The 71,569-nt window shown below is 47.4% G+C and overlaps 1 protein-coding gene across 1 annotated transcript; it reads right to left on the minus strand.

Moving 5' to 3' along the window:
* Nucleotides 1-1,799: 1,799 nt before the first annotated feature.
* On the minus strand, nt 1,800-56,129 carry ERICH6B (glutamate rich 6B). The gene is made up of 9 exons (XM_065902401.1): nt 55,817-56,129; nt 34,197-34,288; nt 26,838-26,974; nt 24,468-24,529; nt 19,577-19,689; nt 12,970-13,055; nt 12,663-12,815; nt 3,419-3,644; nt 1,800-2,548 (listed from the first exon to the last, which is right to left on the minus strand). Exons 1-9 carry the CDS (start codon nt 56,127-56,129, stop codon nt 2,222-2,224), a joined length of 1,509 nt encoding a protein of 502 aa, XP_065758473.1. The 3' UTR covers nt 1,800-2,221.
* Between the last annotated feature and the right edge of the window lie 15,440 nt (nt 56,130-71,569).

The raw sequence follows: 71,569 nt of genomic DNA on the forward strand, positions 1-71,569 counted from the left end.
TGCAAAAAAGTCTCTGTGAAATATTGCATCTATGTAAGTGCTGGCAACAAGATAGTTTAATGGCTAAAGATTTTTTTATATTTATTATTCATTTATTTGGCTGTTCTGGGTCTTAGTTGCAGCATGTGGGACCCAGTTCCCAGACCAGGGACTGAACCCAGGAACCCCAGTGTTGGGAGCTCGGAGTCCTAGCCTCTGGACCACCGAGGAAGTCCCTGAATTTTGAAGAAATATTTCCTTATCTGTTTGGCTCTGCTGGGTCTTAGTTGTGGCGCACGGGATCTTTAGTAGTAGAATGTGGGATCTTGTTCTCTGACCAGAGATAGAACCCGGGCGCCCTGCATTGGGAATGCAAAATCTCAGCCACTGGACCACTAGGGAAGTCAGAATATTTTAAAACAGGGAGCTGACCAAACCCAATGCCTCTTCGAGGCCACCTGTTGACAGTCTCTGCATTAACGGGGTGAGTCACGCTTTTAGGCTTCTTGGGAAGAGCAGGACCAGGAGGAGGCACTGGCTGATGATCCTAAGCGCTCACAGCTGGGAAGCCCCACGCTGAGCACTTCCCCAGCGCCATCTGTTCTCCTCCTCTAGCTGCGAGCTGTGTTCTGTGGTTGCCCTCCTGTTACGGAGAAGGGAATGGAGTCCCAGAGGGGCTCCCTGCCTCAGCCGAGGTCTCACAGCTGGCATATGGCTGTGCCAAGACCCCCCACCAGGGCCGTCGGCTTCCAGGGCACGTGTGGGAGAAACGTCGGGGCTCTGAGACGTGGGCAGGCTTGGAGGATTTATTTGCTGCTGAGACTCGACCCCAGAGCTTCCATCTCCAGCACCTGGTAAGAGAAGGGGCCCCTGCCCACACCCAGTAAAGGTGTAAACCAACAAGCTCCCTAAATGTGGAGGTGGGCCCGTGACGCCTCGCTCCCCACATCGGTCACTGGCAGCACCCGTGGCTCACCACCCGGCAACAAGTAACTGTAGTTCTAGCTGATGATGCCACGTGCCAGTAAGATGTGTGAGTCAGAGGGAAGGTGACCGCATAGGGCCCGCTGCTACCGGCCCGACTGCCCTGGACCCACCCCAGGCGCACGGTTGTCAGGGTTTGGAGTGAGGATGGGACTTTGGTGAGGATCTGGCGGCAGGAGAGCCCAGCTGCAAAAGTAGGGTTTGTGTGTCTATTCACAGCAGGGATTGGCTAGTTGCTAGGCTGAGTCAGGAAGAAGGGGTTTCCCACACTCTCTTGGTTCAGGCTGCAGTTGGGGTCATTCTGGAAAGTCTGCAGTGTCTCAGGGACATAGAAAGGGCACGCTGTCTAGGACCACCCAGCTCCTGAACCCCCCTTTTCTAGGAACTACCCCTCCCCATGCTCCCATCAACTAGGAGCTATGGTTACAAGACGTAACCCCGCCCTCCCTACCACACTGGCTTGAACCAAGAGTGACCTAATCAAGCCAGGCCAATCAGAGACCACTGGAATCTTTGAGAAAGATCAGGAGACAAAGCCACACAAACTGAGATGACTAGAAAAGACTAGAAAACGCATCTGTGGAATAACACGAGCGTCGGTGAGTTGATGATGACAGTCCTGGCTCCGGAGGCCTCCCACACACCAGTCCTTTCTGGACCAGAGGCCCACTGCACCTTCCACCCAGATCACACGTTTCCCATTCTGCTTTACCTACTCAAGTTGGTGACTGTTACTGGGGACCAAAGGGGGCCCAGAGATTGAAGGGGCTTTGATTGTGGGTCCTTTTGGGCTTCTGGTTGGCCCCCAGTTGGGGGACTGGCTGCAGGCTGGTGCTCCTTTACTGAGTGTGTGTCCCTCTGCCTTGGCAGGGGCGGAAGAGGGGTGTTTGTGAGGCTACTGTTTCTAGACCCATTTTATAGGTGAGGAAACTAAGGCAGGAAACTACATGCCCAAGGTCACACAGTCAACAATGGGTGCAGCTAGGCTTTGAGATAGTCTGTGTCCTGAGTCAATCCAAGGACTAGAAAGAACTTCTGCATTCAAATAACCAGTAGAAGCAAGCAGGACAGGTGTTGACATGTATTCTCTGAAACAATTTGTTTCTGATACCCTCAGGGCACATGCTTAAGTCTTTTCTGTGCCCAGCCACAGATGCTGTCAGCCCCGTCTCTGCCCCCCACCCCCCAGAACTTTCCCCACCAAACCAAGGAGCTGTGATAGGTACCAAATTACAAACCAGCTGTCATGAGACATAGCCTAGGGCTTTGGGGGTTTCCTCGGGGGTTTCCTCGGGGCTTCTGACAACTCCACCTCCCCCAGACGTTCAGCATCTGCCAAAGCCCCTCTGGGACAAGTGGGTGACGGCTTGAGCTCGGTGGGGGTGACCTCCTGCTCGGACCTGTGTCGGCTTGTTGGCAAGATCTTGACGCAACGTATGAAGCTTTCCAAGTCGGGGATGGTCAGTAGCCTCAGGATCCCACTCATTTTCCCCAGAAGGACATGGATCTTCCGAGCCGTGGGACTGACTTCCATCTCCAGGATCGGTTTCTTTTTCATTTTGCTCAGCTCCTCCAGGGTAATGTACTGGGGGAATTCACAGAAGGCTGGGTGAGGATTAATGATGCCCGGACACTATGTGCCCCCCACGGCAGGACTGGGACCCTGTGGGCAGAGTCTTCCTGGATGCTTCCAGGACCGAGTCTCTCCAGGGCAAACCTGAGCGCCCAGTGCTGCCACCAGTGACCTTTCTGCTGCTTCCCCAAGACACTTGGCCCATGCCTCCGGACACACGGGCTACGGTGATCGGGTTGAGACCACATGCCAACCTGACCCCAAACCAAAGGCTGTGCCCTCCTGGGGGCGTCTGGCTGCTCCCCACGGGCTCCCTAGCACAGCAGGAGACTGAGCCCTGCCACCGCCAGGGGGGCCAGTGTCTGCCTGTGAGCCCCCCTCCATCTGGGGCTCCCTGAGGCCTGTCCAGGTCTTCCTGGGATGAGGATGTCAGTCTCCTCAGCTCTGAATCTCAGGGTGTTCGGATGTTGGCTGATTGCCTCTTTTTTGTTTACACTTATTTTTAATGGGAAGATAGTCGCTTTACAGTGTCGTGTTGGTTTCTGCCATGCAACGTGAATCGGCTGTCAGTGTCCCCTCCCTCTTGAACTTCCCACCCCTCTAGGAAATGATTGCCTTTGTACATGGTCACACGCCGTCCGTGAAGCTGGCCTGGTTTCCCGAGGGGCTGGGCTGGGGCAGAACATAGCCCGGACGCCGGGGCGGGGACCACCCCCAGCCCGCGGGGCCCCGCGCCCAGGAGCCCGCGGGGACCGTCCCCTGCCTGCGGGCACCACCTCCAGCCCGCGGGGCCTAGGAGGGGGCGGGGACCACCCCCAGCCCGCGGGGCCAGGGGCGGGCGGCTCCCCGCCTGGCAGACGAGGTGGGGAGTCAGGACCGAACCTTGAACTTGGTGCCCAGGTTTAAGCAAACGTGCTTCTCGCGGTGGGTGAAGTGGAAGAAGATCTTGTCCTGGCTCTTGATTTGTACCTCGACGTACCGGTTGATTTTCAAGGAGATGGGCTGGACGGGGGGCGCGTGCACGTGCAGGCTGAGATCCCACCAGTTCCAGGCCTTCTGGTACTCGTTTTTGGCGAAGTAGTAGCCCAGGTTTTGGCTCAGGCTCAACCTAGACCAAGAAGGCATCCGGCAGCCGTGGCGCTGGGCCCGGGGGAGGAGCGGGTGGGGGCACGGCCTCCCGCAGCGAGGCGGGCCGCCCTTCCCCCGCCCCCGCCCCGGAACCCAGGCTGGGCGCCGCCCTCCAGCCCCGGCCTGTCCAGTTCAGCCTCCTCCTGTGCCCCTGGCCCCTCACACCCAGTCGCTCCTTGACAGGACTGAAGTCTGGGTCATGTGTGCTTTTGCCCTCCTCAAGGCTTTGCCATGCTGTTCGCCCTCCCTGGAGAACGTCTTCCTTCCAGCCTGTGTGGTACAGTGGGTCCTAAGTCTCGGCTTAAATGTCACCTCCTCCGAGAAGCCCTTCTTGACCAGCCCCTCTGGGTCCCAGTATGACAATTCAGCCTCAGTTAGGTTCCTTCATATAATTTACTGATACACATTAATTCTCATTATTTGCTGTAATTAGATTCCATAAAGTTGCCTCAAACACGGAGTTAGCAAATAGTAAACCATTGCTTCCCAGGGAAAGAGGTGTGTGTGTGTGTATACATGATGGGGGCTTCCCAGGTGGCTTGGTGGTAAGAACCCGCCTGCCAATGCAGGAGACGCAGCAGACGCGCGGGTTCGATCCCTGGGTCGGGAAGATTCCCTGGAGGAGGAAATGGCAACTACGCCAGTATTCTTGCCTGGAGAATCCCATGGACAGAGGAGCCTGGCAGGCTATAATTCATGAGGTGGTAAAACAGTCAGACGTGACTGGGCAAGCGCCGCAGCAGCACAGACACGTGGATACACTCACATCCTAGAAACACTGAATCCTGGTTCCCACCGGCCCCAGGGCTGGACTTCCCATCACCACCTGACCTTCCCCTCCCGACTCCATCCTCTGTGTCCCGTGTTACGAGTGGCATCAAGAAAGAGCAGCTGGGAATGTGCGCAGCAGGCAACTCAGATTCTGCCCCGCGTCTGTGACTGAATGTGCTGTGTACACAGGCATCCTTCCCCTGGGAGCAGCGGCTCGCGTTTGCTAGTTCATGCCCTGGAGACTTGACAGAGCTGAACTATCTTGAACAATGAGAATCGGCCATCCTTGCTTCTCATCCGTCCTTCCCACTAACATGGAAACCTAATTGGAAGCCTGGAGCGCAGGGCTCCCATCCGTGTGGCTCCTGGGCGGATGCTGCCCCGCATGGCGCCTGGTGCCCTTGTAGCCGCTGTGGGCTAGTGTGGACTGGTGGGTTCCTCTCTCTCCCAGTCCGGGCCCTGCTCTCCTGCGAGCGTCCTCTCCTGGCATTTCAAGCCCATCATATATCCTCCTGCCCCGGCTTCTGCTTTTCACATCCCACCAGGTCTGTCCTGAGAACCGGTGCAGAAGATTTTCTTGGGAACAGAACACAGAAGGGGACAGAATCTGAGCCCTGGGCTAGTCAGGAGAAGGCAGGCTTTGGGGGAGCCTGAGTCCCTCAGATCACCTGCCAGGCGATGTCCAAGCTGTCCAGGGACTTTACGTTCGGTTCAGAGGGAGAAGCCGGCTCAGACCTGCTCAGGGCAGCCTCGGTCACCTTCAATAAGGAGGACTTCCGGTCACTCCCCAACACTAGGTCCTCCTGTTGCTTCCCACTGCCCATTGAGCCGAGTGCAAACTATTAAGTCCCTTCACCGTTGAGCCCAGCCTGTCAACCACACCCCTCTTCACCTAGACGAGAAGCTGTGATCCATGTAATGAATTTACAAAAACCTATAGATTGCTTTGGGTAGAATAGCCATTTTGACAATATTGATTCTTCCAATCCATGAACACGGTATGTTTCTCCATCTGTTTGTGTCCTCTTTGATTTCTTTCATCAATGTTTTATAGTTTTCTGTGTATAGGTCTTTTGTTTCTTTAGGTAGATATACTCCTAAGTATTTTATTCTTTTTGTTGCAATGGTGAATGGTATTGTTTCCTTAATTTCTCTTTCTGTTTTTTCATTGTTAGTATATAGGAATGCAAGGGATTTCTGTGTGTTAATTTTATATCCTGCAACTTTACTATATTCATTGATTAGCTCTAGTAATTTTCTGGAAGAGTCTTTAGGGTTTTCTATGTAGAGGGTCATGTTGTCTGCAAACAGCGAGAGTTTCACTTCTTCTTTTCCTATCTGGATTCCTTTTACGTCTTTTTCTGCTCTGATTGCTGTGGCCAAAACTTCCAACACTATGTTGAATAGCAGTGGTGAGAGTGGGCATCCTTGTCTTGTTCCTGATTTCAGAGGAAATGCTTTCAATTTTTCACCATTGAGGGTGATGCTTGCTGTGGGTTTGTCATATATAGCTTTTATTATGTTGAGGTATGTTCCTTCTATTCCTGCTTTCTGGAGAGTTTTAATCATAAATGAGTGTTGAATTTTGTCAAAGGCTTTCTCTGCATCTATTGAGATAATCATATGGTTTTTATCTTCCAATTTGTTAATGTGGTGTATTACGTTGATTGATTTGCAGATATTAAAGAATCCTTGCATTCCTGGGATAAAGTCCACTTGGTCATGGTGTATGATTTTTTTAATATGTTGTTGGATTCTGTTTGCTAGAATTTTGTTAAGGATTTTTGCATCTATGTTCATCAGTGATATTGGCCTGTAGTTTTCTTTTTTTGTGGCATCTTTGTCTGGTTTTGGAATTAGGGTGATGGTGGCCTCATAGAATGAGTTTGGAAGTTTACCTTCTGCAATTTTCTGGAAGAGTTTGAGTAAGATGGGTGTTAGCTCTTCTCTAAATTTTTGGTAGAATTCAGATGTTAAGCCATCTGGTCCTGGGCTTTTGTTTGCTGGAAGATTTTTGATTACAGTTTCGATTTCCTTGCTTGTGATGGTTCTGTTAAGATCTTCTATTTCTTCCTGGTTCAGTTTTGGAAAGTTATACTTTTCTAAGAATTTGTCCATTTCATTCAAGTTGTCCATTTTATTGGCATAGAGCTGCTGGTAGTAGTCTCTTATGATCCTTTGGATTTCAGTGTTGTCTGTTGTGATCTCACCCTTTTCATTTCTTATTTTGTTAATTTGGTTCTTCTCTCTTTGTTTCTTAATGAGTCTTGCTAATGGTTTGTCAATTTTGTTTATTTTTTCAAAAAACCAGCTTTTAGCTTTGTTGATTTTTGCTATGGTCTCTTTAGTTTCTTTTGCATTTATTTCTGCCCTAATTTTTAAGATTTCTTTCCTTCTGCTAACCCTGGGGTTCTTCATTTCTTCCTTCTCTAATTGCTTTAGGTGTAGAGTTAGGTTATTTATTTGGCTTTTTTCTTGTTTCTTGATGTAAGCCTGTAATGCTATGAACCTTCCCCTTAGCACTGCTTTTACAGTGTCCCATAGGTTTTGGGTTGTTGTGTTTTCATTTTCATTCGTTTCTATACATATTTTGATTTCTTTTTTGATTTCTTCTATGATTTGTTGGTTATTCAGAAGTGTGTTATTTAGCCTCCATATGTTTGAATTTTTAACAATTTTTTTCCCTGTAATTGAGATCTAATCTTACTGCACTGTGGTCAGAAAAGATGACTGGAATGATTTCAATTTTTTTGAATTTTTCAAGACCAGATTTATGGCCCAGGATGTGATCTATTCTGGAGAAGGTTCTGTGTGCACTTGAGAAAAAGGTGAAGTTGATTGTTTTGGGGTGAAATGTCCTATAGATATCAATATAGATTCAATGCAATCCCTATCAAGTTACCAACGATATTTTTCACAGAACTAGAACAAATAATTTCACAATTTGTATGGAAATACAAAAAACCTCGAATAGCCAAAGTAATCGTGAGAAAGAAGAATGGAACTGGAGGAATCAACCTGCCTGACTTCAGACTCTACTACAAAGCCACAGTCATCAAGACAGTATGGTACTGGCACAAAGACAGAAATATAGATCAATGGAACAGAATAGAAAGCCCAGAGATAAATCCACGAACCTATGGACACCTTATCTTTGACAAAGGAGGCAAGGATATACAATGGAAAAAAGACAATCTCTTTAACAAGTGGTGCTGGGAAAACTGGTCAACCACTTGTAAAAGAATGAAACTAGAACACTTTCTAACACCATACACAAAAATAAACTCAAAATGGATTAAAGATCTAAATGTAAGACCAGAAACTATAAAACTCCTAGAGGAGAACATAGGCAAAGCACTCTCCGACATAAATCACAGCAAGATCTTCTATGACCCACCTCCCAGAATATTGGAAATAAAAGCAAAAATAAACAAATGGGACCTAATGAAAATTAAAAGCTTTTGCACTACAAAGGAAACTATAAGTAAGGTGAAAAGACAGCCCTCAGATTGGGAGAAAATAATAGCAAATGAGGAAACAGACAAAGGATTAATCTCAAAAATATACAAGCAACTCCTGAAGCTCAATTCCAGAAAAATAAATGACCCAATCAAAAAATGGGCCAAAGAACTAAACAGACATTTCTCCAAAGAAGACATACAAATGGCTAACAAACACATGAAAAGATGCTCAACATCACTCATTATCAGAGAAATGCAAATCAAAACCACAATGAGGTACCATTACACGCCAGTCAGGATGGCTGCTATCCAAAAGTCTACAAGCAATAAATGCTGGAGAGGGTGTGGAGAAAAGGGAACCCTCTTACACTGTTGGTGGGAATGCAAACTAGTACAGCCACTATGGAAAACAGTGTGGAGATTTCTTAAAAAACTGGAAATAGAACTACCATATGACCACTTCTGGGCATTCACACTGAGGAATCCAGATCTGAAAGAGACACGTGCACCCCAATGTTCATCGCAGCACTGTTTATAATAGCCAGGACATGGAAGCAACCTAGATGCCCATCAGCAGATGAATGGATAAGGAAGCTGTGGTACATATACACCATGGAATATTACTCAGCCGTTAAAAAGAATTCATTTGAATCAGTTCTAATGAGATGGATGAAACTGGAGCCCATTATACAGAGTGAAGTAAGCCAGAAAGATAAAGAACATTACAGTATACTAACACATATATACGGAATTTAGAAAGATGGTAACGATGGCCCTATATGCAGGGCAGAAGAAGAGACGCAGAAGTACAGAACAGACTTTTGAACTCTGTGGGAGAAGGTGAGGGTGGGATGTTTCGAAAGAATAGCATGTATATTATCTGTGGTGAAACAGACCACCAGCCCAGGTGGGATGCATGAGTCAAGTGCTCGGGCCTGGTGGGCTGGGAAGACCCAGAGGAGTCGGGTGGAGAGGGAGGTGGGAGGGGGGATCGGGATGGGGAATACGTGTAACTCTATGGCTGATTCATATCAATGTATGACAAAACCCACTGAAAAATAAAAAATTAATAAAAAAAAATAAAAAAACCCCAGACTTTTGTTAAGCAATTATCCTCCAATTAAAAAAACAAGAAAAGACAAAACAACCTGGACTCTTGAGTCAGACTTTCCAGGTTCCTAGCCTGACTTGGTCACTTGCAAGCTGTGTGACTTTGGGCCAGTTTACTTAAAGTCTCTGTGCCTCAGCTTCAGTGGTAAAATGCAGATAATAACAGTATATTGCTCATAGGGTATTTGTGAGGATTTAGCACCTGCGGTCGCACAGAGTCGGATACGACTGAAGTGATTTAGCAGCAGCAGCAAGCACCTGTACCAAGAAGGCACATCTCCAGGCCCCAGCCCAGACAGACAGAATCGGAATCTTGAGGTCAGGGGCAGGGAACAGCCTTTCCCCAGCTCTTAGCACCACCCTTCCCCTTGGGTTTGGGTGTGTTGCCGTAAGATGTGGTTTCTCTTGCAAACTTTATTTGATAATTGAAAATAATGCTTTAGTTCAAGCCAAGTCAAAAATTCCATAAAACCTCTTTCCTGTGACTTTACGTATGACCTGGGGCAATAAACTCATCATTTTTTCTGTACCTAAGTTTCCTTATCAAGAAAATAAAAGCAGATTTTCCTCATGGTCTCTTCTGTCCCCAAAATTTAACGACATTTAGGAGAAGAGCCCCTACTGTGTGTAGCAGATACTGTTGGAGATGATAGCTTCTTGCCCCCATTTCTTGATGCTTCTTGTATGCAGTACTTCTTCCCAATTTTAGACATCAAATTCTTTCTTTTAAAAACACTTTTCTTGTTGACATACAGTAGATTTAAAATACTTGTGTTACACCGAGGAAACCAGAATTGAAAGAGACACGCGTACTCCAATGTTCATCGCAGCACTGTTTATAATAGCCAGGACATGGAAGCAACCTAGATGCGCATCAGCAGACGAATGGATAAGGAAGCTGTGGTACATATACACAATGGAATATTACTCAGGCATTAAAAAGAATTCATTTGAATCAGTTCTAATGAGGTGGATGAAACTGGAGCCTATTATACAGAGTGAAGTAAGTCAGAAAGAAAAACAACAATACAGTATATTAATGCATATATATGGAATTTAGAAAGATGGTATCAATGACCCTATATGAGACAGCAAAAGAGACACAGATGTATAGAACAGTCTTTTGGACTCTGTGGGAGAGGGTGAGGGTGGGATGATTTGAGAGAACGGCATTGAAACATGTATATTATCATATGTGAAACAGATCGCCAGTCCAGGTTCGATGCATGAGACAGGGCGCTCAGGGCTGGTGCACTGGGACGGCCCAAAGGGATGGTATGCAGAAGGAGGTGGGAGGGAGGTCAGGATGGGGGACACATGTACACCCATGACTGAGTCATGTCAATATATGCAAAATCCCCTACAATACTGTAAAGTAATTAGCCTCCAATTAAAATAAATAAGTTAAAAAAATAGTTAGTTTCAGGTATATAGCAAAGTGATTCAGTTTTATATACAGATTCTTTTCCATTATAGGTTATTAGAGATATTAAATATACTTCCTTGTGTTATACAGTACATCCTTGTTTATTTTATATACAGCAGTGTGTATCTGTTAATACAATATTCTTAATCTGTCCCTCCTTCCACCCTTTCCCCTTTGGTGACCATAAATTTGTTCTTTTTTTCTGTGAGTCTGTTTGTTTTGTAAATAAATTCATTTGTATTATTTTTTTTAGAATCCATATATAAGTGATATATAATATTTGTCTTTCTCTGACTTACTTCACTTAGTATGAGAACCTCTAGGCCCATGTATGTCGCTGCAAATGGAATTATTTCATTCTCTTCTGTGGTTGAGTAATATTCCACTGTGTATATATACAAATATATACATATACACACACACTACATCTTCTTTATCCATTCATCTGTGGATGGACTTCTTTTCAGATTAGAGTTTTCACCTTTTCTGGATATCTGACCAGGAGTGGGACTGCTGAATCATATGGCAGCTCTATTTTTAGATTTTTTAGGGAATCTCCATACTGTTTTCCATAGTGGCTGCACCAATTTATATCCCCACCAACAATGTAGGGGGCTCCCTTTTCTCCATACCCTCTCCAGCACTTATTTGTGGACTTTTTAATGATGGCTATTCTGACCGATGTGAGGTGATATCTCATTGTACTTTTGATTTGCATTTCTCTAATAATAAGTGATGTTGAGCATCTTTTCATGTGCCTGTTATCCTTCTGTATATCTTCTTTGAAATATCTATTTAAGTCTTCTGCCCATTTTTTTTTTTTTTTTTTTTTTTGGTTAGGTTGTTTGGTTTTTTATATTAAATTACATGAGCTGTTTGTATATTTGGGAAACTAAGCTCTTGTTGGTTGCATCATTTGCAAATATTTTCTCCCAGTCCTTGGGTCGTCTTTTCATTTTGCTTATGATTTCCTTTGCTGTGTAAAAGCTTTCAAGTTTGATTAGGCCCCATTTGTTAATTTTTCTTTAATTTCTTTTGCCTTGGGAGACTGCGCTAAATCTCCCAATATTCAGACCGATCTAAATATTGTGATGATTTATGTCAGAGAAGGTATTGCCTATGTTCTCTCCCAGGAATTTTGTGGTGTCATGTCTTACATTGAGGTCTTTAAGCCATTTCAAATTTATTTTTGTATATGGTGTGATGGTGTGCTATAACTTTGTTGATTTATATGAGGCTGTCCAGCTTTTCCAACACCACTTGCTGAATAGACTCTCTTCTCCATTGTATAGTCTTGCCTCCCTTGTTGAAGATTAATTGATTGTAGGTGTGTGGGTTTATTTCTGGACTCTCTGTTCAGTCCCAATGATCCATATATCAGCTTTTGTGCCAGGACCACACAGTTTTAATTACTGTAGCTTTGTAATATTATAGACATCAATTTCTATTCCCTCCAGGAAGAGCAGATACACCTGAGAACAAAGTAGTCAACTAGCAAATGGTGTTGAAAACCTCATAACAGGGAAAATATTCCTAAAAACCAAGGTCTGGAGGCTGAAAATATTTCTTTGGAATTAAAATTTGGCCTTAACTATCAAGAAGTATAAAGTTGGTTCAAAAGAATATGCATTCTCCACTTTGTGACCATAGAACAGAAGGCAAGGGAGAAATCCTGAAAAGATAGAGTTCTTACACCAAAGAGATGGAGAAAAATTCTAAAGTGACTGAATTACCTTGAATGGGTAAGATGAGGTTCCCTGCCATTACCAGAAAAGGGAACATAACAGTCAACGAAATTTTTAGAAGTTATGTTTTTAAAATACAATAAATGTACCTCCAGCGCACTCATCATACCTTTCTCTCTGCGGCACCTGGAACAGAGGGGGCACTGGGTCTTTCTAAGGCCATTCTCGTGAAGTTCGATTCTTAAGTGAGAGGAGACGAAACCCAAAGCTTACTCCAGCTTTTGAGTCTGTGATTGCTATGTCCTGGAGGCGAAGCAATGGTGCAAAAAGGCTGGGGCACCATCTGAGGTCAGGGACCTGTCTTACAGGCTCATCACGACACCCAGCTCCCCATGTGTGGGTTGGATGGTTGAATTCTAAGTGAATGAGCTAGAGAAAGAGAGGCTTACCCAGAAAGAGGACAGCTATGCAGACTGGGAATCAAAACCTTAATCACAGTGCTTCTCTGCAGTGAGGGGTGTTTGGGACTCACGCCCCAGGCTTACCAGATGTCTCCATTTTCATCATGGAAGGTGGCATGGCCAGAGTTGTTGATAAGGGCCCGGATGCACGTTTTTGCACTGTCTTCCAGAATGATGTACGTGAACTTGCTCTCTTTTATACTGAGGATGAGCATAGCCAGGTGTCCTGATGGGTAACTGGGAGATGGTTAAGGCACAAGTATTCCCTTGGGGTCCCCTGCAGAAGGCAGAAAGCCCTGCAGAGCGAGGCAGGCCCCAGTAAAACCCATGCACCGACCCCAAATCACAGACTTTTCTGGCATCGTATGTGTCCCTGTGTTCCAGTGGATACTATATCTGGCCTGATCCATCAGGAAAGAGAATTTGGAAGATAATCTCATCGGGGTAGAGAATTATTTTTCCATCACCTTGAAGTACCTAGGGAGAAGAGAGAAACCTGTGTTGTCACCAGAAGGCTCGACATCAGTCTACTTACTCTCTGATTCCTGCATGCCACCCACCCATCACTTCCCCACCCATCACCACCACCAACTTGCTGGGGATTCCAGAAGGGAACCTTCGAAGGGGCTTGGTTTACCTGTTTTGGTGTTGAGGAAGCTGAAATGGACCACTCTGTGTTTGTGTGTGCAGATTTTAAACTATCATTTCAATCTAATGATTATCAGTTATATTAATTTCATAGGGCTACCATAGCAAAGTACTGGGCAATTTTAAATTGTAGAAAGTTATTCTTTCACAGCCGTGGAGGTCAGAAGTCTAAAATCAAGGGGTCACAAGGGTCAGCTCTTTCTAGAGGCTCAGAGGAAAAATCTGTTCCATGCTTTCTCCTAGCTTTGGTGATGACCTGCGGTCCTTCTTCCTTGGTTTGTGTATGCAGGGTTCCGACATCCGGTTCCATCTTCCCTGAGACTTGGTGTCTTCACTGTCCTTCATAAGGACACCAGTCATACTGGGTTAGGGGTCCACCCTACTCTGGTATGACCTCATCTGAACTAATTACCAATTTTCCAAACAATGTCATAATCTGAGTCAGTGGGGTTTAGGATTTAAATGTATCTACTTTGAAGGGAGGCACAGTTTCACTGATAACATTAGTATATTCAGGTATTGTATCTCTGTTTGAATCAGTTTTAGTGAGTTATATTTTTCTAGGAAATTGTTTATTTTATGTAAATTTTCAAATTTATTGTCATAAAATTTTGTGATATAATATTTTCAAAAACCCTCTACTGTCTCTAAGTTGGGCTTCCCAGGTGGCTCAGTGGTAAAGAATCCGCCTGCCAATGCAGGAGATGTAGGAGACGTGGGTTTGATCCTTGGGTCGAGAAGATTCCCTGGAGGAGGAATTGGCAACCCACTCCAGTGTTCTCACCTGGAGAATCCCATGGACAGAGAAGCCTGAAGGGCTACAGTCCACGGGATTGCAGAGTCGGACATGACTGAGCATGCACACATGCACGTCTCTTAGTCATGTTCTTGTCCTCATTCTTTAGAGTATAAATATGTTTTCTTTTTTCCGGATCATTTGCCTAGAGATTTGCTAATTTTACTTATTTTTTTCAAAGACCCAGCCTTTTGGTTTGCTCATTCTAATATTTTTTTATTTTCCAGTGTATCAATTTTTGTTCCCAGCATTATTTTCTCCATATGGCTGCTTTCTGTGGGTTTTCTATGTTAGACTATGTATTTTTCTTCTAATTCCTTGAATTGAACATTGAGCTCATTGATTTCTATCTTGCTGCTGCTTCACGACCCTCTTCCTCCTCCTCTTCTTTAAGATAGGCATTTAAAGCTATAACATTTCTCTCAAAATTTTAGCTCTTTCCTCCAAGTGTAGATACTCACCTTTCATTTCATTCTGAGTATTTAAAAATTTCCAGTATGCTTTCCTCTTTGACACACAGGTTATTTACAGGTGTGTTTTTGACTTTGCAAATGTACGAGTTGCTTTCGGCTATGTTGCTAATATTACCAATTAAAATCCATAGGGTTGGGACTTCCCAGGTGGTCCAGTGGTTAAGAACTGGCCTTCCAATGCCGGTGATGGTGGTCCCGTGGTTAAGAACCCACCTTCCAATGCTGGGAAGGCAGGTTCAATCCCTGGTCAGGGAACTAGGATTCCACGTCGCCCAGGGCAATTAGGCCTGCACAATTCAACTAAGACCCAACACAGCCAAAAATTTATATAGAAATACTAAAAACAATCCTCAGGGGTGAGAGAGCAGAGTACAGATGATATCACCTCCATCTTTGGCTGTGCTGGGTCTCACTTGCGGCATGTTGGATGCAGTTCCCTGACCGGGATTGGACCCTGGCCCCCCGCCTTGGCAGTGAGGGGGAGTCTTGGCCACAGGACCACCAGGGAAGTCCTGGTATCAGCTCTTTGGTGCTTGCCAAGTGTTCTGTGGTTAAATGTGTCAGCACTTACTGTAGCTACTTCACTCGTGCCTGAGAAGGATGTGTGTCCTCCAGGGGCCTCGAGTCCCCATCAGACGTTAAAATGCAAGCCTTTTCTCCCGCTTCCCACACCCGGCTCACTCTCACTATCCGCATTTTCCAGGTTCTGTTTCTGGTGTCACCCCCTTCCTTTCTTATGCACTCTTCTATGGGTGTTCATGCCAGTCGTGTCCTCCTCTTTGCTACCCCATGGACTGTAGCTGGCCAGGCTCCCCTGCTCATGGGATTTTCCAGGCAAGAATACTGGAGTGGATCGCCATTTCCTTCTCCAATATACTCTTATATACTCTAGATTTAAATACTGTACATATATACTTCTGCATTTACATACTATCCATTTAAAATGACATTTTTTTTTACATTTTATTCTTCTCCAATATACTCTTATGTACTCTAGATTTAAATACTGTACATATATACTTCTGCATTTACATACTATCCATTTAAAATGACATTTTTTTTTACATTTTATTCTTCTCCAATATACTCTTATATACTCTAGATTTAAATACTGTACATATATACTTCTGCATTTACATACTATCCATTTAAAATGACATTTTTTTTTACATTTTATTTAAATTTCCCAGGTGTTTGTAGCAGGATGCCTTTTCCCGTCATGTTTTATCCTGCATTACTCTAACTAGGTGTCAGATCTGTGGTTTTCAAGCTCTTACTTTTAATGACGGAAGAATCCTTCACTCAAGAGAGCTCACTGCAGAGTGCCCAAATCTGAGACAATGAAAGAAGGTGCAGCTGGTTGACGAGGAGCTGCTGTGGGCTCCGCAGGGCGTGGCCTCCAATGCCCGGGGAACGCTCCACCAGGGGATGAAGATCCTGCAACTGACTCTGACCCTACAGCAGCGTTTGCGCTCAGCACGGGACTTCCACAACACAGTGACCCCAGAGGAGGCGCTATCATTTTCCCCGTTTAAGAGAGGCGTTCCACTAGGGGGCACTAGTGGCAAAGAATTCGCCTGCCAAGGCAGGAGACACAGGAGATGCCGGTTTGATCCCTAGGATGGGGGAGATCCCATGGAATAAGAAATGGCAACCAGCTCCAGTATTCTTGCCAGGAAAATCCCATAAACAGAGGAGCCTGGCGGGCTACAGTCCATGGGGTTGCAAAGAGTCAGACATGACCGAGCGACCTACACAAGGCTATCCAATGAAAGGGGAGCCAGACTCCCACAGTCTGTCCCTGCCACCCCCCAGCCAGCAGGCTCATCCTTGGAAACGCACCACCTGCAGCCATTAAGCTCCCAGCCACCTCGCACATTTACTCTACAAACCACTGCCCCCTCTCTTTTTTTACCCTAAAGAAAGCACTTTATAAGGTCATCTATGGTTGGTTTCTTCCTGAGAACCGGTAAGAAGCTTCTAGATTTTGCTCACGGGGGAGGACTTTCTATTTTAGGTCTTATTTTCAAAAACCACCTGAAGCCAGAATTTCTTAATACACTTTCTTTTCATCAAATTCACTTGTCATGGAATGACATTTTCCTAAAAACAAGAAGCCACGGGCAAAGAAAAATCCCTGACACAGAGATAGAGTCGTTCCATTTTCCCTCACTGGGAAATATATCACACAAAGCCCAAAGGATGAATCTAATAATTCTGGCCTGAGCAACTGAGAAAAAGCTGTATTATCACTTAGTAAATTGGACCACACTTGAGACTCCTAGGAACTAACATTTATGTAACATCATGCAGGTTTTAAAGCACCTCTGCATATAATGTGGACTTAGCTTCTTCCAACAATTTTGTGGGATAAGTATGGTCTTATTATCTTCACTTTACAGTTCAAGAAAGCGAGACCCAGAAAAACATACATGACGGTCTTAAGCACAGAGGTTGTGTTATTAGTCAGGGCTACTTAAAAAATATGCCCAGTCAGTCAGCTTCTCACCACCTCCGCCACCAGCCTAGTAGAGATGCACGTCATCTCTCACCTGAACTTTCTGCCTTTACTCTTGCCCCCTTAAGCCTGTTCTCCATAGGGCAGACAGAAAGATTCTTCTAGAGCTTAAGCCAGATGATGTTACCCCTGCTCTGGCCCCTCCAGTGGCTCCATGGCATCCTTTGGATAAAACCATGACCCCCAAGGCTCTACCTGACCTAGACACTGAGCTCATTTCCCATGCCTTTCTCTCTTGCTCACCGCCGTCCTCGAGGCTCAGGGCCTCAGGGCCTCTGCATGTGTGAGCTCTGCCTAGGACACTCCTCCTCCAAGTCTCTAGGGGCTCGCTCCCTCTTTCCATTCCTGCCTAGACTCAAATGGCACATCTGCAATTGCACTAAAAGCATGACAGTTACTCCTTTCTCAGCCCAGCAACTCTAGAGCCCCCCATCCTGCTTTCCTTCCTGCGGCACCTAATAACACCTGCCTTGGCACTGAACAGAATTTTGTGCGTTGACTGTTCAGTTGCTCAGTCGTGTCCGACTCTTTGCCACCCCATGGACCCCAGCATGCCAGGCCCCGTCCATCACCAACTCCCGGAGTTTACCCAAACTCATGTCTATTGAGTCGGAGATGCCATCCAACCATCTCATCCTCCGTCTCGTGGACTGTGTGTTCAACTAAAACGTAAGTTCCATGGCTCCCAAGGTTGGTTTGTTCACTCTTGTAGCTCCAGCACCTAGAAGAGGGCCTGGGGCATTGTGCATTCTAGTATATATTTACAGAAAGCAGAGAGTCTATCACATCTTCCTACTTCCCCCTTCAGTGCCTTTTTTTTGAACTCTGGATCTTATTAGCTCATGTGACTAACTGAGACTAGGTCTCACTTATGTCTTTATAGTGTCCATCTTTATACATATACCATGTGATTGGTTTTACAGATAGGCTTTATTTTTTAGAGCAGGTCACAGCAAAATTGAGTAGAAAATACAGAGATTTCTCATAAATTCTCTGCACCCCCACACACGTGTAGCCTCCCCCCACTGTCAACATCCCACACCACGGTGTACATTTATACAAAGAATCTACACTGCACATCACCATTACCCAGACTCCATAGTTTACCCTGGGGTTCACTCCTGGTATTCTACATTCTGTGGGTTTATACAAATATCTAATGACATATTGTCTTCCCTGTTGGCTCTGCTGTAAAGAATCCACCTGCAAACGCAGGAGACACAGGTTCGATCCCTGCGTCGGGAAGATCCCCTGAAGAGGGAAATGGCAACCCACTCCAGTATTCTTGCCTGGAGAATTCCATGGACAGAGCAGCCTGGTGGGCTACCATCCATGGGGCCTCAAAGGGTCAGACATGGCTTAGTGACTAAACAGAGATAATAATGACATTTATCTACTGTTACAATACAGTACAGAATGTATGCATGGCCCTAAAAACCATCTCATCCTCTGTCGTCCCCTTCTCTTCCTGCCTTCAATCTTTCCTAGCATCAGGGTGTTTTCAAATGAGTCATTTCTTCCCATCAGGTGGCCAAAGTATTGGAGTTTCAGCTTCAGCATCAGTCCTTCCAATGAACACCCAGGACTGATCTCCTTTAGGATGGACTGGTTGGATCTCCTTGCAGTCCAAGGCACTCTCAAGAGTCTTCTCCAACACCACAGTTCAAAAGCATCAATTCTTCAGCCCTCAGCTTTCTTTATAGTACAACTCTCACATCCATACATGACTATTGGAAAAACCATAGCTTTGACTAGACGGACTTTTGTCAGTAATGTCTCTGCTTTTTAATATGCTGTCTAGGTTGGTCATAGCTTTTCTTCCAAGGAGCAAGCATCTTTTAATTTCATGGCTGCAGTCACCATTTGCAGAGATTTTGGAGCACAAGAAAATAAAGTCTGCCACAATTTCAATTGTTTTCCCATCTATTTGCCATGAAGTGATGGGACCAGATGCCATGATCTTAGTTTTCTGAATGTCAAGCTTTAAGCCAACTTTCTCACTTTCCTCTTTCACTTTCATCAAGAGATTCTTCAGTTCCTCTTCACTTTCTGCCATAAGGATGGTGTCATCTGCATATCTGAGGTTATTGATGGTTCTCTCAGCAATCTGGATTCCAGCTTGTGCTTCATCCAGCCCGGCATTTCTCATGATGTACTCTGCATATAAGTTAAATAAGCAGGGTGACAATATACATCCTTGACATACTCCTTTCCCAATATGGAACCAGTCTGTTGTTCCATGTCTGATGCTAACTGTTGCTTCTTGACCTGCATACAGATTTCTCAGGAGGCAGGTAAGGTGTTCTGGTATTCCCATCTCTTTCAGAATTTTCCATAGTTTGTTGTGATCCACACCATCAAAGTCTGTGGCATAGTCAATAAAGCAGGAATAGATGTTTTTCTGGAGATCTTTTGCTTTTTTGATGATCCAATGGATGTTGGCAAATTTGATCTCTGGTTCCTCTGCCTTTTCTAAATCCAGTAAATCCCCACCCGCACCGCCAAACAAACAAACAAACAAACCCTGGACAAAATGCAAACGCCAGGGCACTGCCACAATTACCTTAATCTTGCTGTTGATCCAGTCCATATCTAGGTCTAACGTCTTCGTACGGCGAACAACACGACGATGTTTCTTGACTTCTTTCTCTGGCTCCACCTCCTCCTCCTCCTCGTCTTGTAGTGGTATATTACGTAAGTGAAACGTGAAAGTGCTCTCTGCAGTCCTTTGGGTATATAAGGCTTTGGTAGAAAAGAGAAAGAAAACTTAGATCTCTTTCTCTTGAGGAACCCAAAGAGAGTTTGAGGATTTGGGATATCGGCCATATTTCCCCAAGCTCTCTCATTTTTCCCCATTCATTCTTTCATTTCACACACAATCATTAAGGGCCTGTGAGGTGCCGGCTCAGTGTCAGATGCCCGACACCACGGTGAACACCACCCAGTCCAGACTTGGGGATGTGAGGGGTGACATACCAGCTGCGTGCCAATAACAAGTGAGGCTGCTGAGTCTGGTAATTTAAAAAACAGGCTAAAGTGGGAGTCATAAAAAAAAGGAAACATACCTTAAACATGCTATTTTAACTTAAAACACAAATGAATACTAACACTATTTTAAAATTGTATCTTTAATTGGAGGACGTTGCTTTCCAATGTTGTTAGTTTCTGCTGTCCAACAAAGTGAATCGGCTGTATGTATACACGTGTTCCCTCCCTGCTGAGCCTCCCGTGGGCATCCCAGCGCTCTAGGTCACCGCAGAGCGCCCCTCCCCGCTGAGCCTCCCGCGGCGTCCCAGCGCTCTAGGTCGTCGCAGAGTGCTGAGCTGAGCTTGCTGTGCTGTGTTAGCAGGTTCCCACTAGCGAGCTATCTTCTGCATGGTGTGTTAGCAGGACTGTGTGGGCACGTTTGCTCAAAGCCCATTCATAATTTATTACTTATAACTTTCAATTTTGGCAATTTCCACATAGTCTTGAGTGCAGGATTGTAGACTTGAAAACAAAAAAGAAAAAAAAAAAAACTTCTGTTTATCCCCCAGCCTTTTGTGTATGTTTGGTGCACGCCTAGTTCTAAGCAGTATTTGTAAAACTACTTTCTTATTGCTGCTGCTGCTAAGTCTCTTCACTCGTGTCCGACTCTGCAACCCCATAGAGGGCAGCCCACCAGGCTCCCCCATCCCTGGGATTCTCCAGGCAAGAACCCTGGAGTGGGTTGCCATTTCCTTCTCCAATGCATGAAAGTGAAAAGTGAAAATTGAAAGCGAAGCCGCTCAGTAGTGTCCGACTTGCAGCGACCACAGGGACTGCAGCCTAGCAGGCTCCTCCATCCATGGGATTTTCCAGGCAAGGGTACTGGAGTGGGTTGCCATTGCCTTCTCCAACGTTCTTATTGAGTCTTCTCAAAAGCATTCCACTTAGTTTTCACAGCAGCATCAAGTTTCTTTTTAATCTTCGTTTTGGCCCATTTTTATAACTATTGAATTTTGGAGTAAGCTAGCAAGGACTCTTCCCCGGGGGTTGATCACCAGGGGGCGCCGCCGTGGGAGGCGCGCCATCGGTATCAGCCAGGATGCTGTTCCCCGCAAGGGGGCCGCTCCCTCCCCAACTAGATTTGGGGGAGGTCAGTTAAGAGAGCTTGGTTGTCCCACCACTGAGGCCAGCACAGCGTTGGAGGAGGTGTTGGAGAGGACGTGACAGCTTGTTGACCCGGGAGCTGGACGGGGCATGGAAGTCTCCCCGCCCCCTTCCCGGTCCTTGGCATGTACGTTCTGCCCACGCTTCCCACACTGGGAAGCCTTTGCAAGGATGCAGCCTCTCGGGCACTGTGTTGTTGAGCTCACCTGGACGGATACATGCCTGAAGCCAGGTAAGGCCTCCATTTAAACGTTAAGATTCTGGCTGGTGGAGGTGGACCTCGACAAGTCTTGTGCCGCCGGAGACATGCGCATGTCGGGTGTAAGTTGTCTTTGCTTTTTAAGCCCGCCGCCTACAGCGTGGGGTGGACTGCCTCTCAGGTCTTCTCTTGCTCTCTGCTGCTGCTTGTTGCTGCTGCTAAGTCACTCAGTTGTGTCCAACTCTTTGCGACCCCAGGGGCTGCGGAACTGTCCTTCACTGCCTCCTGGAGTTTACTCAGACTCCTGTCCATGGAGTTGGTGATGCTATCTTATGGGGGCTGATTTAGAATTTCACCCCAGGAACTCTGAGGTTGCCAACACAGAGGGCAAGGTGCCATCGGAGCTCACAGGGACCCTATCCAGGCCTGGAGGTTGTGCACAGAGTGGAAATTGTCTCTAGTTTGCCAGGTGGAATTCCTAGCATAAGGGCTGCGTGGTTGAAGGCTAGCATGAGACCGGCTTAGTATTAACGGGTGACTGTGGAGAGATAGGCAGGGCTAGGTCGCTCCTTTATTCACGCACTCAGGAAATATCCATTGTGTTCACATATGCCGCAAGCTGTCCTAGGTACCGGGGCTGGCACCCTGCCTGCTGCTCGTTCTAGTAGGGGAGATGGACGCTACACAAGAGAACAGGTGAAAACTTCACCTGCTGGTGGCTAGGCGTGCCCTGAAGAATGATTGTATGTGTGTGTGCGCACTGGTTTGTAAAGGGTAGCCAAAGCAGCAGTTTCTGAGAAGGTGACTTTTAAGCAGAGACCTGAATAAAGTGAGGGAGCGAGTCACAAGGATATTGGCGTGCAGAGTCCTGTAGCCAGAGGACCGCATGTCCAAAGGCCCTGTGGCAGGGAGGCCTGCTCGTGTGGTGAATAACAGAAAGGCCAGTGTGTCTGGCATGGGCAAGAGCGAGGGCCTTTGAAGCCACGTGGGGAAAATGTGCAATTTTCCTGGAGGTGGTGGAGGGCCAGGGAAGTGTTTTAAAAAGATTTTGCTGGAAAGAATGTGAAGAAAGGACTGAGGAAGGACAGGATGGGTCAGGGACTCTGGGGCAATGAAGGTGTCTGAGGTGGTGTTGGTGATGTCGGAGAGGTGTGGGGGGTGGGCCTGGGGAGAGAACACGGCCGTGTGCCCCTGAGGAATGGAAGGAGGCCGCTCCTTAGACCTCATAGAGGAGCTTGTCCTCAGGGAGGTGAGGAGAGAGAGGTGGGCGGGGGCAGAGTCGATGAAAGCGCTTTGTGAGCGGTTTGGATGCGGGCCTCAGTCTCCCTCGGGGGAGCCCTCTTCCAGTGCTTCCGTCCAGAGTGGAGGCGATTTGTCCAGGGGGGAGGCGGATGTGAGCCCAGCTGCTCTTCCTGAGGGTCAGTCAGAGAGGAACAGAGAGCCTTCCTGAAGTGGTCACGGTAACAGGGGACACGGATATGCTCATTCTTTTCCCCTGTCAGAAGGCGAGAATCACAGATTTCCTGGTTTGTGCTGTATAACCAGCTCTGTCTTTAATAGGGGGAGGTGTCAGGCTGCCTGTCTGAGCCTCAGTTTCCTTAAAGTGGGGTCGGGCTGGCTGCAGAGACCCATTAGGTTCCTCTGAAGTGATGCTGCTTGGAGGCCGCTGCCTGGAGACGGGCCACAGGCCTGTGTCCTTCACACGGGGAGCTTTGGGGTCTGGTGGCTCATGACACGAGCTGTGTAGTAGCTCCCACTACTTTTCACCCACAGGAGAGGCTATCTAATTTCAAAATGCAGGTATCCTTGTTTTAAAATTACTCAAGATTTCAGGGACTTCCCTGGTGGTCCAGTGGTTAAGACGCTACACTCCCAGTTGCAGGGTGCATGGGTTTGATCCCTGGTCAGGGAACTAGAACCCCACATGTTAGGCAACCAAAATAAATTAATGAAGGATTTCAAGACAGTGGCAGCCGAGCATTAAAAGCAAGGACAGGGCCCCCAAGGGGGGCTTGCGTCCCTGCACAGCTCACATGCCTGCGAAGCCATCCTTGGCTTGGAAATCGGCGTGTTCAGAGACAAGGGGCTGCCTGCAGCAGTCATTCTATAGGAGTTAGGTCAGGGGCATATACTTACTGGTATGGGGATGGGAACACTTCCTGAGAGCGAATCGGGGCTTTGTCCTGGCTCAGCAAGAAAAAGCATGTGATGGATGAGGTGTGTCAGCTGTGGCTGTCGTTGCCAATTCTAGGTCAGTGGGATCTGGTCATCTGAAAGATGTTCCAGCTGGTGGTTTGGAGTTTCTGAATTAAGTAGCCGGGTAGCTTAGGTTCTTGGCTCAGACTTTTTGATGAGACCCCCAAAGCTGGCAAAGTCCATGACTGGCAAGTCTTAGCAGCTGGACCTCCAATGCCTTTCAGTTCAGTTCAGTCGCTCAGTCGTGTCCGACTCTTTGTGACCCCATGGACTGCAGCATGCCAGGCCTCCCTGTCCATCACCAACTCCCGGAGTTTACTCAAACTTATGTCCGTTGAGTCAGTGATGCCATCCAACCATCTCATCCTCTGTCGTCCCCTTCTCCTCCCACCTTCAATCTTTCCCAGCATCAGGGTGTTTTCAAATGAGTCAGTTTTTCTCATCAGGTGGCCAAAGTATTGGAGTTTCAGCTTCAGTCCTTCCAGTGAATGTTCAGGACTGATTTCCTTTAGGATGCCTTTAGTATCTGGTAAAGGGGCTATTTCTTTCTTCAACTTTGTGTTAATGAGTTTTTAGAACCTCCCCCAGTACAGGGTAGGTGCCTTCTTGTGTGGTCCCATATCCCTTTCTCACCAAAGCATTAACTATCTTATATGCAGACTCCCTGCTTTCCTATTTGTCTTCGTCTCCTGCCCTCCCTCCCACCCTCATCACAATCAAAGGATAAGCCCCTTGAAGTCCCAGACCATGTTTCGTGTTTCTCGCTTGCTCAGTATTTTAATCCCTGGCAGCTGAGACTTTACTGAGACTTTACATGCTCAAGTGAGGGAACAAGCATTTCTGCCTCCTTGAGGGGAAGGTGGGAGACAGTGAGATGCACCCAGGAGAACCAGGTAACGGGATGGAAAATGGAGAGAGGAGTTCTTACTTTCCCGTTTCCTCATAATCCAGAGGATCGTCTCCTTGTAGTTTTCAAAATTTTTCTTCAACCTGAAAGGAAGGTGAATCGGCTTTAAAAGCTGAGACCGAATCGTGTTTACATGTCATGCTACACGGCAGATAGAGCTGGGGCCGGCTCCATCGTCTCATAGGCGGAGACTTGGCTGGATGGCCCTGCCTCTGCAACCAGCTTTCTTCCAGTCTGTACTCAGGAACAAAGGGCCAGCACCTGGTGCTGTGTGTCCCTCCTGGCCTTTAATTGGCCTTCAACCTGGGCACCTGGGCTGACCCCAGATCTTTCCAAATGAATTCAGTGGGGTTCCTCTTGGGAATGAAGCCAGGGTCGGGAGATCCAAAGCCAGCCAAGGCTGACTAGGAGTTCAGCTCGTGCAGGTGGTTTTTGCTGTGGTTTGTGCCCTTGTGGCTGTGCACATTTCAGTAAAGCCTATTCAGAAAGAGCTTAGAGAAACGTAAGCCGGACACAGCCACCTGAAACTCCTTTGCACTGAGTAGGAAAATTTCAAATAAACTCACTCAAAAATGACTCACCAGGAAAGCCACATTAAGGCACAGCTCTTCAAAATGATCAACCCTTCTACACCTCCTCTCATGTCAATATACAAAGCAAGTCATCCTGGCATTTCAATGACTGGGACTGCTTTCCTGCCAAATAAGGGTGGTCTCTGGAGGCAGCAGCCTTTCCTGGTTCTCAGATCAGAGACCTTTTGAAAGGGAATCTGCTGGAAGGAGGGAGCTTCCAAGGCTTAATTGGATCTGAGCAGAGGGCCTTTGACACGGCAGATTTTAACTTCTCTCTTCAGAGTCCTCGAAGAGAGCGTAATAATTTAACCCCGAGCAACCTCAGGAAGCAAATACCATCTGCTGGAAAGGGCTGGGCTGTTTTGCCTGGTGGAAAGGAGGTTTACTGTCTGTACTTTAGAAGCTGTTTGCAAGTTGAGAGTGAGCTCTTCATGGCCCATTTGTGCCAAGGGTTCTTTGTTTTATTTGCAAGCACCGTGAATGGAATTGAAGCAGTTACCTCACCTACCATCACCTGTGAAAGAACAAGGAGGAAGAGGGTGGGGTGAAACCTGTCCAGGCTGACAGCAGGATGCCAGGTGCATGCAGGAGTTAAATTCCAGTGAGGGGATCCCTCCAGAGGCACCCAGTGCCCTTTGGGGAAGGTTCTTTCCTTGGTTCTTTGCTCAACTTTGCAAGCTAATGGAACCCCTACTAGCGTTGCTAGTAAGGGTACTCACTACAGTATAGACCAGCATACAGTAGGTGCATTCATTGGGTGCAGTTAGGTTAGAATGAGCCTTGGTTATGGGCTTAAACGAGAAAGAAGGGGGAGAAAATGTAACCTAGAATGTAGGATAACCTACAATGGTATTATTTGGGATTTTTATTTTTCTTGTTTTATGAGGATCTGAAAACTTGGGTGTTCTTTGTATTTTGTGTATTTAGCCTTCCCTTTTCCTAGAGAAGCCTTAGGGGTCTCTGGCCCCAGGACTGTATTGAGCCCAAAGCAAAAGTTGCTGGCAGTCAGTCTTTCCCTGATTTTTGGGAGTCTTCATTCACCAAGGAGGTTATGCATGGTACCCCATCCCCCACAGCCTGTTCCTCGGAGCCCCTCCCAGAGAGTCATGGTCGTGATGATGGTCAGATGCCTGATCATGTCCCTTGTTCACCAAGGCTTCTGAAAGCTGGATAAATGAAAATCCAGGCTTCCTTGTACCACAGGCTGGATGTACAGATGGGGTTCTGGAACATTTTGTGACTGGGGTCATGCCAACTAGAAAGATTTGGTGCTAGCAGCCATCTGCAATAACTTTATCGCTCCCCAAGCCTCTGCCATGAATCCCAGGTCAGTGACGCTTGCGGCTTTTTCCCCTCAAGGAGCATGGAGAAGCAATGCCTTGCCTAGGATGAAGCTAAGGAATTTCTTGGAAAGATGCCCATGAGTCTGATCCCTGCACTGTCCCTTCTCTTCAAAGTTCTCAGGGGTCTGAGCCTTGCCTCCCAGACTTTTGTACAAGTTCATGGTCCCTTCAAGACTTTTTCTTGCCTGGGATTTCCAGCCTGTGTCCCTGCTCACCTTTGATGCTATCTTGCACATCCTGTGTTCAGCCTTTGAGTTTTGGCAGCCGGATCATCCTGTCCCCTGACCCCTAGTCTTACCCTGTCCCGTATCTGGCTTGTGCCAGCTCTTTGACTCAAGGAAGCTTCTGGACCCTGGCCTTCCTCTGTGCTCTCATGGCCCAGTTAATACTCTTCCCTGCATCTAGCTTTGGTCTACCTGCACCCAGCGACCAGTACCTTCCCAGTGACCAACGGTTTCACCCCTCTTGTCACTTACAGAATTCCCAGCTTCCTTCTGGTTTCACCCTCCAGATGACCGGTCAGGGGAATGGAAATATCCTCCTCCAGCTCGTTGCGAAGAGCCATTTCTTTGAGCACGGTCCTGAACACCGACTGATAGGAGGTGGTCGAAACCTGCTAAAGAGTTAATCTTTACTGTATATATATAATCTTCTTCATCTACCTCTATGTAACTTTGCATATCTATTCTTGCTTTCTTTTCCTCTCAAAATATTTGTTAGTTTTGTTTTCATTGCTTTATTCCCCACTTGGCACCTTGCTTTCGTTTTGTTTTCCAGTTTGTGCTTTAGTTAGTTTTGGTCTTAACTGGTAGATATAATTTTTTATTTCCTTTGTTCGCCTGGTCAATCTACTATATTTTATTTTTGTTGGACTACTTTGACTTTGCTTATGTTTATGTATATTGTGTATATTCCATTATTTAATTATTATTTGCCTGATTTTGTGACTGCCATTTGTCTGGGATTCATCTTTGGTTTCTTGGTTTTGGGTTTTTGTTTTAATCTCACTTAATGCCATAACAAACCACTTGTGGAATCTTTGTTTCTGACCAGAGATCAAGCCCTGAGCCTTTGGAGTAACAGCACTGACTCCAAGACCCTAGACTACCAGAGAACTAACTCTGCTGCTGCTGCTGCTAAGTCACTTCAGTTGTGTCCAACTCTGTGCGACCCCATAGACGGCAGCCCACCAGGCTCCCCCACCCCTGGGATTCTCCAGGCAAGAACACTGGAGTGGGTTGCCATTTCCTTCTCCAATGCATGAAAGTGAAAAGCGAAGGTGAAGTCCCTCAGTTGTGTCCGACCCTTAGTGACCCCACGGACTGCAGCCTACCAGACTCCTCCATCCATGGGATTTTCCAGGCAAGAGTACTGGAGTGGGGTGCCATTGCCTTCTCCGAGAACTAACCCTAGGGAGGATCAAATAGTGAGAACTCACACAAAGGAAACCACTTGAATACAAACCTGGCCTCACCCAACCGCCAGTAGCACCCCTGTACACCCTCATCTAAACAACAAACGAAACAAAAATACAAACCAAACCATTAGCAGGCAGGATTACCACCTCACTCAGCCTTGCCCATCAGAGGAAAAACAAACAAAAAACTCAGCACAAATCTCACCCTATACGAAGCTTACATAAACCACTGGATCAACCTTACAAGGGCAGAAACCAAAAGAAGGAAAGAATTCAACCTTGAAGTCTGGGAAAAGGAGACCTCAAACACAATAAGTTAAAAAAAAAATAATGAAAAGGCAGAGAAATACTACACAAATGAAGGAACAAATTAGAAACACAGAGGTCCAAATAAATGAAGAGGAAATAGACAAATGACCTGAAAAAGAATTCAGAATATTGATAGTAAAGATGATCAAAAACCTTGAAAACAAAATGGAGAAAATGCAAGAATCAATTAACAAAGACCTAGAAGAATTAAAGAATAAACATACAGAGACAAACAACACAATTACTGAAATTAAAAATACTTTGGAAGGAATCAATAGCAGAATATCTGAAGCAGAAGGACGAATCAGTGAGCTGGAAGATAAAACAGTGGAAGTAACTTCTGAAGAGCAGAATAAAGTAAAAAGAATGAAAAAAACTGAGAATAGTCTCAGAGCCCTCTGAGACATTATCAAATGCACCAACATTCAAATTATAGGGGTCCCAGAAGAAGAAGACAAAAAGAAAGGGTATGAGAAAATTTTTGAAGAGATTATAGTTGAAAATTTCCCTGACATGGAAAAGGAAATAGTCAAACAAGTCCAAGAGGCACAAAGAGTCCCATATAGGATAAACCCAAGGAGAAACACGCTAAGACACATACTAAGTGAGCTAACAAAGACTAAACACAAAGAAAGAATATTAAAAGCAGCAAGGGAAAAGCAACAAGTAATGTACAAGGGAAATCCCATACATTATCTTTCAGCAGAAACTGCAGGCCAGAAGGGAATGGCAGGATATATTTAAAGTACTGATAGGGAAACATCTACAACCAAGATTACTGTACCCAGCAAGGATCTCATTCAGAATTGATGGAGAAATAAAAAGCATTTCAGACAAGCAAACATTAAGAGAATTCAATATCACTAAACCAGCTTTACAACAACTGTTAAAGAGACTTATATAGTCAAGAAATACAAGAGAAGGTAAAAGATCTACAAAATCAGTTCAGTTCAGTTGCTCAGTTGTGTCCGACTCTTTGCAACCCCATGAACTGTACCATGCCAAGCCTCCCTGTCCATCACCAACTCCTGGAGTTTGCCCAAACCCATGTCCATTGAGTCGGTGATGCCATCCAGCCATCTCATCCTCTGTCATCCCCTTCTCCTCCTGCCCTCAATCTTTCCCAGCATCAGGGTCTTTTCAAATGAGTCAGCTCTTCACATCAGGTGGCCAAAGTATTGGAGTTTCAACTTCAGCATCAGTCCTTCCAATGAACACCCGGGACTGATGTCCTTTAGGATGGACTGGTTGGATCTCCTTGGAGTCCAAGGGACTCTCAAGAGTCTTCTCCAACATCACAGTTCAAAAGCATCAGTTCTTCGGCACTCAGCTCTCTTTATATTCCAACTCTCACATCCATACATGACTACTGGAAAAACCACAGCCTTGACTAGACGGACCTTTGTTGACAAAGTAATGTCTCTGCTTTTTAATATGCTGTCTAGGTTGGTCATAACTTTTCTTCCAAGGAATAAGTGTCTTTTAATTTCATGGCTGCAATCACCATCTGCAGTGATTTTGGAGCCCTCAAAAATCAACACCAAACAATTAAGGAAATGACAATAGGAACATATGTATCAATAATTACTTTAAATGTACATGGATTAAATGCTCCAACCAAAAGACACAGACTGGCTGAATGGATACAAAAACAAGACCCATATATATGCTGTCTACAAGAAACCCACTTCAGACCTAAAGACACATATAGACTGAAAGTGAGAGGATGGAAAAATATATTCCATGCAAATGGGAAACAAAAGAAAGCTGGAGTAGCAATCCTCATATCAGACAAAATAGACCTTAAAGAAGATTACAAGAGATAAGGAAGGACACTACATAATGATCAAGAGATCAGTCCAAGAGGAAACCTGCAAAGGGACCACAGAATGAAATAGCCTGAAATCTGATTCCCTGATGTGCCAGATGAGATTTCAACATGTAATTGGAAAAAGACAGTGGGAACAGTAGGATGACTAGCAAGATTTGTTCTGAAAATTGTCTCCATAATGGTCACACCCTCTTCTCATTCTCCAGTTCCCTTAAGAATATATATTTTTTTAATAGTAGCATACCAAGAAGTCTTTTGAGAGCATAAAATTACCTCCTTCTTCCAAATGTAGAGAAGGATCTAGAACATAAAATTGCATTCATGGCTTGAGAGCATAACGCTTTTTTAGTTCCTGGAATGACCAAGCTCTCAGTGGTTGGTTATTTATCGTATCATAAATAACTGTGAAGGATAAGAGTCTTCAGGAAACCAGGGTAGTACCTAGCATGTTCTTGTAGTGGATGATTCTGTCTTTAAAGATTCTTCCAAAGTTATGACACTGCAAGCTACCTTTTAATTTTGTAGATTTGTTCATTCTATCTCAAGTCTGTGAGGTTAACCAGGACTGACCCATAGGTTGGTCTTCACAAGGGTGTCTTTTTTCAACTCCCTCTTGGTAGAAGGTGAATTGTGACTTGCTGTCCAGAAGAACTGCAGGTCGTCACATCGCCCTGCTCACTACAGGTTGAGATTGTTAGGGAGGTTGTTCCGCATCTGTTAATGTACAGGCTACCATTCACTTATAAGCCTCCTAAAGTAAGCAGTGGGGGCAGGGGGGGGCGGCTTCCCTGGTGGCTCAGTGGTAATGAATCCACCTGCCAATGCAGGAGACATGGGTTCGACCCCTGGGTCGGGAAGTTCCCCTGGAGAAGGAAGTGGCAACCCACTCCAGCATTCTTGCCTGGAAAATTCCATGGACACAGGACCGTGGCGGTCTGCAGTTCATGGGGTTGCAAAAGAGGCACACATGTCTTAGCAACTAAACAACTACAACAAAAAGGAAGTGGGCGACCCACACATACCCAAAGCTGCATGTGACCTGGGGCAGATATAAGGATGGAGCTTGCCGTTGCTGGTTTTTCCAGGTTGGGGAAAAGCTGGGGTGTCTCAGGACTGACTTGCTTGATCCCCGCCTCTGCACGCACCTCTTCTCATTGCTGGTGTTCAGTTAATTAAACACAGAGGCCATCAGACTGAGGAGGCTCTGAGGCCATGGTGCCCCGAGTAAGCAAACAGAAACCTCAGCCGGTAAAGCCTCAAGCCTAAGAGATCAAAATCCAAGGACAACCACTCACAAGCAGCTGACTCGGCTTTAAGCCAGTCAGCCAATAATTTCCTTGCTCTGCTTCAGCCTTTTCTGTCTCTCCTCAGCTCCTGTTGGCTGAGGTCTCTTAGCCACTTCCAGTCTGGTACTGCCTGATTCTAATCATACAGGCTCAAACAAACTCTTCAGATTCTTAATAGGCCTCAGCTCATCTTTTGACACTGGAATGTATCAGTGCTTCGGGGCGGATTGAGGTGAAGGCTTGTGGTCCCAACATTCCCACCTCTAAATTCTTTATTATTGACCATTCCTCCTTGAGCTGGAGCGATGACCCAATTGCCCGGGCCGGTCTTTCACGAGTCCTTTTGTTTTTTTAAAAAAATTGTAGTTTTTCTTTTATTTTTGGCGGTGCCGGGTCTCTGTTGCTGCCTGAGGGCTTTCTGGAGTTTCCGCGAGCAGGGGCTACTCCCTAGTTGGTGTGTGCAGGCTTCTCAATGTGGTGGCTTTCCTTGTAGAGCGTGGGCTCTAGGCTCGCGGGCTCAGTTGTTGCAGCTTGGTAGCTGTGGCGCTTGGGCTGAGCTGCCCCGAGGCATGTGAGGTCTGTCAGATCCCACCGTCAGAATAACCGCGGTCTAGGTTGATGCTGCCTCCAAGTCAAAGGACCTCAGCTACGTCTCTCCCGTGGGTGCCTCAGTGGTTTCTGGTGCTCCCCCTCCCAACGGCCTCAGAAGTCCACACAGACAAGTATTCAGCTGCAGGTATCATGTGGCATTGACTCCCTTCCTTCTGTCCTGCTCTGGCCCTACTTGGCCACATCTGCTGCTCATGGGATTTCTTGGAGGAACGGTGCTTTTCAGGTGATACTGTGGCTGGGCCACAGGTGCTGCCCGTCACTCTCCCAAGTGTCTGATCTTTGGAGCCAGGTGGTACAGACAGCAGGGGGTCATGTCCCGCTTCTGTGCCATACTTTGTCACCTGAGCCAAGCCCCTGAGATGGCACGGCAAGGCGTTTGTGCCTGGGGCTCACGTGCACAGGCGGCGTGTCACCCAGAAGCCTCCCAGCATCCTGTCTCATCCAGAACCTCACGTGGCTCCATGGGAGGTGTCCCCCTGGCCTACGGCTGCAGCCCCGCCAGACACGCAGAACCTCCGTTGACAGGTGCACTGGAGGTTTTTGAAAAATTTGTTTCTAATTAAAACAATTCCTTTTGATTTCAACTCTTGCTAAAAAATCTCTCTAAAATGCCTGAGTTTACTTTCCTATCTTAGTATATTCAGTGCTGTGAATTAAAGTTCAAGTATTCCCTTCACCGTTTGACATGGTAGTTCAGTATTTGAAAAAGCAGTAGGTTTTTTCCTTATTAATACGGGCTTCTCTGGTGGTTCAGATGGTAAAGAATCTGCTGCAATGTAGGACACCTGGGCTCAATCCCTGGGTCGGGAAGATCCCCTGGAGGAGGGCATGGCAGCCCACTCCAGCATTCTTGCCTGGAGAATCCCATGGACAGAGGAGCCTGGTGGGCTATAGTCCATGGGGTTGCAAAGACTTGGGCATGGCTGAGCAAAAATACTTTTGCTTCTTATCAATATAAGTGCATAAGAGCATGTCTGGAAAGTAAGGAATTTAGGGCTAAATAAGAACTGAATCAGAGCATTTTTTTTCAATTAAAATAAGAGCAAAAACTAAATGCTTCGGTTATTTCCCACCCCCTTTTTAAGTTCAGGATAATGTATCTGCTTTATTTTGAGTTTCAGAGACACAAGCTCTCACTTTTGTGATTGTAGTTAGTACCTACAATCCTGAGACAATTTCTCAGCTATAGTGGAAAGGATATACAACCTGAGTAAACAGGTGTTGGAAGCCTTGGAGGTAAGCTGACACAGGAAATTATAGCCACCAAGCTGTGTTGGCAGGCAAAACATTTGTGCAGTAAAGACAGTACAAAACTTTCTGTAGATGGAAGACTTATTCAAGGTTTTGGAACTTCCCACAGTGTCTCTAGTTATTGGATACAGCTGGGAAAGGCTCGCCATTAAACTCCCAGGGCTGGTTCTGTGCTGCTTGGAAGAGTGTGGGAGCAGGACTCAGATCTGTGGGGTATGCTCCAGTGCTCTTTGTTGTGGTGTTGCACTGAGGACGCTGTTGTCTGAAGTTTCCATCTTCTGGGCTGCTCCATGCCTGGTCCTTCGGTTGGAGATGGTAGGCTTTTTGGGGGGCTTTGGTCTGTGCTTGTTGGGGTTTCTGATTGTGGTCTTTTCAGGAGTTTATGAAGCAAAAAGAAAACTCAGAAGCTCACTGCCATGTTGTTCCTTGGATCTCATGGTCCCCTGACAGTCTGCCTTCTTTCCTCTGTCTTTTAAAAGCTCCTTGTGTTTGTTTTATATATAATGTCTAGAGTTTTAAGTGGTGTGTATGTGTGTTAGTTGCTCGGTCATGTCTGACTCTTTGCAGTCTCATAGACTGTAGCCCACCAGGCTCCTCTGTCCATGGAATTCTCCAGGCAAGAATACTGGAGCAGGTTGCCATTCTCTTCACCAGGGGATCTTCCCGACCCAGGGGTCAAACCCAGGTCTCCCGCGTTGTGGGCAGATTCTTTATCGTCTGAGCCACCATTGCTTAGTGGGAAAATTACATCTAGTCTGTGTTTCCAGGATCTAACTTCATTTTTACACAAGGTTTCTACAAAGAGCGATTTGCCCTGTTCTATTAAGTATCTGGGTAGCTTGTGTGTTTCGCTTTTAACACTGCTGCCTTCAGAAGCAATCTTGAGGGGGTTTTATTCATGTTAGAGAATGCAGAGCCTTGTGGTGTCATCCTTGGCTTTCTTCTGACCCTCTTTGGATTAATGCGTGTCATTTACACTTCAGCCTGTTTTAAGAGAAGCCCTCTTGGGCTGTGATAACAGTGGAGCAACTCTGTGACTCCCAGGGCTCAAGACGCAGTGTCCAGCTGGCCCCCCGGGCTAACCTACCCAACATACGGAACAAGTGTCCCCAGTTTTTAACCAACTTACTTCGTCTTCGAAGACCTCATCATCTTCCAGCGTGCCAATGGGATCTTTCAATACACGGTCCCAAAAGCTCTCTTTGTGATCAAACTCCGTGGCTTTCAATGGTGGAAGGCGTGGCCAAAGGAGAGGCATTTGGGAAAGGAGCCGAAACGACAAACAAAAACAAAAAGAGAAACAGATTTACGGCATTTACACTTGACCTTTTAACTACAAATACACAGGTCATCAATAAGACTTTAAATTAATCAAACCACTTAAAATTTGACTCGGAGACATTCGTAAAACAGGAATGAAAGGGTATCTCAGTGGCAGATTTAGGAAAGTGTGTGTTTCCGGTGGTCAGGGAAGGTGCATCTGACAAAGTGACATTTGAGTGAGTCCTGCACGAAGCAAGGGAGTGAGCAGGCAGATGGCTGGGGAAGACCATCCCTGGCAGGGGGCAGAGGAGGTGAAAGGCCCTGAGGTGGGAGGGAGTGGGAGCATGTTGAGGACTCTGACAAACCGCAGGAGGCACAGCGTGCGTGGAGGGGAGTGAGAGTGAGGTGAGCTGGGAGGGCCAAGGCCAGCTCACGGAGGACCTAGGAGGCCCTGGGGAGGAATTGAGATTTTATTCCCAGAGAGATTTATTCTGAGTGTGATTTTCTCTTGGAAATCCTGAGAAATATTCCTGTCTCCTGTCAGTTTTGTCAAAAATTGCCCATCTCCAGAATTGCAGATGGTTCGTAATTGCTAATTAAAGCGTAAGAGATGAATCCCCAAGCCAGTGAGCTTAAAAATACCAAAAAGACAAGTCTCTGGGAGACAGCAGATGCCTTTGTTTTCACGGTCAACCACAGCAGCTGGTGACTCTGGGCCAGAAGAGGGGCTGGAGACCTTCAGTGTGGACGGGGTGCGACTTGAATGGAGGAACGGATAATTACAACTTGGGCCTGGATTCCCTGCTCCGGGAAAGGTGTGGATCCTGAGCGGAGCTGGGGGGACAGGGCTTGCACATGATGATTGGAACCCCGGGGAAATTATGGTGGCCTCTGTCTTGGCTCCTGGATGACACCAGCCCCTCCTCGCTGGGCCATCCAGAAAGCCCATCTGCCAGAGGGTGGCGCTGGGCTGACTGAGTCTGTCTGATGTGTGTCCCTGCTGGGTCTCTGGGGGTGGAGAGGGGCGTTCTTTGTGATCTCCATACACGATATCTCTGCACTGCCTCCGGACTTTGGTTCAGTAATGGAAACGCTGACTCCTCTGGGCCCCTGCAGGGATGGTGAGCTCCACCCAGCTGGATCTGCCTGTCCTGACCCCAGGCCAGGGGCCTCTCTGCCTGCAGACCTCCCACCCCAGCCTCGGCTTGTTCCTGGTGGAAACCTGCCTCATTGCAGGGGCCCCTGTGTGTCCCCAGACTGTCCACCTGGGGTGTGGCCTGGAGAAGTTTCTTCTTGATGAGAAAACCTGACGAGAATCCACAGGGATTCAGGCAAGCCCTCAGGAGAAGTAGCGGAGGAGCTGGTAGAACGCGAGTCTGGGGAGGCTGGGTGCAGAGCCCCCGAGGAAGGTTCTCTGAGGACGTGCCTGCCGGACGCGGAGAAGAGGAGCCTGCCACTGACCCTGCTCGCTCAGCAGCTCCCTGTGATTTGTCAGTGCCGTCTTTTAATAGGCTTTATTGAATAATAGACACTTAATTTGAGGGGGGAGAAAAAGAAGTAGGTGTTTGTCAAGGGAAGAAGGGGACTTGGCAGGCCGGAATTGGGAGCAGCCGTGTTCAGAGGCATTTGTTTCCTCGAAATCATTAACCTTATTAGCATCAACCGGCCCTGGCTACGTGTCAAGACAAGCCCGGTAAATCCTCAGTAACACAGCCTTAACTGGGGCAGGAGGAGAGGGAAGAGCTTTAGTCCTAATTAACTTTCCCTTTGGGGATTTCTGTCAACCTCTACCTTTGTTCTAGTGGGATTGTCTTCCCTCCAAGCCTCTCCTGTGGGAGGACTGGGGAGGCGGGGGAGGTGTCAGGCCAGCTTCCTGCGTCGTGGCCCTGTTCCCCGGGGCCTTCCCAGCGGGTCACTCAGCCCTCCGCGCCCTGGGCCCCTCGTCCGTGTAGCGGGGACCACGGAGCTCATCTTCAGGGCGGCTCAGGGGACCAGCGCCAACGTGATGGAAGCTGGGCCCTCAGCACTCCCTGGAGGGGGACGTCTCTCCGGACTGATTACCAAGTCTTAACTCCTCTCCACCCAGTCAGTGACTCTTCTCCCACAGCTTTTTTCTTCCTGACAGAAGGACACCTCCTGACTTCGGGGTGGATGTTGGAGTCCTATGTGTTTGCTGAGCAGGGCAGAGCCCCACGTTCTAAGCCAGGACGCGGAGGAGACAAGCAGTAGGCCACTGCCCCCGGCCGGCTCAGAGAAGTGGGCACAGGGGTGAAACCCGGGCCGGTCCGCTCCTCCACCCCTCCGGTGGGAGCTGCTGCCGGCGGCACCTGAGAAACGCGGACCCTCAGGCCCCTGGACTGAGTCTGCGTTTGAACACAGGGCCTGGGTGAGTGCGATGCTCGTGGAAGTCTGGGCAGCACTAGTCTGCCCTGGCTCTCTCCTCTCTGGAAATGGAATAAGATCAAGAAGACTCTAGAGTGAGAAAGAGTGTGTTTGATAAGCCACTTGTGTAGGTAACCCTGCTCCTCCCTGCCCCCATCCCAGCAGTTCACCATCCCTCCGTTGTTTCTATTCAATAAAAGGTTGTGTGTGTGCTAAGTCACTTCCGTCGTGTCCCCCTCTTTGTGATCGCATGAACTGTAGCCTACCAGGCTCCTCTGATCATGGGATTCTCCAGGCTGGAATACCAGAGTGGGTTGTCACGCCTGCCTCCAAACCACAGAATAGGTCTGGTTAATTGTAGGACTTTGGTGGAGGGATGTGTACATGTTGGAATTCTGCCACCAAAACCCAACCTTTTCCCCTGTCCTTCTCCCTCAGAGGATTCAGCTATCCCCTCCTTTAATAAAAACTGACTCAGGCGCCATTTGAGGGGCTCTGATTCATTCCCTGCCGAGGTGCCATGGAAAGAGTCTGTCTGGAGGGACCCATGCATCCCAGCTAAGCCCTGCTGCCCAGACTTCAGAGAAGCCAGTAATTGACTGGCTGGCCCCTCTTGAAATGTGGGTGTCCCGATACAGACCTTGAGTGAAGAGATGGACTTCTGGACTGTTCCCAGGTCCTTCTTTCTCACTCCCAAGACTCTCTTTCTGTTTCTATCTCCATTCTTCAGTTAAGGACAGGGAAGCACATCCAGGTTCATGGACTGTGTGCCCAGCACGTCCCTCGATTCTCCTTAGGACTCAGCACGGGCCAGACCGGCAAGGCACCCGCCCCCCCGGAGGGCACCATTCCCAGACCCTCTGCCGGGAGCAGGAATCTTTGGTTAGGTTATGTGGGACTCACCATTTCCTGCCATTTGTGGTTCTTCAGTGGGAACAAAGGCTAAAAACAAATAGGAAAAATGATTAATAGGAGGTGGAATGGTGAACTCTTCACCCTTAAATGTCTGGAGAAACCAGGGCGGAGACTGCATATTCTAGGATAAGAGGCTCCTGTGATTTTCAGCAGTTGGAGCGGTAGCTTATGCTCAGCACACATTGATTCCCCTCCTTTGGTTCACGGTTCATCTTTCCCAACAGAGTTTAAGTTCTGAGAGGGGAGGATAGCTTTGTCCATATGAAGATGGACATACTACTGCTGAGTGCACAGTAGGTGTACAATAAATATAATTTCATACACAGTAGATACACAGTAGATGTCATGGAATAAATTGGGTATGGGTAATCCATTATCTTCCTTTCTAACTCTGGTGGTAAATAGTATTTCCTCCCCTTTCAAAACTCAATTTTAACTCACAATTAAGAGCATTTTACCCTTTGGTCAAGTTTCTTCCCTGAGCCTTGACATCAAGTTCTAGAAATAAGGCTTTGGCCCATTGACCTTCATGAAGGCTGCCCTAGTCTAAAATGATCACTCGAGGATGCTCTTTGGTCTGGGGCATGCTAATTCTGTGCTTCTCACCATCTCATGGATGGACCTGAAGCTTCCACGAGTCATTTAAAATCATCGTAAAATTATAAAGTTAAAATGATACCTTGTGACTCAGACTTGAAGGTGGCTAGAGTCATTGCTGATTCATCCTCTCCTGGAGATCTTGATGTTGAAAGTACTGTTAAAAGACAGAAGATGATGGCCATTGGCAGTTTTAACCTTATACTTTTCAGTGGGTTCATATTGGACAGTTAGGGTCTGAGGTTCTTTCTTAGCACCCAAAGTTGATCCACAGAGGAGAAAACTTGGGTTGGAGGACACTGCTGGTATATACTGGATGCTTCCTCTGCCCATATCCTCCTCTTAGCTTTGCTGACTTACTCTCGGGCTGCAGTAAACTGTGGCTGGGAAATGCAGGCCCTCTTCTTGTCTGGTCCCCAGGACAGACAGGATGGCTGGGGAGACCTCAGGGAGAGTCCTCCTTCTATAGGAACCACAGAGCCAAGTGGCTTCCATGTAGGCTTATAACCGGGTACACCTGTCACTGTAGGAAGTGAGTGTCTCTGGTGTTCTGTGGTCAAGAGGTCCCAGAGAGGAGCAGAATGAGGGCCAGTGGGGAGGCCCGGAGGCCTGGCTAGTACAGATGAGTTACGCCACAAGAGGCAACTGTAGTTTTTGAGAACTTTCCTAAAGTTCTTGGTTGAAAAGTGAAAGTGTTACTTGCTCAGTCATATCTGACTCTGCAACCCCATGAACTAGCCTGCTAGGCTCCTCTGTCCGTGGGATTTCCCACGCAAGAATACTGGAGTGGGTAGACATTTCCGTCTCCAGGGGATCTTCCTGACCTAGGGATTGAACCCAGGTCTTCTGCATTGCAGGTGGATTCATTACCATCTGAGCCAATGTTTTCTAGAATTTTGTGATCCCTGCTCCTTTTTGCTCCCCTGACCCCTACCTGCCCTTCTTCCTACTCTGCGCACACACACACATACACACACTACATTCCATTCCCAACACACACACACACACACACATACACACACACTACATTCCATTCCCAACACACACACACACACACACACACACACACACTACATTCCATTCCCAACACACACACACACACACACACACACACACACTACATTCCATTCCCAATAGCAGAGAGGAGCAGGCCCATGATAGGAAAGCAGAGTCAAGCTGCACCCACCTCTGCTTCCCTGCTCACAGGAGCATTAGGATTTGAGCCGTCTGTGGACATGGATCTTGTCTATGGATGCAAAGCCTCCCTGATGAGGGCAGGATCCATGCTGCCAGCCTGTCCGCTAAGACTGAGCCCTCCATAGAGAGCTCTCTGATTACTGAAAAGGGTAAGTGAAGTCGCTCAGTCGTGTCTGACTCTTTGAGACCCCATGGACTGTAGTCTACCAGGCTCCTCCGTCCATGGGATTTTCCAGGCAAGAGTACTGGAGTGGGTTGCCATTTCCTTCTCCAGAGGATCTTCCCAATCCAGGGATCGAACCCGGGTCTCCCGCATTGTAGGCAAATGCTTCACCGTCTGAGCCACCAGGGAAATAGTTCTCTGACTACTACGAACATGCATTCTAATGTGCATGGCTCTGGCTGTTGGGACCCATTTCCTTTTCTTAACCAATTTTCTCAAGCTGCCTTGTTCTAGCTCTTCTGTGCAGATGGGGAGGCCAGGTCTCATTTTCTCATTTTGTGTGCCAGCTCATCAGATATGCGAAGGCACTTACTATGTCTCAGACTCACAGGTCTTCCAGACTTAACGCCCTCGTTTGCTTCAGCAGTTCTCTGTGTGATGTTATCTCCAGGCAGGCCTCATACCAGCTTCTCCTCTGAGTCCCAGCTAGTCCACCTCTGGTCCCCATAGAGGGTGGAATCCTTCTAAATGAACAGCGCCCTGGGGCTCCTCTTGTGGTACAGGCTGGAGCAGGACTCATCTCCCTCTACATAACCTTGTAGTTGTTTCTGGTTATATCAACCTTCTGGCTGTCACATCAGAAATTCTGTTGCTTATGGAGCCTGTGGTTGAGTAAATCATCTAGAGCAGACAGGGCTTTCCCCCCTTGTCCTCCTCCTTCCTGTATCTGTGGGCCTACAAGCAGGGTCTAATCTAAATGAGCATTCTATTTTATTTAGCCAGTCCTTATCCAGTGTTTCTGGCTGTCAAGATCTTTCAGAATCTGATCACATTATCATCATGACTCAACCGCGTCCAGTCATGTGCAGATATCAGTATTCATCCTACATCTGTATCCGAGTCTATGATAAAATATTGTGCTGGCCGGAGCCCCGTGGCTCCCAACTGGAAAATGGGTGGACTCAATCCTTGAACAGATTCTTCAGATGGTTATTCCACAGCGGTCATGCTGTCCTGATCATGATGCTTCCACCTGGTGTTTGCCCATCTGGTCTATAGGAACATCAGGAAGGCTCTGAAAATGAAACGTGTTTTGGAACTCAGGCCTCCTGCTTTATCACAGGTCCTGATTTAATAACCTTGTCAAAAAGTGATGTAAGAGCCAGTGTCACTTGATCTGTTCTTTTTTCTTCAAATATTTGTTTATTTAGGGTCGCAGGGGGTCTTTGTTGCTGCACGGGCTTTGCTCTAGGCTTGGCTGGCGTGGGCTGCACTGTGGCCCTGTGCGGGCTTCTCGTGGCGGTGGCTTCTCGTTGCAGAGCACAGGTTCTAGGCGGGCAGGCTGTAGTCACTGTGGCTCATGGACTTCATTGCTCCTCAGCATGTGGGGTCTTCCCGGACCAGAGATAGAACCCATGTCCCCTGCATTAGCCGGCAGATTATTAACCACTGGACCACCAGGGAAGTCCTTGACTGGTTCTTACTGACCCTGTGCTGGCTCCTCCTGGTCATTTTGCTCTCAATGTTTGGCCCAGGTGGATCATATACTGTTCTCCATGTGTTCGAATGTCTGCATACAGCTCCTTGCCTACCAAGACCGTCTCTAGAGGGAAGGGTGCACCCTCTCATCATCATATCTGATCTGGAGTCTGATGAGGACTCAACAGCAGTTTCACAAGCATGTAACAAATATTTATAGGCGCTTATTGTGTGTGGGGGGTGCACCAAGTTTTGAGGATTTCTACCAGCGGGGATATAATACTCTGTGTTAGAATTTCTGGTATACTTTGTTAATGACCCTGCTCTGTGCTTGGCGGTGGAGACAGCTGGGGCCATTAGTAGTTGTTCCGGTCCTCCTCCAGCCTGCTTCATCACCCAAGCCATGAAGCATTGCTGGTACCTTTAGCATTCCTTCCGTGTCAGACCTGCCACTCTCTGTAGTAATAGGTTTCAAGGATTTATTTATCTTGGTGTTATACCTCCGTGTTTGTTTCAAAGTGCTGTTTATAGAGTCCATGTAAAATGCTGTCTCTGGTGCCTGGGGTTGTATTCGTTGTTCAGTCACTAAGTCCTGTCTGACTCTATGACCCTGGGACTGTAGCATTGCCAGGCTCCTCGGTCCTCCACTATCTCCCAGAGGTTGCTCAGATTCACGTCCATTGAATCAGTGATGCCATCCAACTGTCTCATCCTCTGCAACCCCCATCTCCTTCTTGAGTCTTTCCCAGCATCAAAGTCTGTTCCAGTGAGTCAGCTCTTCTCATGAGTTGGCCAAAGGATTGGAGCTTCAGCTTTAGCATCAGTCCTTCCCATGAATATTCAGGGTTGGTTTCCTATAGGATTGACTGGTTTGATCTTCTTGCTCTCCAGGGGACTCTCAAGAATCTTCTCCAACACCACAATTTGAAAGCATCAATTCTTCAGTGCTCAACCTTCTTTATGGTCCAAATCTCACATCCATACATGACTACTGGAAAAACCATAGCTTTGACTATACAAACCTATGTTGGAAAAATGATGTCTCTTTTTAATACACTGTCTAGGTTTGACACAGCTTTCCTTCCAGGGAGCAAGTGTCTTTTAATTTCAGGCTGTAGTCACTGTCAGCAGTGATTTTGGAGCCATAGAAAATAAAGCCTGTCACTATTTCAATTGTCTCCCCATGTGAGAGTTGGACTGTGAAGAAAACTGAGCACCAAAAAATTGATGCTTTAGAACTGTGGTGTTGGAGAAGACTCTTGAGAGTCCCTTGAACTGCAAGGAGATCCAACCAGTCCATCCTAAAGGAGATCAGTCCTGGGTGTTCATTGGAAGGACTGATGCTGAAGCTGAAACTCCAGTACTTTGGCCACCTCATGCGAAGAGTTGACTCATTGGAAAAGACCCTGATGCTGGGAGGGATTGGGGGCAGGAGGAGAAGGGGAAGACAGAGGATAAGATGGCTGGATGGCATCACTGACTCGATGGACATGAGTTTGAGTAAACTCCAGGAGTTGGTGATGGACAAGGAGGCCTGGCATGCTGCGATTCATGGGGTCACAAAGAGTCGGACACGACTGAGCGACTGAACTGATGGGACTGGATGCCATGACCTTAGTTTTTTGAATGGTGAGTTTCAATTCCATGGACAGTATGGGGTAGAGTAGTCCCATAATAAAAAAAAAAAGGCTTTAAAAGTAGAAATCTAGCATCCATGAAATCCATTCTACGCTAGAGGTTTGCTGGTTCTCCAGCACTCTTGTGCTGAGAATCCTCTGGGGATCTTGTTAAGGATGCAGGCAGGGATTGTTTTAAGAAAGCCTGGGAATCTGCATCTTTACAGGCAGCGGTGCTGGGGATGCCCAGTCCTGGACTCTGAGCACCATCACCGCCAATGCCTGCACTCACCTCTGCTCACCCCTGGGGACCCTTTGCCCCCTCACAAAATCAGCACTTTGAGTTGCTTTAGCCTCAATTGTGTTTCTCCATCTAGTGGATGGATGACTTTTGCCCTGGGCTAATCAGATTCTTTTTTGCATCTGCCATGCTCAGGAACCCTTAGTGTTCTGTCCTCCAGCTGCAGGGGGACTAGCTTTTCTTCATGGCAGGTGTATGTCCCCATCACACATGGAGTATCTTCCCTGTGTCACTTTCCTCCACCTTCTCCTAACTAGATTTGACCTCTTGTTTGGAGCTCCATACTTCTGGGGTTCCCCTTGTGCCCCACTCCCCATCACTTCTTTTTCACTCTTCACTCTTTCAGAGAAGTCTCTTAATGAGTCTCCTTGCCCCTTTCCACTGGCCAGACACAATCATATAGCTATTGCCAGTAAAATCTATCCAGTTGTTATTTTAACACTCTCCAAAAAATTGACTGTAAACCATGGGCAGAAGGGAAAAGAAAAAACTTCATAAATTTTAGGAAATTGCTTACTTTTCCTTGTGTTCCAATCTCAGCTATAGCCACCACCCCTCATGTCTCTGCAGGAGCCTGGGGTGTGACCTTGACCCTGGCTTAGAGGCTCAACACTGTCCACACCTTCGGTCCAGGCCACCAGCATCAGAGGATCTGATCAGTAGGTATTGCTGTGGGTGGCCAGATTTGTGCTAAACACTAAACACATGCTAGGGACTTCCCTGGTGGTCCAGTGGTTAAGACGCCACACTTCACTGCAGGGGGCACCCCAGTTCCATCCCTGGGGTCCCACACATCATGTGGTGTCATCAAAAAGGAACTTAATGGTGGAAAGAGACATGGCTAGAAAACATGCCCCTACAGTCCAAATACACAGAGCACTTAAAACCGAAATTAGATCCAGACGTGACTGGCTCTGTAATTAAGCCTGGAGACCAAAAGGATCATGAATGAATATGGCAAATGAGACATTGATTTCCAGAGGGCCTCTCTCTGAAGGAAGGTGCCCAGTGGAGTGAACAGGCTCTGGTACCCCCCCTCCCCCACCTCAGCCTCCCACTATCTCCTTTTCCTACCCTACCTCCTTTCAAGCTTAGCATTGGCACTTCACAGGCGATTACCCAGTAAATGACTTCCAGGATCCTACTTATGAATATTTAGATAAGTGCTCAGATTTTTTTTTTCCCAGCCATCACGCTTACTGACTCTGAAATGGTTCCAGTTTTCGGGGCTCCCCTGGAGCACAAACCCTGACACAAACCCCACATGCACCGACTTAGCCTGTTAAGTGCTCCCCATCATGCTGGCAGCCAGCACCCGGGACCTCCTGGCTTGTGTGGGCTCGCCTCTGCTGCTCCCTTCTCCCTCATAGGGTTTCTGGCTCCTAATTTCATCTAAGCCACATTTGAGCTACAAAGTCGAGCAGGCATGGATGGGGGCAGGGAAGCGAGGTGCCGGTCGGGAATCTAATTCACCGCTGCCATGACTACAGATGTGAAACTAATGTGTGAATCTGTGATGGATCAATCTCAATAAGGCTGGGTTTAAATTATTAATCATGCGAGAGAAGATGCCGTTCAGGGGTGCATTCCCAGGGTCCTAGGGCAAAGGGCCTTTGGGCTTAACTGGGCTGAGAATTAAGATCCTCAGTGCAATCTTGCCAAACTGTCTCTTGAGTGTCTCCTAATTGTGGCCACACAAATTCCTGCTATGGATGGTCTTAGCTCGTTCTGAACCAGGGCTGGCTTTGACTGCACACTCAGATGGAGATTCTGGGGTGGGTCCCAGTCCCACCCCAGAGATGGGCTCTGTCCCCAGGGAACCGGCCTGTAATCTGGGAAGGAAATGGCCTGTGTCCCCGTGGGAAATAGGGCCTGTGTTCATGTGGAACAAGAGCAGGAAAACTAATGAAGGGGCAGGGGGAGATGGGAGAAGGTATTTGTCTTAGCACTCTGCTGATGCTCGTTCTCTGAGGGGGGTCCAGGATGAAGGGAAGGGAGGGTCACAGGGACAGGATGACCCAGGAAGCAGTATGCATCATCAATCTGACGGGTGATGCTCCAGCCTCGTTGTTCCACCTCCATGGGACACTCGCAAGGCCACGTCTCCCCAGCACCCCCGGAGCCTGGCCTCGAGGTGGGTGTGGGGGGCGGGGTCCCTTACCCATCTTGGTTTCATAAATCCAGTCTGTCTGTGTACTCTGGTCCTGGGAGGTCGGAAACTCTCCCTCATGCTTCACAAACGATGTAGATGGCATCGTGTCCTCGAGAAGAGGCCTGCTGCTGGCAGATTCAGAGGATGGGAGGAGGGACAGTGAAGAAGGTGGTCACCCGAGGGATGCCAGCCACAGAGGGTCCACCTCCAGGCAGGCGCCAGGTTAGAAACCCCACGGCTGCTGCCTGCAGGGAGGCTGGGGTGGTGGCGGCTGCTCCCTGGCCCCCGCAGACTTCCACCCATCCCAGGACCATCACAAGGGAATGGAAAATAGGCCTGTGGGCCATTCTGGGTGCCAGCTGCTGCTTCACTTAGAGCGAAAGGATCTGTGGACGCCTTCAAAGGCCAGCGGGCCAGGCTTCCGTAATGGACAGTCCAACCTTCCAGAACATTCTGTGCCTCTGCCGGCTCACCACCCTGCTCATTCCAGTCGCCTTTCCTGCCTCACGCTGCCTCAGGCAGAGCAGAGCAGAGCAGCGTGTCAAGTCAAGCACTGGGGTTTGTGCCCGCCAGCCCACCCGCTGCACACACCACCATTTTCAGGGAAGGTTTTGCAGGGCCCGAGGACAGGCCCTCGGGTGTGAGGCGCAGACCCTGCTACCTGGGAGCTCGGGATCAAAAAGGTGCCCCAGCACCCTGCCCCGCACCGTGTCCTTCCTCAAGAATCTCTGCTAAGTAGGCAAGAAACCACTTCAGAGGGATGAGAGGGGCTTTTGACCCTGAAGTCATGTCATGTCGACTGGCCCCGTTGGCAGAGACAGGCGTGAGGGAGATGCCCAGCTGATAAGGGTGGCAGTGACTATGGACGGCAGAAAGAACGTAGATGTTGGAGTCGGCTGGTCTGAGTTGGAGTCTTGGCTCTTTTGAGTAGAGTGCAGTGACCTTGGGTAAGCCCCTTAACTTCTCCGTGCCTTGGTTTCCACACCACTTTTTTTCTTAAATTGGAGGATAATTGCTTTACTGTGTTGCGTTGGTTTCTGCCGTCCAGCATCGTGACTCAGCCATAAGTATACATATATCACCTCCCTCTTGAACTCCCACCACCCCCCCAAGCCCTCCCGCTAGACTCAGAGTGCCAGGCTGGCTCCTTGTGTTATAGAGCAGCTTCCCACTAGTTACCTGCTTTATGCATGGTAATCAGATGTTGAAAACCGTAATTCAAAAAGACGCCCGTACCCCAGTATTTCACACCTTTTAGATAATCATACCTCCCTGCCCTGCACCAGATCTCCATAAAAGAAAGTGAAAGTGAAGTTGCTCAGTCGTGTCCGACTCTGCGATCCCACGGACCCTCCATCCATGGAATTTTCCAGGCAAGAGTACTGGAGTGGGCTGCTGTTTCCTTCTCCAGGGGATCTTCCCAACCCAGGGATCGAACCAGGGTCTCCAGCATTGCAAGCAGACGATTTTACCATCTGAGCCACCAGGGAAGCCCAGATCTCCATAGATGAGGACAAAAATGAGAGTGGGCAGTGCAAACTTTTAGAGGCAGTGTTGTTTTTAGAGGCAAAGTAAGAAGGTCAACGGCCCTTCACGAGATGGGCTGGTTTCCTGTGGGCTCAGGGTTCCCTGATGCAGGGAAGTCACCACAGGAACACCCTTCTCCCTTCAGCATCTGCGGGCGTTATGGGCGGATTTGTGCCACCTCCCGGGGCCCCGGGGGGGGGGTCTGTGCTGGCCCGCAGGCCCCAGGCAGAGTGGCTGCGTTCTCAGGGTGCGCTACTGGGGCACCCCGGGGCAAGCGGCAAGATGCTCGGGTTTTAGTCAAGTGACCACAGGGGTCAAGAATTAGTGGAGCAGGGCGAACTTTTCCGGCAGGTGTCACGTCTTGCCCTGCTCCGGGCCTCGAGGCTGCGTCAGGGGCTTCTCTGAGCTCAATGTCTTATCCTGCTGGTGGGATGTTGCTGGGACTCAAGGAGAGAGTACAAGTCCCCGTGGTCAGACCTTAAGAAGCCAAAGTGGCCGGCCGACAAGCAGCAGGATTGTGCCTGAGGTCACAGAGGGCGGCCCTGGTCATGATCATTCTCACGTGCACTTGCCCTCCCTGCCACGCCTGTCTAGGGCTGGGACGATGCAGGGTCCTCTCAGGCGCCTGCCCGGGCTCTGCTGTGACCTTAGCACCTGGGAGAAAAACTGCGTTTCCAAACACCAGCACCCTGCTTTATCAGCAAAGCAGGGATGCAGGGAGGAGCCTCTGGTCACAGATTCCACATCTGCTCCTACAGCTGCGTCACAGCGGGGACGGGGCCTGGTGTGTGCCCGGGCACCTCACGGCAGGCCTGCAGAGTGTGTGGGCTGGGGGCGGGTGCTTTTCTGCTTAGGAGGAACCCAGGAAACACTTGAGCTGGGTCTGTGCCCCTCCCCGCTGACCTTAGCAAACATATCCATGGGACACTTCTTGCCCAAAGGGGTTTCTGGAGATTTCGGTCTCAGCAGCGTTGGGTGGGGAAAATCCAGGGCCTCTCTGAGCACGCCAGGCTGAGCCTTGGCCCTGGGGAGCCAAACTGAACTGCCTGGGGGCAGACCCAGGGAAGGCCTGGGGCTCCTCGCCGCCCGGGAACAGAAGCACAGGCGGCAGCAATGCGGCTGAAAGATTGGACGGGTGCTTGTGTTGGGAACAGAGCTGACCAGGAATCCTGCTCCTTGCTCTACACGTGTTAAGTTTCTACGTGGTGACTCTTGGGGAGCAGACGGAAGGCTAAGAGTGACCCCCAGCCCTTACTGCACCCCATGAGTTAGTACTTGTTTAATCCTCACCACAGCCCCGCCCCAGGTTGCACAATGGCAAAGAATCTGCCTGCCAATGCAGGTAGACCCAAGAGACTCAGGTTCGAACCCTGGGTCAGGAAGATCCCCTGGAGGAGGAAATGGCAACCCACTCCAGTATTCTTGCCTGGGAAATCCCCTGGACAGAGGATCCCTGGCATGCTGCAGTCTGTGAGGTCACAAAGATTCGGACACAACTGAGCCCTGGGGAAGCAGAAACTCTTCCTGTCCCCATTTTACAGATGGGAACACCAAGGTAGAAGATGAAGCTGCTGCCCTGCAGCACATAGCTGGCTGGGTGGAGCAGCTGAGATTCACGCCCAGGCAGCCGGACTCTGGGGTCCCTGTTCTCTATCACAGCCTGACCCGTCACTTCACCGTCAGGCCCCTTAAGCATCACGTTGCTTGCTTCTCTGTGAGTGTCAATGGCTGAAGTGGAGGGGATTCCAGAAAGTACTCCCTATGTGGACTGGCGTAGTGGAGTGGTCCTGGCAGATGCTGAGCCTCTGAAAGCGTGAAGCGTGATCCAGAGGGGCTGGTGGAGGGTGGAGTGGGGAGCCGACCTCACCAGCTGGAGGGGTGCCCCTGTACGGAGCCCCGGGTCCTCAAGTTATAGCCTATGTCTTCCCTGCACAGTAGAGCAGGTTTCATTCCTGCTTCTCAGTGTAACCCAGCCAGCCTTGCGCTTTCTTTGTATCTAGTGTCAACCCACTTCCCCACTGGAGGTCAGCGACCGCCTTCCCCCAGTCATCCTTTGGGGTGGATGTAGGAGACGAAGCCTGAACCAGAGCTCGTGTGTCCCCTGCCCACGGGGGTGTCTACAGAGCGGCACAGAGAGGCTTCTGTCCATGGCTCTCGCAGTAACCATCCAGCCTGGGTCAAGCCCTGTGGCAGGAGTTCCATGAATACTCACTGCACGGTCATTTGGAGCTTGGAATACGCCTGAGCGAGGAAGATGGCCACTTCCTTGCAGGGTTCACTCACCTCTTCGCTACGAGCGATGCCCAGGGCCCTTGGCCGTCTTTCCCCACGCTAACCTCCTGTCTAGACTCAGCTGGCCCCTGCTCTTTCCATAGTTTGGGTGCCCAGGGCTCTGGATCCTGGGGCTCGCCTCTCAGCTTGTGAATGGCTTGAATGGCAAAGGGGAATAGTATTGGGGGATCCTTTGTGTGTGACTTTTAGGAGACCGCCCCGAACCCCTGCTTCTCGGAGGTCCTGCTCCCTGCACCCTACCCACTCTCACCCCTGCTCCCAGTCTTTGGGATTTCAAAGGCTACGAAGCATCAGCCCTCAGCATGAATTTTCACCCTGATTTATCAGGAAAAAAAAAAAAAAAACCACCAAAAAACGTTTACCTTGCTTTAAGACCAGGCAGGGTTTGTGAAGAATGAGCCTTTAAGTCTGTTGGAAAAAAGAGCAGAAAGACAATGTTAGGGGAAAAAAAAGAAACTTTCTTTCTGTTAAAAAACCTGTCATTAATTATGTGATGCTGGGTTTGACGTGGAGAAGCCCTGATTTACAGAATTTTTCTATTTTTGCTTTTTTTTTTTTTTTTGGTGTTCTCTCTCTTGTTTCCTTTAGAAATTATGAGGTTAAAATTTTTATAAAATTATAACTCAAGAAGGTAATTTTCATGAAATTGTGGATTTGGGACATTCAAGTTTGCTTTGTTAATCTTTTGGGTTATCACAGAGTCCCCCCTCTGTCACAGGAGGAAGGATATTTTTTCTATACAGGAGAGAGGCTGAGGTTCAGAGGACATAAATATTTTAAAAATGATATTTAATTTTACAAACTCTATTTGTGTCATTTAATCACCTGACTATTGGGTTTGAATGATATGACATCAAGAATTTCAGGTATAATTGGGATAAAATAGAGCATCAGTTCTAGTAATAGAGGATGGAGAGTGGAAGTGTAAAGAAATGAGAATCAGAAAATTTGAAAGTGAAACTTAAATGTTCAAAACTTGTCCATAGTTTACCCATGAGATAGACTATTATTGAGGAATATTACTTGGCTATTAAAATGACATCTACAGGGACTTCCCTGGTGGTCCAGGGGTTAAGAGCCCCCCTTCTAGTGCAGGGGGTATGGGTTCGATCCCTGGCTGGGGGGCTAAGATCCCACACCGCCCGCCAAACTGGAGAAGACTGCCACAAGGGCGATCCCGCGTGACGCAGCCGCGACCTGACACTGCCAAAGTAAATAACAATAAATAAATACTAAAAAATAAAGTGATGGCTACAAACATTAAGCAATATGGGCAAATGTGAAGGTCACAATACCAAGTAACAAAAGTAAAATACAAACTTGTATATACAGCATATTTGAAATGGTAAAAACTAGACAAAACACGGACCACCAACACCAAACATGCCAAAAATGAGCGCAGGAGGGACAGAATAGAAATTGCTAAAATGTGAATCAGCCTTACTTATATTTGGATGTTGGGGGGTTGGGTGATGTCTTTCTACTTTTCAAATTTTCCACTGGAAAATGAACAAAAGTAGATTTTGCTTCATTTTATGTTACTCCTCTCAAATTAAAATATGCATATAATTTATTAAAAAGCAGAAACAAAGGATGAAAGGAGGGAAGAAAGGAAAAAAGAGAAGTGATTAGAAGAGAAAGAGAAGGCTTGGAAGCGTCTCTTGACCCTTTTAGTTATTTTCCGTGACCTTGGAGAAGTCACATACCCTCTCTCAGACTCCAGGTTCCTCATTTGTACCGGGAGGAGGGTGGTAAAGAGTGACTGAAGACTTGATGGAAACCAAGACTGAAATGTACACTATACACTCTGTGTCACTGGACTGTATTCCTAACCTTCAGGACAAGACAGGCATAGAAAATGGCGCTGTTTGTATGGGAGCAGCGTGGAGGCTGGGGGAACTGGGCACCCAGCATCTCTCCCCAGTAGTGGCCGAATCAAGGCACCCTGATTGGGAAGCTCTGGCGTATTTGTGAACTTTGCTGCTTGACAAGTGTCTGCCTCCCCTGTCTCTGCCTTATCAGGATATCTCAAGCCTTTCTTTTTAAATACACAGAATTGCTAGGTTCCCCATTTATAAATGGCCCCTGGGATGCCAACTCTCACCTGGAAACAGCAACCAAGTTATAGCACTTAAGTCAAACAGCATTCAGAGCCGCCAAAGAGGAGCTAGCAAGGGGCAAGAAAATCAAATCCCGTGGATTGCGTGTCTCAAAAGGTCATTAAGTAGAAACATTATGAATCAGTATACTGTGACATCTCTACAGCATCATTTGCCACAGCGCAGAGTTCATCTTTAGGAAGGTCTTCCCAGGTGGCGCTAGTGGTAAAGAACCCGCCCATCAATGCAGGAGATGTGAGAGACTCGGGGTCCATCCCAGGTTGGGAAGATCCCCTGGAGGAGGGCATGGCAACCCACTCCAGGGTTCTTGCCTGGAGAGTCCCATGGACAGAGGAGCATATCATAGGAAGGTCTTAGGTTCTAAATAAACAAAAGGGACCACGTTGTGGGGTGGTTTCCTGTTCTGTGAGAGCATGTCAGAAATGTAGATTGCGTTTCTTCCTTCTAGCACCTTCCTGCACCTTGTGAGATCAGACATGCCTTTTTACACCTGACAAGTGTGTGGTGTGGGAGTGCTTTCAAAGCATTTTCAGAATGGAAATGAAAGAACATTGCCACAGTCACAGTGTATTTTTACACATGGTAAAAGGGAAACCTAGAACGGGTAATCAACATGCTCCAGGTCCAAGGCCCACCCTTGTGCTGGATCTTCTAACCCTGACACCCCTGGGTTCACACCCACGCTTCACAAAAGTGATTTGGAACCTCCCGGTTCAAATCCGGGGAGGCCCATCACACGTGACTATTGATTATTCAGTGACAGTTGGTGCTGCATTGATATTCAATTTGCTCATCCAATTTTATTGGATTTTCTCACAAACCATGGAGAAAATCATCCCTTTAAAGAAGAGAGGGGATGGGAGTCATTGGTCTGACGCTTTATTGATTGGTCCAGGGCAGTGAGAGTCTGTGAAATTGATCTGCCTGTAGAGTAGTTGGGTGGGGGCACAGATTCCTTCCACACCCTAGTTCATTGCATCTTCTCTTGTATTTCTGTTATGTCCATTTTACAAAAGAGAGCAGTGTGGCCAGGGGATGTTGTCTACCCTTCACAAGTCAGTGGTAAAGGGAATGATAATATATAATAATAATAATAGCACTTACATAGGTTATATGCTATATGTCTGGCATAGCTCATAATGCTTTACATAATTTAACCCCTTTAATCTTCACATAAGGTAGGGCTAGAGTTATCCTGAAGGGCCTTCCTGGTAGCTCAGCTGGGAAAGAATCCTCCTGCAATGCAGGAGACCCTGGTTGAATCCCTGGGTCACGAAGATCTGCTGGAGAAGGGATAGGCTACCCACTGCAGTGTTCTTGGGCTTTCCTGGTAGCTCAGATGGTAAAGAATCTGCCTACAATGCTAGAGACTTGGGTTTGATCCCTGGGTTGGGAATATCCCCTGGAGAAGGGATAGGTTACCTACTCCAGTATTCTTGCCTGGAGAATTCCATGGACAGAGGAGCCTGGCGGGCTACAGTCTATGGGTTCACAAAGAGTCAGACACGACTGAGTGACTTTCAGTGTTATCCCTAATTTACAGCTAAGAAAACTAAGAGCAGTTAAGTGACTTGTCCAAACTCATGCAAGATAAATGGGAGAGAACTGGTGTTCACACCTATGCAGTCAAGCTCTTGAGAGAGGAAGAAAAAAGTGCTCTTTGTGACAGGTTCACATCTGCCACCAAATTAATAAATGACATCAGGCTCCTTCCCTCCTCTCCTGATGCTGTGGCAGACACCACTAGTGGATCATGGCATTCTCTCCTTCTGAGGCCAGATGAAGTATCAGAGTCTGTCTCATGACAGTGCTTCACCACTAACCTCTAATAATTCATCCATTAGCCAGTGATATGGAAGCCTATTTGTCATTGTGGGTTCATTTTATAGACATTGATTAATTCACAATGCTGTTTTTAAAAATAAATATGAGTGATTGGGATTGACATATACAAACTACTATATATAAAATAGTTAATAAGGATCTACTGGATAGCACATGGAACTTAATACTCTGTTATGGCCTATATGGAAAAGAATCTAAAAAAGAGCAGACATACGTGTATGTATAACTGATCCACCTTGCAGTATACCTGAAACTAACACAACATTGTAAATCAACTATACTCCACTATAAAAATTAAAAATCAAAATGAAAACAACAAGAACAAAAAGGAAAAAAATATGTTTGTGTATGTGTGTGTCTATATATACACCTGGCTTTGTGAAATGAATGAAATCGAACTTGATCCAATTTGCATTTACTAAACATCTGTTATGAGCCAGGAAAGCACTCTTGTTTGACACTGAGTTTCAAAACAAAGGATAAAGAGTTACATCTTTAAGGTATTGGGAAGAAATTCTACATAAAGAAATCTTGATGTAAATTCTTTCAAAAATTAAAGATCCTCTTGTAAACCCTTTTAACTTAATCTGTTTTGTAGTCTGGCTTGGTACCCTGAGTTTTCATAGACTAAGACAGGCTTGCATGTGCCTTTAAAGGCATTTTAGTATTCTACAGTTTTTTTTTTCCTTCAGTGCCTCGCCAATATTTGCTAGCAGGGCATTTATTTTCAAAGCTTTTGCTTTATATACAGTTCCATTCACTTGACAGCATTCTATTTGTCCTACTCTGGTGGGTAATATATTTACGAAGGTCCGACACATAGCGAGGACACGTGAAGAATGCTTGATTCATACTGCGCAAAAGAAATGGCTTGAATGCTGTTTTTCAGTATTAGAATTACTCTTGGTACTTGCAGAACAGGGCTGTTAGGATTCTGAGAGGGAGCTCAGTGGTACAGACACAAGGAAAAGAGAATTTCCCAGTAAGAGGAATGACCTCTCCAGTGTGCTAACTAAACTGGTGAGGGCAGTATGAATGTATTGACAGGATGATACATCTGTCATGATTTGATGGAGAGGATGTAACAGTGAAACACCTGTGTGGCTGCCAAAACCACCCAGCCTTTAGGATGTGGGCTATGCGCAGTCAGATTGGGATTTAAAAATTCAAGTTGCCTGAGATGCTTGCTTGTTCCAGAAAATAGTTCTATTTCTAGGTCAGCTTTAAGGTGATGCAGATGACCTGGATTTTTAACTTTCTGTTTCTGGTTGGATATGGCCACGCAGTCATAACATCAGGGGAGGACACTGTGTGGCCTGTGAATAAATGGATGTTACCCACTTGGAGCAATAGCACAAGCAGACCACTGCCAAATGATAAAACCCAACTTGAGGAAAAGTTGCCAACTGCAGAAACAGTATGGGGAAAATGTGAGCCTTAGGATAAGATAAACCACTCCAAAGTTAAGTACCCACCAGCAGGGTAAGATGACGCCTTCCAGGGCCTGAATGGGCACCCAGGGAAGCATCCAAGTCTTTGTTGACTTGGTAACACATTATGGAAATGTGTTCTAGAAAATAATTAGAGCTCATTAATTAAATTTAGCTATAAGGATATTTATCAACATGCTGTTTTGAAAGGTAACAGAAAACAGAAGCAATAAATGATTAATAATAGGAAGCCAATTACAAATATTATGGTTTGGGGAAGTCCCTAGCAGTCCAGCGGTCAGGATTCGGGGCTTTCACTGCCAAGGGTGTGGGTTCAGGCCCTGGTCAGGGAGCAAAGATCCTGCAAGTCGTACAGTGGGACCAAAAAAAAAATTAATACAAGGTGATGTAGCCAATAAAATGATTTGGAGAAAATCAAAAGCGTCAAATGATACTCCTATAAATATGTAATATTGATGTGTAATTATGATATAGAAGGGCCTTCCCTGGTAGCTCAGCTGGTAAAGAATCCGCTTGCAGTGTGGGAGACCCCAGTTTGACTCCTGGGTCGGGAAGATCCCCCGGAGAAGACATGGGCTACCCACTCCAGTATTCTTGGGCTTCCGTGGTGGCTTATATGGTGAAGAATCTGCCTGCAGTGCGGGAGACCTGGGTTCAATGCTGCAGCTGGGAAGATCCCCTGGAGGAGGGCATGGCAGCCCACTCCAGTATTTTGGCCTGGAGACTCCCCATGGACAGAGGAGCCTGGTGGGCTACATCCATGGGGTCACAAAGAATTGAACACAACTGAGTGATTTAAGCTCATCATAGCACATGCTATAGAAATAAATATGCTTTAAAGGGCAGGTTACAAGCACTATACAGTGTCTGGGGAGGACATAATCAAGGTGCGAAAGTGATTATCATCTCTGGATGGGAGTGAATTTTTCAGAAATTAAAAAAAATTTTTTTTTGGGCCACACAGCATGTGGCCTCTTAGTTCTCCAAGTAGGGGATTGAACCCATGGCCACTTCAGTGGAGGCGTGGAATCTTAAGCAGTGGACCACCGGGGAAGACCCTGAATAAGACTGATTTTTGCTTCTGCTTTTTTCTTTTTACTTGTATATGTTTTCTCAAATGTCTACCATGCACATGTATTACTTGTGCAACAAGAAAAGGAAAAGATACAAATTAGGGGGTGTGTTCTGTTTGCCTGGTTTTGCTTTTTATGAACAGAGGCTTCCCGTTGGATCATCAGGTCTCCCTGTCTGCTTGGTAGGCTCAGGGCTTGGGGGCACAGCTATTGAAGTCATGAGTAGGTTGATCAAAAATGATTCATGAGGCTGTCAGTGTGGTGAGTAGGACTGATCATTTGCACTTTGGCTGTAACTCAAGCCTGTTCTTTTTTTTCCTGGGCCTCGTAATGAGCTAGAACCGCCATCTACGGGACGTCCTCCCCAGATACTCACCTGCTTCCAGAAACTTCTCATACAGAAATATTTTTCCTTCCAGGAGCTCGCTCTTCTGCAGATGCTTATGGCCCTTCAGATAATCCTGTTCAAACTGATACTCATTTTCTTTCAGGTAATTTGCCTCCTTCTCCAGGTACTGGTCTTTCTCCAGAGTCTCATCCTCTTCAGGAAGTAAAAGTCCTTCTGTTAAACTCTGCTCATCTCCCTTAGTACCTTCTTCCATCGAGGAGAAGGTCTGCGTGTCGTGGTGGAAAGTTGTGGAAGGGTGAGGAGGTGGTGTTCCTGATGGCTCAAGATTTTCAGCAGACATGCTGGGAGGCATTTAGCAGGTGAAAGCCTTCTGCAGCAGGCTGTCACTACTTCATCATCCTGGCAACAAGGAAGGAATAAAAACCCGTTAGTCAGTAATGACCTACTGCAGATTGTGCACTCATTTCATTCAGTGGTCTTGGGATGGCCCTGGGAGAGTGTAGATCAGTACCTGGTGGCCCATGAAAAGTCACAGAGAGAGGAGACAGAAGGTTTACCCTCTGGGAGCTGCTTGGAGAGAGACCACAGCTGAAGGCATCGCCTTTGAAATGACCTGAAGTCAACCAGGAGGGCCGGAAACTGAGGGAGTGATTGGTGTTTAGTGGCACCATCAGTAGAAGACTTTTGCTTATTCATTAAGAAATACTCATTGCTACAATAATCAGAACACAGACTTGTCTCCCAGGAGTTTCAAACTGGGGAGAAAGAGACAGTCAAACACAGATTTCCATACACAGTGGCAAGCACGATGGAAGAGGTGCAGGCAGGGTGGTCTAGACACCAGGGGTGGGGCCTTGGCCCGTGAAGGTCCCTGTGGTTGGACGTCTCCCAGGCACGTTTTCCAGCCTCTGCTGGAAGCACCAGCCCCTTGGCAACGTCAGTTTACTCAGCAAATGCCAATTTTTACTCCCCAGATTTAACATAGCTATGAGCACCTACGTGCCCCAGGGGGTCTTCCATGTTCCACCCTAGGCTCCGTCGATACCTTCTATATTTCCATGACAGTAATGATTTTGCTATATTAAACAGTTTCTACATCTGTCTTTCCAACAGAATGTAAACTTCTTGAGGGTAGAAAGGATTAATTCTCCTTTTAAAAAATTATTTCTTTTAAAAAAACATTTTGTTCTTATCTTTGGCTGTGCCACGTGGCATGTAGGATCTTCATTTCCCGGCCACGGATCGAACCCCCAGCTCCTGCATTGGAAGCACGGGGTCTGAACCACTGGACCAGCAGAGAAGCCCCAGGAAGGACTGATTCTTGTTTGCAGATCTATTTCAGATCTTTCCTCTCTTCTCTGATCCGCCGTGACTGCTCGCAGCTAACCACACCGTCTCTAGTCTGGGTTATTGCTACACGCTCTTAACTGGCTTTGCTGTCACTAGCGCTGCTGCCCTACGGTCATTCTCCACCAGGAGTGTTCTTGGGAAAATACTAACCACATCAGGACACCCACAGCTTCACAGTCCGCCGATTGCTTTCTTTTGCACTGAGAATAAAATGCGAACCCCACTCCAGGGCTCCCAGGGCTGGCCAGTCTCTCTGACCTCCCTTACAGTTCCTTCTTGACTCTCCCACCCTGTTATTCTCTCGTAGAGCACTTACCCTATTTCTATTTATGGTTCTGTTTCCATGTGTACTTGTTCAGCCTTTCTTTTCCACTAGACCCTAAGTGTTTCAATGACAGTGACCTTGTGTGGCCTGTTCCCCACTCTCTCTCCAATAGTTGGCTCAGTGCCTGATGAATAATAAAAGGTCCCCAAAGTAAATGATCAGTGACTGAATGAAGGACCAAGAATAGATGTCTCTAGAGCAGGGCATCCCCAAATTTTAAAAATGTTAATAATTACCCTGCACAATGGGATAAGCTGCAGGTAACAGACCCGAAATCTTCCTGTCTGCTCTAAGGACTTTAGAGAGAAATTTCTTTGCCTGGCTTTCCCCAGATGTCTGATTGGGAAGCTCTCTTCTAGGGAACCAGCCAGATGAGATCATGAGGCTAACTCTCTAGCATACGTGCAACATGATGCCTGAGATGAGGGGTGTGATGTGCAAAGACATTCCTAGTGAGACAGGCTGGACCTGGGGCCTTTTACTGCAGTGCTTGTACTTGGAAAAACGTCTCCTCGAACAGAATACAAAGAAACCATGAGGGACTAAAAATAACTGCAAGCGTGTGCAGTTGGGGCAAATGATGAACAATGAGAGAACGGAAGGCTAAAACCTACCTTCCACTTCTGAGATGCCGGGGTAGGCAGACCATGCAAGTCACCCCTCCAACCGGTCCCACTGATAGGCTCCCACCCTCACCCCATTTTAGGGACCAACTTGCCCCCATCTCAGGGGAATGCAAGGGCACCTGTTACTTGCTTTAGCTCCCTAGTACTAGCTGCAGCACAAGTCTCAGTAAAGCCTTGCCTGGATTTCTTGTCTGGCCTCCTCAACTGCTATTGATTAAAGAATCCAGGACTTCCATGGTGGCCCAGTGGTTAAGGATCCGCCTGCCAATGCAGGGGGCCCGGGTTCCATCCCTGGTCCAGAAAGATTCCGCATGCCGAGAGGCGGCTAAGCCTGGGGGCCACAAGTACTGAGCCTGCGTTCTAGTGTGCCTGCTCCCCAACAGGAGGAACCACCCCACGGAGAGGCCCTTGCACCACACCTGGAGAGTAGCCCTCACTTGCCAAACCCAGAGAAAGCCCACACGCGGCCACGGAGACCCAGGGCAACCAAATACATTAAATAATTCAAAAAATAAAGAGTCCAAGAACTGGAGTTGATATCAATAATGGGCCATGTTTGTGCACCCCTAGGGTTGCTAGAGCCCCTGGATTACTGGATTCCCATAGGATTAGCCTGGAGGCGGAGTGGGGAACATATAGAAGTGAGCTGCCCAGACCTGTTTTCCAAGAAGGACAAGCTACCCAGCTATGGGGTAGTTTGTCAGCAGCCAGCCCCCCAGCCCCCAGCTCCTTTAAGGTGGCTGGGGGCCACCTTCCAGAAGCCACTCCCTTCTTGGGGGTGGCTGCATCTGGTGATGAAGCAAGGCGGGGGTGTAAAAGTCCAGGCGGGACCCCTCTGAGGGATCACAGGCCCCTCTGCCCCCACCCCGCTTCCTGCAGTCGGGTCAGGGTTGCCACGCCTGCTCCACGGCACTGTTTCCCTGAGTCTTTCCTGTATCCCTGCCGGTCCCTTCTCGGGGGCTGGTCCCAAAGACACATTTAGCATCTCAGCCCAGCTGCCTCTCAACAGTTTACATCTTACCCTCTATTTCCAGAGAACCCAGCCTGTGACAGGCAGCTTCATAAAATGGAAATCCGGAAAAGATCTGATGGTGAGATCCGAGGAGGAGAAATAGCTTGATGGATGGTGGATCACTTGATGGTTTAAAGGGTGGGAAGGTGGGGAGTAACTGGACCTGCCCTGGCAGGGCTGACAAGACGGAAAAGTCCAGGCAGAGGCAGGGTGGCGGACTTTAACACCCATATTGAGCATCTTGTGTTGGGTGGTGACCTGGAAGGCAGCGTGATTAAAGTGACTCTGGGGCAGGAGGGTTCTTGCGGCCACTCACCAGACAGGAAGTAGAGCCTGGGAGCTCGCCCCGCAGTTGACTTGCTCTCTCTCCATCACTTTACAGGCCTGTGTGCGCGTTCTTTCACGTAGGCTATCTCAACTGCTTTTTGAGGCGGTGACCGTGGAGGATGTTGCCTTTGCAGCAAAGGCTGAGCTGTGGGAAAGCTTTGGGGTTTTTACCTCTGTCTCTGGGAGACTCTTCTGTTTTAAAGGAGCCTCTCCAGCCTTATTTTGATATACAACCTAAATGCATCACCTGTTATGATGTAGAAGCTTCATTAAGGGTTAGCTATCCAGGTCGAACTCCTGCTTGCTCTTGAGGCCTATCAACCACAGGGACAAGGAAGGGGTGGGAGGACCGTGAGAGCCCATGGAGATGGGGTTCTGTCCCAACCGAGCCCTGGGAGTGGTGAAGGCCCACACCCAGGCACCAGCCACTCCGTCAAAGGCCTTCTTGTACTTCGGAGACCCTCCTGACGTTCATATTTTTTAGCTGCTTAAATAAAAGATCAAAATCAGCCAGTCCCCTGGACAGCCCAGAAGGCGTTTATCAACAGCACACTGTCACGCATGGTTAAGAGTCTTGGGTCTCTGTTTTCTCATCAGGCCTTGTAAAAAATGCTCCAGTCAGCTGCAATCTCATTCCAAAGGTCAGAAAAGAAACTGCATTCTCGACACTGTCCCTTTAATTCTCCTAGAAATTTATAATAAAAGCTGTCGGGCAGAAATAGATGGTAATGGCAACCAGACATCCAGTGTCTGAGACAGACATCTCGGTTTTGACTTGGGATTTAAATCTTGACTCATTTTGACCCTGGTTTCTGAGCGATTGCAGGTTAATTTCTGTGGCCACAACACAATACATCGGCTTTATAAGAGCTACTTATAGTCAGCCGATTATAGCTCGTTCTTCCCTAGATCAGCTTTACAAAAAGGTTGCCTCAATCAAAGGAGGCTGCCAGACTTATTTTATTCAAGTTAAATAATTAAAAAAAAAAATTAGAACAGATATTTAGAATTGGCAAAATTCACCAAAAGTCAGGGGTTCTGGCTTGTCCTGGAAGAAGGTATCTCAGGGACCCTGGGCTGGCTTCCCCTTGCAGGGACAGTGATGTGGAGTGGAGGCTGCCCTCTCTGATTGGGACGAGTCTCCTTTTCTGCTTCTGTCCACGTTGCTACCTTGATTCCCAGGCAGGCTTATCATTGCATGAGTCCTGTTGTCTTCTGGTAGGAAAGCCTAGTTCCCTGTCTCTATCACAAAACAGAGTCAGGTCTCCATCAAAAGCAGGAAAACAAAAGCTCCTGGGAGGTCTACTCTTTCTCACGCTGCCCTCCTTGGCTTGATCTTTCTGGCGGGTGAGGGGTGGGGCCTTCAACTGGAGGCCGTTTGGTGGCAGAGGGTACAGCGCTTGGACAGCTCACGGCTGCACGCCCGCCCCCAGCATGGCGTTTTGGGCACGTGGTTGCTACTCAGTGGTCCCTGCTGAATGAAGGCATGGATGATCAAAGAAAAGCTGTAATAAGGTGCTCTGTGCTTTGCCCAGTATCCTTACTGAGGAATGTGCTTATTTAGTGAAGAGGGGAACACTTGGTGCCGGAGGTCAACATAGAACCACAGTCTCATAGATTTCTATCTGCATGACCCCTTCCACATCGCGCTGTGAGTCAGAGGCCAACTGAATTCCCTATGGTGAGGTTTTCTTTGGATCTCATCTGTCATTCTGAGGGGCTAAGGCCAGGACTCCTGAAATAGTCTTACTTGAAATAAAGAGGAAGACACAAGTAACTAAAATAAAGAGACAAGACGGAGCACTCTGTCTTTACAGGGCTGGTTGGATGACTAGACTGAAAGAGGAAGATGAGTGACAGCCTCTGGCTCCCAGATGATGGCCTAGGAAGGGTTCCGTGCTCCGGTTGTGGGCTCAGCAAGGTCTCTCCTCTGGTTTCCGTGGTTGGAGGAGGTGGCTGCTCCTGAGTTGTTCTTTGTCCCTCTCACTGGGGCTGGGGCCCAACTGACATGCTGAAAGGCTTCATGCTTTGGAAACCAGGTGTGGTCAGAGGGCCGGCCTTGCAGTAGGGCAGGAAACCAGCTGTGCCGTAAGGACCGGGCTCTGTCCACCTCCTGAGGCCCCCTGTTATGCCGTGGGTGAAGATCAGGAAATCTAAGGTTCTGATTGGGGGCAAGAGGAGAAGTGGGTGACAGAGGAGGAGATGGTTGGATGGCATCACTGACTCAGTGGACATGAGTTTGAGCAGGCTCTGGGAGATGGTGAAGAACAGGGCAGCCTGGTGTGCTGCCGTCCATGGGGTTGCAAAGACACAACTGAGCAAATTAACAACAAGGTCCTGCTCTGACGGCTTGGCCAGCACAGCGGTCCTTCCCTCATGCCTCCTCCTGGCCCCTCTGGGGAAGGAGCCCAGGGACCTCATCTGACCCCTGGCTTCTCAGAACCAAAGGCAGTCCTTGGTCACCACCATCGCCTGCTTTCACATCTCAAAAGGAAGGAAGGCTCCCCCCTTCCTGACACGGAGGGCACATGATGGCCCTGCTCCAGTGACCCTGAGTGCCCTCTGGCCTCTCCGCAGGGTCTCACGAGGGGCCTGGGTTCCCTTGCTTGACCTCCCTCGCCCCAGGTTCCATGCCCTCTGGGTCCAACCACCACCCCTCCCCTGGTTCCAGCAGGGGGTGCAGCTCTGTGACTTGGCCAAGTCCCTGGTCAGTAATTCACCATTGCTTCTGAGGTACCTGCTCTAGACCATCAGGAGAGGAGAGGTCTGTGTGAGAATGGAAAGAGGAAGGTAAGCAAGATTGAAAACTCACCTTGAGAAAGAGAAGGTTGGGATTGAGGCTCAGTTTCCTGGGGTTAAATCCCAGCTTGGCCAGTTACAAGCTGTATGATTTTGACTGAGGTTCTTACCTCTCCTGTGACTTAGTTTCCTCATCTGTAGAATAGGAACAGTAATAGTACCAACTTCCTATGAGGATTCAGTGAGGCAATATGGACACATGTACGTAGTACCAGGCACAGACATGAGGTATGTTGTTACTTCTGCACGCATGCTCAGTCATGTCTGACTCTTTGCAACCCCATGGACTGTAGCCCACCAGGCTCCTCTGTTCATAGGATTCTCCAGGCAAGAATACTGGAGTGGGCTGCCATATCCTTCTCCAGGGGATCTTCCTGACCCAGGGTTCGAACCTTCATCTCTTGAGTCTCCTGAATTGGCAGGCAGATTCTTTACCACTGCGCCTCCCAGGAAACTCATGTTGTTACTATTGCACACTTATTCCTAACCAGCTCTGAGGGAGTGTGTGACTGTACATGTTTGTAAGTGTGTATATGTGTGAGTGTGTCTTGTGTGTCCTGCTAAGGCCTTAAATAGCTCTTGATACAGAGAGAGGAAAAAAACTGCTTCCTGGTACTGATGGAAGTCTAGGTGGTAGTGTTCAGTCACTCAGTCGTGTCTGACTCTTTGTGACCCCATGGACTGCAGCGTGCCAGGCTTCCTTGTCCTTCACCATCTCCTGGAGCTTGCTCAAACTCATGTCCTTTGAATTGGTGATGCCATCCAACCATCTCGTCCTCTGTTGTCCCCTTCTCCTCCTGCCTTCAATCTTTCCCAGCATCAGGGTCTTTTCTAATGAGTCAGCTTTTTGTATCAGGTGGCCAAAGTATTGGAGCTTCAATTTCAGCATCAGTCTTTCCAATGAATATTCAGGGTTGATTTCCGGAGGTTTAGATATTCAGGTCTGCCCATCCTTCAGTTTAGCTCCTAGTGGCTGGGCCCCGGGGGAGGTGATGGCCCACAGGGAGTGATGGAGGTGAGTGAGCGCCCTCATCCTTAGGAGGCCAGACCCCTCTACGAAGCTACTTGGCCCAAGGAATTCTGTGGTGTTGTTTTATCTGTCGATACAGAACCTCTCTCCCCATGGGTCAGTCTGTTTTCTGACTCTCAGCCCTGATTTCAGGGGAACTGTCAGCTGTTATTGTAAAACAGCCTGGATGAGGCTGCTCATTCAGTCTCTGACAGCCTGGTTCAGAAGTCCTGGCGTTGAATCAGAGCCTCCTTCACTTTGACTCCCTCCCCTTCATCCGCGCTTTTCAGTCCTGGGGGAGCCTCAGTGAAGAGCTCTCACTCCTCTTCCACTGGGCAGCTGCTCAAGGGTCTGAAGGGAGCGATCAGACCTTCTCCCAGGGCGCCAGGTTCAGCCCTCCAGCTGCATTTTCAGCATCTCCACTCGCCGTCTAACAGACATCTGAGACGCTCATGTCCAAAATGGGATCCTGCTCTTCCTCCCCGGACCTGTTGGCTGATGACAAAGCCTTTGGGGTCATGTGACACTTTTCTGTCTTTCCCACCCTACATCAGCCCACCAAAGGACCTCCCCACTTCTCACCCTCTCTGAATCCCGTCACTTCCCCTCCTGGTCTGAGCCACCATCACATCTTGCCTGGGTTACTGAGGTGGCCTCTAGCATGTCTGTTCTTCACAGGATAGCCAGCTTGCAAGACACAAATCACATCACCTTGCTCCCCTCCCCACACAACCCTTCGAGGGCTCCCATCTTTTAGATTAAAAGCCAAGATCTGGGATTTCCTTGGTGGTCCAATGGCTAAGTACAGCGGGCCTGGGTTCATTCCCTAGTCAGGGAACTAGATCCCACATGGCCACAACTAAAGATCCTGTGCGCTGCAAATAAGACCCCATGCAGCCAAATAAATAAATATATTAGAAAAGAAAAAGCCAAGGCCCTTTCAGGGCCTGTGAGGTCCTTCCTGACTGGCCTCCATCACGTCTCCCATCTCCTTCCCACTTCTCTCCCCCTCCCTCCCTTCACCCCCGCCACACTGGTGCTGGCCCACCTGAGGCCTTTGCTCTGCCTGTCCCGAGGGCCTGCCCCCCAGGCATCTGCCAGGCTCACAACCCCTCACCTCCTTCCCACCGCTGCCTCAATGAGGCCGGTCCCCACCATCCTGCTTGCTGTCACCCGCCCCATCAGAGCATTTCCTTCTCCCTTAAGCTTCTCCACTTTCCCTTTTTTCCAGAGCACATATCACTTCCCTGACATTTTGTTGTTCAGTCACCCAGTCGTGTTTCAGACTCTTTGCGACCCCATGGACTGCAGCACGCCAGGCTTCCCTGTCCTTCACCATCTCCCAGAGTTCGCTTCCTAGCATACTACGAGCTTTATTCACTTGTTACCGGCATTATCCGTCTCCTCTCACTAGGATGTAAGCTCCCCGAGGGCAGGGATCTTTGTTTTCACTAATCAGCCTGCGTCTAGAACATTACCGTGGTAGGTAATGCTGCGCATTTATTGAATGGAGGAGCTCCTTCCAGAGCTCACAGCTGGGGTGGTTTCTAGGCCCTCCTCCGCAGTCTTGGCTGCCCGCTGCCGTGCCGTTAGGGTGACAGGAGCTCCGGCTTGAGTGTGAGGTCACCTCCCCGCACTGCGTGGGGGTCTGAGAACACTTAACCCTGGGGGCTCTGGAGCACCATCTCCAAAAAAGGGCAAGGTGTTCCTTTGCTTTCTAACCGGGGCCTCACGTTTTCTCCAGCTCCTCCCAGTACGTTTTTATTGGGCTGCCGGCCATTCCCTATTAACCGTGTCCTCTTCAAATCATGGACAGAAACGTTAAACCAGAGAGCGCTGAGTACGGGCTGTGAGACCCCTCCCCTCTGCTCTGTGACTCTCCCTCTCAGCTCCTTGAGGCCCCTCCTTCTTGGCTCTCAGAGCCCCGCCCCTTGACTCGAGCCCCGCCCCCTCAATATTTGGCTCCCTGAGACTTCCGCCCTCCTCAAGGTCTACCCCCTCCTCTAAGGGGTGGGTGGAGTGGTCCTGCCCTCCATGAGCTGCTCTTCCAGGAATCCACACAGCCTGTCACTTCTCCCAGATGCTTCCCAACCATCACAGGACATGGCCTGGAACTCTGCCCAGCACCAGTATCAAAACCATCAGGGTTATAAGTTTTCACCTCTGCCTTCTCTTTTACTTAAATCAGGAAAATTTTCTCCTCTTTTCACATTTGGGGTTCTTCTCTGTCTTCCCTAGGCTTTACCGATTTGTAGAATACTCTGAGTTGTATTATATGTATTATGTATACATATATATGTATTATATAATGCATATGTATGTATTATATATTTGTAACAGACGCGCCATATTGAATGTATTCATCATAGCCGTCTTGTGCAGCAAACGCTATTCTCTGCAATTTACAGATGACATCACTAATGCTCAGAGAAAGCAAAGGTCTTGGTTAAAGTCAGACAATTAATAAGTGGCCAAGCTCGGACTTGAACCTGTATCTCCCGTCCCCAGGTATGGTGTTCTTTTACAATACTGGCTGCTCTGTGGGCAGAAAGGCTTGTGTTGTTTGGAAGGCGAGCTCTTAGCGCACTAGAGGGTAAAGAGTCTGCCTACAAAGCAGGAGACTCAGGTTGGATCCCTGGGTCAGGAAGATCACCTGGAGGAGGAAGTGGCAACCCACTCCAGTGCTCTTGCCTGGAGAATCCCATGGAGAGGAGCCTGGCAGGCTGTAGTCTATGGGGTGGCAGAGTCAGACACAACTGAGCTACCAATGCTTTCACTTTTCCTTCTCAAAGCCGCCTCCTCTGCTACAGTTAAATATGTGTGTTCTCCATGATCCAGGAAGGAGAGTGAGGAAAGGGAGGGAGGGGAAAACTGGCTTTCTGTCATTTACTGAGCACTTACTAGGTACCCAGAACAAAGTATTTTACTTTTATTTTTAAACTTCAAGATTCACAAAAATCTGGTAAAGTATTATTATCCTACTTTTCAACGAAGAAAACCAGACCTTATAGAGATTGGTAACTGGCTTAGGCCATGGTTCCTAAGCACCACATTTGGGATTCAGACTACATCCTCTCAGTTCCAAGTCTAAACCGCCCTGTACCAGAGGGGATTAGCAAGAGATGTCATCTTTCCAGTCTTTACAACTCGAGTTCTTAGCGGATCCTTCAAATATTCCGAGAACAAAGAAACTATTTAAAAGAACAAAGAAATAATCTTTAGAGTTTCTAATTGCTAAAAGGAAATTCATTCAGATGAAAAGACATCCTTAATTAAAAGCTTACTGGACTCATTTTCAAGAGTCATATAGAGTGGCTTTGAATTAACCTCCCTCAAACTGTCAGTATGGTGTGAAACAAAGCAGGTAACTGTTATAACCGATGACGTATTCTTTTCAGATGGTTCAACTTAGCGTCTCAGTAGAAGCATGTATTTTGAGTGTGCCCCAGCAGAGTGCTAAGACACCTGTGTTCCTAACATGTTTGAGCACGTGTATTGGCCGCCTTTGCAGTGGTAAAGAATCCGCCTGCAATGCAGGAGACCTGGGTTCAATCCCTGGGTCAGGAAGATCCTCGGGAAAAGGGAATGGAAACCCACTCCAGTATTCTTGCCTGGAGAACTCCATGGACAGAGGAGCCTGGTAGGCTACAGTCCATGGGGTCACAAAGAGTCAGACACAACTGAGTGACTAATATACACACATAGGCCGCCTTCTGGGGAAGCAGGTGGCAGGAGAAATAGTTCTGTCTTGGCTGAGCTCCAAACTGAATATGTGATTTTGAACACGTTACTGGCCCTTCCCACACATTTGTCTAGGCTTCTTTTCTCACTTCTAATGTTAATGGATTGACCTAGAAGAGATCTAGGCTTCTTTCTGCCCTCTGTTTCTAAAGACTATCTCTTATTCAAAAGCCCTGGGGCCAGTGTATTGTGGAATTAAGATTTTTTTTCTAATTTCAACTGGCTTTAGGGTGAATATATCACAGATGTATAACAACTTTAGAGGGGTCTGGGGCCACACTGTAGTGAATCTTATTAGTATTTCTGCAGCAAGACACATAATTGTTCACAATAAGTGGGATAAAAATAAACTTTAAGTAGCCCCACATCAGTTCAAGTTGGATTTTGCTTTCAGGATCAGGAAGATTCCCCTGGAGTAGGAAATGGCTTCAGTATTCTCGCCTGGAAAATTCCATGGGCAGAGGAACCTGGCAGGCTACAGTCCCTGGTGTCACAAAGTCAGACATGACTGAGTGACTAACACTTTCAAGTTCTAGCAGGTTGGGTTTTGTGTCCACATGAGTTTGCCACAAACTTATCATGCAGACTTTCAGTTTTTAGAACCTTCTGGATTATAGGTGTTGTGCATAAGAGTTTGTAATCCTATGTCTGTGTTTTTTCAGATGCCCTGTGGATGGTCACATCTAGGCTTTATGTTAATATTATGCCCTTGATGGGAAACAATATGTTTAAAATACAGTTCATTTCATGGAGATGCATTTTGCCATCGCTGTTTCTGAGATAACAGTATGGCCCACAGGGAAGGTAGTAAGGATTATTTGCAATCATGATTGTGCAGCCTTCGAGACCTAGAAGACACAGTTGCAGTTATTAATACATCTAGTTATGCTCATGGGCAATACTTACAATGTCAGGGAGTGAACTGAGTCCAAGTCAAGAGATTCTTCAACAGTAACAGCTGGAAAAAAAAAAGTTTTCTGGTTAGCTCTTTCTTTAAAGAATATTTATTTATTGGCTGTGCCGGGTCTTAGTTGCTACATTCAAACTCTTAGTTGCGGCATGTGGGATCTAGTTCCCTAACCAAGGGTTGAACCTGGGTTCCCTGCCTTACAAGTGTGGAGTCTTAGCCGCTGGACCACCAGGGGAGTCCCTCTGGTTAGCTCTTAGTTATCCAGAAAATTAGCCAGAGAACACCTTGTTTCTTAAGAATACTGGATAGTAGATATTTTTCCTAGACTAAGATGAAATGGAATTTGTTTTTGAACTACATATTTTTTGCTTAATCTTTCTTGGTCAATAGCTCTTCCTGGGTGTTCCCCATGGAAATCCCTGAATTTCCCCCATGGAAATCAAACCGAGCAACCCTCACTTATGTATCTCCCCTGCCATTCCTCACCCACATCCTGTCACTAAATGGTCTGGCCAATCTGAGCATCAAAGCTTCCTAGGTACTGCAGAGAACTCACAGGGATGCTGCAGTGGATTTAAAAGTTTTTAGGAAAACAGTCATACTCAGCATCTGCTGGATATTGTATGAACTAGTGGTTTAGATTTGGGCTTCCCTGGTGGCTCAGATGCTTAAGAATCTGCCTGCAATGCAAGAGACCTGGGTTTGATCCCTGGGTTGGGAATATCCCCTGGAGAAGGGAAAGGTTACCCACTCCATTATTCTGGCCTGGAGAATTCCATGGACACTGTCCATGGGGTCTCGAAGAGCTGGACACGACTGAGCAACTTTCACTGGTTTAGATTACACTGCGTTCCTTTCAATTGATGGCATATTTTGTAAAGCTGGATTTGGGGAAATTGTTGAGATACAAAGCACATCCCATGCAAAAATCAGCATGGAACAGGAAATGAGGATGGCCACGTGCAATCTGACTCCAAGACTGGAGTCATGCAGTGCCTGATAGACACACACATTCTATTAGGAAGTCATCGTGGTTACTTAAGACTGAAGTAAAAGCATAATTTTTTTCTTTCAATTTTTGTGTATTAAGTTTCAACATAAATATATATATTTAAATTTCAACATAAATATACATTCATATGACAATAAAAATATAACACAAGTGTTTATTAAATTACTTGGAGAAAAGTAATAAATGAAAACCATTGTAGGTTTCTTTAGGCTTAGGGGGCATTGAGAAAAATTCACTGAGATATTGAGAGTGCTGTGAACTGAGAAATTCTGGGAACCTCTGGTATAATTCATGCAGTTGCTCAGATATGGAAACGTGGAGTCATTCTTAATTATTCTCTCTTTCATCCTTCTAAGCCTGTTGATCAACCAGTAAGTCCTCTTCATTGCTGTCTTCCAAAAAATGTCCTGAATCCATTCTTCCTTCCATCACCACTGTGATCACTCCTGTCTAATGCACCATCTTCTACAGTAGCCTCCCTGTTTTGGCTCTTGCTTTCCAAGAATTCATTCTTCAGAGGTGATTGGTTTTAACGCATAAATTATATCATGTCCTTTTTTTTTTTTTTTGGTATTCCAGTAAAACTTTATATACAAATGTAGGGCTATAGTTTGCCAATACCTCATCTGGGGAATTAGTCAATAAATGTATATAGCTAATGAATGATACATTATGTGCTCATTAAGATTTAGTAATGAATATATTGAAGAACATGAGAAAAGGTTTAGTTAAAAAAAAAAGCAAGATACAAAAGCATATAAACAGGTATGATCATGGCTGTAAATAACACATGAAGTATATAATAAAAAGATGACAAAATAAATTACTAACTGTGGTTATGGGCTTCCCTGGTAGCTCAGCTGGTAAAGAATTGGCCTGTGATGCAGGAGACCCCAGTTCGATTCCTGGGTTGGGAAGATTCCCCTGGAGAAGAGTTAGGCTACCCACTCCAGTATTCTTGGGCTTCCCTGGTGGCTCAGACTGTAAAGAATCTGCCTCCAATGTGGGAGACCTGGGCTGGGAAGATGCCCTGGAGGAGGGCATGGCAACCCACTCCAGTATTCTTGCCTGCAGAATTCCCATGGACAGAGGAGCTTGGAGGGCTAAAGTCTGTGGGATCTCAGAGAGTTGGACGTGGCTGAGCGACTAAGCAGACTGCACACACACACAGTTGTGGTTATAATAGGATGGCAAGGCAGTAAATGGATGACTTTGTTGGAAACCCTCCAGTGGTTTCCACTTCACGTTGAAAGGCCTCCAAGGCCTGCCATATTGGCCCCCGCTTCTTTTCTGACCCTCCTGGAACCCCGGAACTGCTCCCCCTGCACACCACATTCCAGCATGTTCCAAGCTCAGGGGTCTTCCATTAGTCCTTCTCATTGTCTGTGAGAGCTTCCGTGGTGGCTCCGATGGTAAAGAGTCTGCCTGCAATGTGGGAGGTCTGGGTTTAATCCCTGGGTCAGGAAGATCCCCTGGAGGAGGGAATGGCAACCCACTCCAGAACTCTTGCCTGGAGAATCCCCTGGACTGAGGAGCCTGGTGGGCTACAGTCCATGGGGTCGCAGAGTTGAACATGACTGAGTGACTAACACACAGTTGTCTGCAAAGTTCTTCATCCGGATCTGCAGCTGCCTGGCTCCTCCTCCTCGAGTGTCAGTTCAGTTGTAACCTCCCGGGGAGACCCTCCCTGAGCAACTGGTCTAAAATAGCCCCTCCCATCTCAATCTCTGTGTATTTCCTCATGTTGTTTTCTTTTCTGCATAACGTTTGTGTCATGTTCATTGATCTGTATGTCTGAGAATAGGAACTTCACTCTCGTTTGCTGTTGTATTCCTGCCACTTAGAATAATGCCTGGCACATAGTAGGAGATCATAAGAATGCACTGAAAGTGATAGATGCATAATTATTCTATATGGTTGCATGTTTGGATCACTCACTGTTGTCTCCTAATAGAGAAGATCCAGAAGTCTGTTGGGAGGGAGGAAGTTGTAATTTCACTTGACTGGTATGAATATATGTGTGTGTAAACACACTGATATGGAAAATACACTGTACAAACTAGGTTTTGTAATCAGGGGTTTCCTGTATTCTAGGTTGTGCATATTACTATACAATTCAGCCAGGAATTGTATCTGCAGCTCTTGCTACCCAGGCTAAATATAGACAACAGACAGTGACCTTATATGAACTCCTTTTTTTCTTAGTAATATTAGCAGCACTGGTTTATCACATGTAATTATATTGAGTTGGTCAGTGAGGCAACTCATTATTCCACTTGTTATTCTTCACAACAGGCACGTCTTTCAACCCATTCCTTTTCTTTCCTTTTCTTTCATTAAGAAATCAGCATAAACATATATAAAGGAACATTTCTACAACTACAGCATTAAACCCAAAGTGGGAATGCCATTGTCCAGCCTAGATTCGCTGATGTGTTTTCTCAGTCAACACTAAATCCGGGAAGGGCCCGTGGTAAAGCAGCAATAGATGTGGAATTATTCAGCATCTCCAGCAAACAGCAGTGGGGATTAAACAGAGCTTTCTTTAATAAGATTAATTCTGAAACACTAAGAGCACTTTGGCATATCCCCAAAGATACAAGGCATTTGTATCTATATAAGATTAAGGGAGCTTTCACACAAAGCAATTTTATTTTTCAGCATCAAAG

The sequence above is a fragment of the Muntiacus reevesi genome, chromosome 11, assembly GCF_963930625.1.
Source record: "Muntiacus reevesi chromosome 11, mMunRee1.1, whole genome shotgun sequence".
Classification (NCBI taxonomy): domain Eukaryota; kingdom Metazoa; phylum Chordata; class Mammalia; order Artiodactyla; family Cervidae; genus Muntiacus; species Muntiacus reevesi.

Coding starts and splice junctions, on each gene's coding strand:
- ERICH6B (XM_065902401.1), bottom strand. CDS start 56,129: ATGTCTGCTGAAAATCTTGAGCCATCAGGAACACCACCTCCTCACCCT. Junction 19,690..24,467: donor GATTATGAGGAAACGGGAAA/GTAAGAACTCCT, acceptor TACCACTACAAG/ACGAGGAGGAGGAGGAGGTG. Junction 12,816..12,969: donor GATGGATCAGGCCAGATATA/GTATCCACTGGA, acceptor ACCATCTCCCAG/TTACCCATCAGGACACCTGG.